The sequence below is a fragment of the Mandrillus leucophaeus genome, unplaced genomic scaffold, assembly GCF_000951045.1.
Source record: "Mandrillus leucophaeus isolate KB7577 unplaced genomic scaffold, Mleu.le_1.0 Scaffold7, whole genome shotgun sequence".
NCBI classification, from domain to species: Eukaryota; Metazoa; Chordata; class Mammalia; order Primates; family Cercopithecidae; genus Mandrillus; species Mandrillus leucophaeus.
In genome coordinates, this window is record NW_012107585.1 from 3,078,101 (window position 1) to 3,129,602 (window position 51,502).

General features: G+C 45.7%; 2 protein-coding genes across 3 annotated transcripts; one reads left to right on the forward strand and one right to left on the reverse strand.

Annotated features, from left to right (window-relative positions):
* Positions 1 to 6,532: 6,532 nt before the first annotated feature.
* Positions 6,533 to 22,980, forward strand: RFC5 (replication factor C (activator 1) 5, 36.5kDa). Its single transcript, XM_011964402.1, has 13 exons — positions 6,533 to 6,722; positions 9,204 to 9,268; positions 9,757 to 9,893; positions 11,038 to 11,117; positions 12,418 to 12,491; positions 14,771 to 14,930; positions 15,665 to 15,746; positions 16,782 to 16,911; positions 17,841 to 17,918; positions 19,657 to 19,711; positions 21,066 to 21,543; positions 22,361 to 22,490; positions 22,796 to 22,980. Exons 1-11 carry the CDS (start codon positions 6,658 to 6,660, stop codon positions 21,160 to 21,162), a joined length of 1,023 nt encoding a protein of 340 aa, XP_011819792.1. The 5' UTR covers positions 6,533 to 6,657; the 3' UTR covers positions 21,163 to 21,543; positions 22,361 to 22,490; positions 22,796 to 22,980.
* On the reverse strand, positions 22,559 to 42,856 carry WSB2 (WD repeat and SOCS box containing 2). Of its 2 annotated transcripts, XM_011964400.1 has the most exons (8): positions 42,562 to 42,856; positions 32,995 to 33,239; positions 32,703 to 32,834; positions 28,148 to 28,248; positions 26,214 to 26,386; positions 25,076 to 25,186; positions 24,848 to 24,955; positions 22,559 to 24,228 (listed from the first exon to the last, which is right to left on the reverse strand). In XM_011964400.1, the coding sequence occupies exons 1-8, from the start codon at positions 42,747 to 42,749 to the stop codon at positions 24,066 to 24,068; spliced, it is 1,221 nt and encodes a 406-aa protein (XP_011819790.1). In that variant the 5' UTR covers positions 42,750 to 42,856; the 3' UTR covers positions 22,559 to 24,065. The 2 variants fall into 2 exon arrangements, with proteins under 2 accessions (XP_011819790.1, XP_011819791.1); XM_011964401.1 differs by lacking the exons at positions 32,703 to 32,834; positions 32,995 to 33,239 and having other exon boundaries at positions 42,562 to 42,737.
* Between the last annotated feature and the right edge of the window lie 8,646 nt (positions 42,857 to 51,502).

Consider the following 51,502-nt stretch of genomic DNA (forward strand, 5'->3'; position numbering starts at 1 on the left):
TGAACCTGGGAGGCGGAGCTTGCAGTGAGCCGAGATGGCGCCACTGCACTCCAGCCGGGGCAACAGAGACTCCATCTCATAAATTAATTAATTAAATAAAATAAAATGTCAATGAAGGGTCCCACTCCCAGAGGCCAAGTTTAATTGGTCTTGCTGAACTTCTGATAATGGATTTTTTTTTTTTTTTTAAGTTCTGCAGGTGCTTTTAGTGTCAGCCAGGGCTAAAAGTCACTGATCTAGTCCAGTCCACACTCCTGCCCATTTTACAGATATGAATACTGAGGTCCAAAGACACGTTAAGTAACTTGCCCAAAGGCCTATACCTTTAATTAATAGCAAAAACAGAAAAAAGTAAAACCACACACACAAATTACATTTAGTAGGAAAACTTGTCTAGGCGCTGTGGCTCATACTTTTAATCTCAGCACTTTGGGAGGCCGAAGTAGAAGGATCCCTCGAGGGCAGGCGTTTGAGAGCAGCCCTGGCAATACAATGAGACTCCGTGTGTACGAAAAAAAAAATTTTAAAATCATAATAATACTAGAAGAACTAGGCCAGGTGTGGTGGCTCATGCCTGTAATCCCAGCACTTTGGGAGGCTGAGACGGGCGGATCACGAGGTCAGGAGATTGAGACCATCCTGGCTAATATGGTGAAATCCTGTCTGTACTAAAAAATACAAAAAAGTAGCCGGGCGTGGTGGTGGGTGCCTGTAGTCCCGGCTACTCAGGAGGCTGAGGCAGGAGAATGGCGTGAACCCGGGAGGCGGAGCTTGCAGTGAGTGGAGATTGCACCACTGCACTCCAGCCTGGGCGACAGGGCGAGACTCTGTCTCAAAAATAAAAATAAAAATAAAATAATAATAATAATAATAATAGAACAACTTTGTGTTTCCAGAATATACATGTGAGTACTGTTAAATAAAATTTATGAACCTGACATGTTTTCAGAAAATAAAAATTAAAAATTAAATAAAACTTATGAGAGGTATTGTTTGGACTAAGTTCCTACACTAGGCCTTGATAGAACAGACCAAACCAAAATGGAGTCACCTGTGCTAACTGCCATGCAATCAAATGGAACTTTAAAATGGGCCAGTTTTTGACCAGGGGCAGTGGCTTATGTCTATAATCCCAGCACTTTGGAAGGTCAAGGCAGGTGGACCACAGGAGTTCGAGACCAGTGTGGCCAACATGGTGAACCACCGACTCTACTAAAATACAAAAATTAGCTAGATGAGGTGGCAGGCGCCTGTAATCGCAGCTACTAGGGAGGCTGAGGCAGGAGAATCACTTGAACCCAGAAGGCAGAGGCCACAGTGAGCTGAGATTGCACCACTGCACTCCAGCCTGAATGACAAAGCGAGACTCCATCTCGGAAAAAAAAAAAAAAAAAGAAAGAAAGAAAAGAAAAGAAAGAAAAATGCCAGTAGTGAAAAAACCAGATTTACAGCAACCAATCCAAAAGGGCCCAGTCAAGCTGAACAAGCATAAGAATGTCTCCTCTGCTTTAATCTTATAAGGAAAGTAGCTTTGAAATGATCAGTTCACTTTCTAGCCTGTGTTTCTGCCGTCTTTAGTTCTTCTGCATATGAAACCCATCCCTTGCTCAGCTCGCTGGAGCACCTTTCTGTTTTACAAATGGGATACTGCCCGATCCATGAATTGAAAATAAAAGACGGCCCAGCACGGTGGCTTATACCTGTAATCCCAGCATTTTTGGAGGCTGAGGTGGGCAGATCACCTGAGGTCAGGAGTTGGAGACCAGCCTGCCTAAATGGCAAAACCCTGTCTCTACTAAAAATACAAAAAATTAGCCGGGCATGGTGGCAGGCACCTGTAATCCCAGCTACTCAGGAGGCTGAGGCAGGAGAATCGCTTGAACCTGGGAGGCAGAAGTTGCAGTGAGCCAAGATTGCCCAGCTGCACTCCAGCCTGGGCAACAAGAGTGAAACTCCATCTCAAAAAAACAAAACAAAACAAAACAAAACAAAACAAGAAAAACAAAAAAATAAAATAACAGACAATGAGATCATTCAATTCAGTTTGATACAATTTTGTTTTTAGACAGCATCCATTGTGTTTCTTAGAAAGTGAAGTGCTGGGGCTGGGCGCAGTGGTTCTTGCTTGTAATCCCAGCATGAGCCACTTTGGGAGGCAAAGGTGGGTGGATTCTTTGAGCCCAGGTGTTCAAGACCAGCCGGGAAACGTGGCAAAACCCTGTCTCTACAAAATATACAAAAACTAGCTGGGCATCGTGGCATGCGCCTGCAGTTCCAGCTACTAGGGAGGCTGAGGCGAGAGGACCACTTGAGCCCTAGAGGTAGAGGTTGCAGTGAGCCACGACAGTGTCACTGCACTCCAGCCTGGGTCAGCCTGGGTGACAAAGTGAGATCCCTCTCTTAAATAAATAAATAAATAAATAAATAAATAAATAAATAAAGGAAATCAAATTCCTGGAGTGCTTGAAGACTGAGAAGGAGGGTAGAGTAGTGATATGACTCTCAAACCTGAGCACTTCAGAATCCCCTCAAGGGCTTGTCACAACACAGATGGCTGGGCCCCACCTGCAAAGTTTAAGATTTCCTGGGTTTGAGGTGGAGGGAAGAATAATTAGGATGTCTAACAAGTTCCCAGGAGCTGCTGTTGATGCTGTTGTTCCAGCATGGGCTATATAGAATCAGACTATATTAGCAAGATCCAGTTCTGCCCCTTACAAATGAGAACCTAAGCAAGGTACCTAACATATCTACAGAATGGGGCCAATGATAGTAACTTGGGCTTCTTGCAACAATTGAGTGATCATAATAAATGTAAAGTGCTCAGAACAGTGTCTCAGCCATAGTAACTGCCTAATGGATATGAGTCATTTTCATTCATTCATTCATCAAACAGTTATGAATTGAGTACTTCCTTTGAGCCAGGTAATGTTTCGGGCACCAGAAGTACAGTGGTGAGTAAGTCAAAGGTTCTCCTCTCAATGAGCTTACATTCCACTGGGAAGGCATACAATAGATGACTTTGCAACATATGATCTAATGTCAACACAGGATAACTCTACATTCTAAGTTAACGCAACAGCAGATGCACACAGAGTTTTATGATAAGTTGTTCTGGTCTTGTTTGAATCTTCCAGCTCAAAGAGGTGGCAGCATCATGCTTCTAATGCAAAGGTCCTTAGAAGGATGGCTCTTACCATGAATGGCTCGTGCCATGATGGTAAGGATGGCTCTAACCATCAGTAAGGGCAGGTTATGGCATAGTTCCACTAGCCAGTCCTTTGGGTTTTGTTTGAGAGGACAAATTTGAAACCAGAACAGTTTAGGTGGAGAGTGTTAGGAGGGAAGGGAAGAGTAGGGTGGCAATGTGTTGGATGCTGCACATTTGTTCTTTCATTTAATCCTTGCAACCATCCTTGAGTAAATATTACTGGATAAGGAGAGAAGCAACCTGCCCAAGGCTAAGTGGAAAAAGTGGCATCTCACCCCAAGGGTACCTAATGTTTGGCAAGGAGCAGAACCACTGAAGGGAGAACAAATCATGAACAAAGAGAGAAGGATCCAGAGTCCACATGGCCATCTTCAAAAGTTTGCCCTTGCCTTGCAACTTAAATTGCCTTTCTCGTGAGAAGCAAAAACATTTCAACGCACCATTTTCCTGGCATGTAGGAATGCTTTGGTCTACATGTTCACTGCACTGATTCTAACGGTTCTTTAGCCTTTATAATTCTTTTCATTCTCCTGGAACACTTGAGGATTCAGGGACTTGCTTAGTTTTCTCTCCATAGGCTGTGTAAAGATTTTTAAAGTTGAACTGATTCGAGGCAGGTCTTCTGACACCCAAAGCAATGCTTTCTTGATGACTTCTCCTTTAGTTTCAAAAGCCACTGTATTAGTCCATTTTCACACTGCTATAAAGAAATACCCCCGAGACTGGGTAATTTATAAAGGAAAAAGATTTAATTGACTCACAGTTCCACATGGCTGGGGAGGCCTCAGGAAACTTACAATCATGCTGGAAGGCGAAGGGGAAGCAGGCACCTTCTTCACAAGGAGGCAGGAGAGAGAAGAAAGAGCGAAGCAGGAAAAGCTCTTTATCAGACCATCAGATCTCGTGAGAACTCACTATCACAAGAACAGCATGGGGGAAACCGCCCCCATGATCCACTCACCTCCCTCCCTCGACACCTGGGGATTACAATTCAAGATGAGATTTGGGTGGAGAAACAGAGCCAAACCATATCAGCCACCCTTTAGGATTTTAAAACCCCAGTGTAAACCCTGCCTCTCAGTAATTAGATCATTGGTGAGGAGGGTACAGCACCATTTATTTCTTTAGTAATCGCTCATAATTTTGCTTAGTTATCGTATCAGTTGTTTTCTAAAATTGTATCAGCTGTTTTCCTTTATACACCCATCTCTTGTATTTTATGCCTTTTAACAAACAGGAGTGGGCTGGGTGTGGTGGCTCACGCCAATAATCCCAGCACTTTAGGAGGTCCAAGGCAGGCAGATCACCTGAGCCTGGGAGTTAGAGACTATAGTGAGCCATGATCATGCCACTGTACTCCAGCCTGGGTGACAGAGTGAGACCTTCTCTCAAAAACAAAACAAAACTGTAGGAGTGTTCAGAGACCCCAGAATTTGGCAATACATGACAAATATTTAATGTGTTTCTGTGACTTTAATTCAGAAGCATCTATATCTCACCTCAGCATGTGTCAGCAAGTTAATTGTAAACGTGCTGATTTTTAGCTTTAGTATTAAAAAAAAAAAACAAAAAAACTTGTTAATCACTTATGATTCCTTTCCTGGAGATAAAAATGAATAAAACCAGTTTTATCTTAAAAGAAAGAAAGAAAATTTTTAAAATTACATGCTAATGATCTAAGCCCCCAGTGTTAAAGTTTCCTGGGAGAAAGCAGAGTAGGGGCTCTGTCACATCACAAGCCCTAGCTGATCCCCTTCTTCGACGTCCCCAGGCAGGGGCTAGGGTGAAGCCGTAACTGCCATCATATACTTGCCACTGTCCCTCTGCTGTGTTCCTGAAGCAGGTGACAGTGATGTAATCCAATGCAAGGAGTACTGCTACCTCCTAATCAGAACACTGCTGACCCCAGGCCAGCCTCAAAAATCCTCCCAGGATTTTTGTCTTCCTCATCATGTTAAAAGAAAAAAAAAAAAAAGCCGGGTGCGGTGGCTCACACCTGTAATCCCAGCACTCTGGGAGGCCGAGGCGGGTGGATCACGAGGTCAGGAGATTGAGACCATACTGGCTAACATGGTGAAAACCCGTCTCTACTAAAAATACAAAAAATGAGCTGTGCATGGTGGTGGGCACCTGTAGTCCCAGCTCCTTGGGAGGCTGAGGCAGGAGAATGGTGTGAACCCGGGAGGCAGAGGTTGCAGTGAGCCGAGATCGCCGCTGTACTCCAGCCTGGGCAACAGAGCGAGATTCCGTCTCAAAAAAAAAAAAAAAAAAAAAAAAAGACTTCAGTATGGATGCTTTGCATGCTCATTGCTGGAAAAACAGACCAGGCCAGGCATGGTGGCTCACGCCTGTAATCCCAGCACTTTGGGAGGCTGAGACGGGTGGATCACTTGAGGTCAGGAGTTCGAAATCAGCCTGTCCAACATGGTGAAATCCCGTCTCTACTAAAAATACAAAAATTAGCCAGGCGTGGTGGCACGCACCTGTAATCCCAGCTACTCCGGAGGCTGAGGCAGAGAATTGCTTGAACCTGGGAGGCAGAGGTTGCAGTGAGTCAAGATCGTGTCACTGCACTCCAACTTGTGTGACAAAGCGAGACTTAAAGAAAATACAGACCGATAAAAAAGAAGAAAATAAAAGCGATCTAGAATTCTCCTCGCTTCAGGAAAAAAACTAAAATGTTGATATCGATTCTCCTCAGTATCTCAGATCACAGAGACCCTGTCCTCTGTGTTCATGAACTAGATCCTTCCAGCGACACAGATTAACCCAACTGGAAGTTTCTGTTTGTTTTTCTCTGGAGATGTTTTCTGGAGGTTGGCTCTCCAAATTTTGTTGGGTGAGGGACACGGATTCCGGAGACAGGTAGGTTGCAGTTGTGTTTGTTTGGAGTTGTTTTCGTTTCCAAACATTCACCTCCCAGCTTTGGGGAGAGGTATCACGAGCCTTTTTTCACAAGGGCGTCTATATTCAAGACCCAACCGTGTTACTCCGGGCTGTTTTTTTCTTAGATTCTTTTTTTTTTTTAGCCCCCGCAGCTTTTGTTCCTTTGAACGTAAGTGTTTGAAGCTTGGCGATGGAGGAATTGGCTTTGACCGTGCGATCTTAATATGTAATGATGACTGGGGCTGCAGGGGGCCCTGCCTCTCCCGCTTCCCTGCTCTGAAAGCGCCTGGGTATCTAAGAGCTCAGAGCAGGCTGGAGGGGCGGAGCTTGGAGGAAGGCTGGCGGCCAGCGCCTCCCGGTAACCTAGCAACCGGCGCCCTAGCAACGCGAGGGGGCGGGACCGAGGGAGGAAGTCGGAAACTGGTGGCTACGGCTCGCGAGAGTTGCTTTTGCGCGCGAACTCTAAGTGCCAGGGTCTCAGGGCCAGGTCGCGGCTGGTCACTGGGCAGGCGCTTGGGTGACGCGACGATCTCAGCTGATCTGGTCACCTTCGTCTCCCCGCCATGGAGACCTCAGCGCTCAAGCAGCAGGAGCTGCCCGCGGCGGCCAAGATCAGGAACCTGCCCTGGTAGGAAGAGGCCGAGGGGCGGCTGTGGGCAGAGGGGGCCGGGCGGCCGCGCGGGGAGGAGGTGGCTGGAGTGGGCAGGTGATCGGACCCCAACCCGACCTCTTCCCGTCTCCCCCGGGCCTGCAGCCGGGACCGAGCCGCAAAGGTTTTCTCCTATACCCCCCAGCTCCCGAGACTCGTCCGTCTGTTTAGGACTTTTGCCAGCTGTCACCCTTTGACGCCCAGCTCCATTTGCCGAAGAAGAAGTCGGCTTTCGCACCTGGTGACAGCACAGGGGTTCGATTCCGCGTCTCCTGACACTTGCAATGGCCTCCATGCCAAAGTGCCCTCTTCCCACTCTTCAAAACCTGCAATGCGACTACTGGTCACATTTTAAACTAGTAATAAGGCTCCCTGGTCAACTTTTATTGGATGGCATATTATTAGATTAGCAGACGCCCTGTTAGATGTTCGATCCTTACAAAGACCGTAAGAGGTAGGCACCGCTTCAAATTTTACACAGGAGGAAACTGCATTTTAGAAGGGTTAAATGACTTCCCTATGGTCCAAGGCTAAAAAATTGGCTTGGAGGTGAATCTAGGAAGTCTGAATTCAGAGCTTGTACTCTTAACCATCCTACTTCAACAACTGTGTTCTAGCAATGCTTTCAAGACTTTGAAGCAATTTGGCTTGGCTTCGAAAAGCTCCAAGTTGTCATTGTCTAGTAACTAGTTCAAAAAAATTTGTTTTTTTGAGACGGAGTCTCCCTCTGTTGCCGGAGTGCAGTGGCGCGATCTCAGCTCACTGCAACCTCCGCCTCCTGGATTCAAGCAGTTCCCTACCTCAGCCTCCTGAGTAGCTGGGATTACAGAAGCCTGCCACCACGCCCGGCTAATTTTTGTATTTTTAGTAGAGACGAGGTTTCACCGTATTGTCCAGGCTGGTCTTGAACTCCAGACCTCGTGATCCACCCGCCTCGGCCTCCCAAAGTGCTGGGATTACAGGCTTGAGCCACCGTGGCCGGCCAATTTGTTTTTATTGTGGTTAAAAAAACCCAGAAGATTGACAGTTGTAACTATTTAATGTATTTACATATTTTTTTTTAGAGACAGGGTCTTGCTCTGTCGCCCAGGTTGGAGTGCAGTGGCGTGATCACAGCTCAGTGTCACCTCAAACATTGGGGTTCAAGCCATTCTCCTGCCTCAGCCTCCAAAAAACTGGGACTTTTGGAGATGAGCTACCAAGCCCATCCTGTAACCATTTTAAAATGTACAATTCAGCGGCATTAAGTACATTCAGAATGCAGTGGACTGTTGTGGAGTCTTCCCACTATCTAGTTCCAAAATTTCATCACCCCAAATAGAAATCCTGTGCCCATTGACAGTTACTCCCCATTCTCCCCTTCCTCTAGCCCCTGGCAACCACTAATCTACTTTCTGTCTCTATGGATTTGCCTATTCTGGACGTTTCATGTAAGTGGAATCCTACACTATGTGGCCTTTTGTGTCTGGTTTCTTTCACTCAGCATCATGTTTTCAAGGTTCATGCATGTTGCTGCTTGTATCAGTAGTTCCTTTCTTGTTATGGCTGAATCATATTCCATTGTGTGGACAGAAGAGGTTTTACCTATCCATTCTTCTGTTGAAGGCTATTTGGGTAGGAGTTCAGTTTCAAATGCACTTTGAAATAGTAGGTGCCCATCAGGTTGAGATTATAGACAAACAGCTGGAAAGATGAAATTAGAACAGAGTTCATCCTCGGCACTATTGACATTTTGGGCAAGATACTCTGGGTGGGTTTGGGGGAGCCCTGTCCTGTGCACTGTAGCATGTTTAACAGCATTCCTAGAGATTACACACTAAGTGCCATAGGACCCTCCGCTCACCTGTGACAACTAAATATGTTTCCAGATATCACGAGATGTTCCTGGGAGGACAAAATCACCCCTGGTTGAGAACCACTGGTCTGTGTTCACACTTAAAGTGCTTTGTTTTTCTTGCTTTTTAAATTAGGATATGAAAGGATTCTTTTTTTTTTTTCTTTTTTTTTTGATACAGGGTCTCACTCTGTCGCCCAGGCTGGAATGCTGGAGTGCAGTGGTGCAGTCTCGGTTCACTGCAACCTCCGCCTCCCAGGTTCAAGCAGTTCTCCCATCTCAGCCTCCTGAGTAGGTGGGGCTGTATTGGTATGCCACCATACCCAGCTAATTTTTGTATTTTTGGGTATTTTTTATTGAATGGCATATTATTGGGTTAGCAGACGCCCTGTTAGATGTTCGATCTTTACAAAGACCCTAGGAGGTGGCCATAGAGACAGGGTTTTTTCATGTTGGTCGGTCTGGTTGGTCTTGAACTCCTGACCCCAAATGATCCACCCGCCTCGACCTCCCAAAGTGGTGGGATTACAGGTGTAAGCCGCTGTGCCTGACCTGCAAGGATTCTTTTACACATAAAATATTCTTGCATGTATATATGTCATAATACATACTAAATTGTATTTCAGGGTTGAAAAATACCGGCCACAGACCCTGAATGATCTCATTTCTCATCAGGATATTCTGAGTACCAGTAAGTATCCATGTGTCAGTTGCTCTTGTCCTGGTTGAGGGACCTGTGTGAATTTCTTGGTGATGTCTCTCCTAAGTAATAACTTCAAAGAATCTGAGCTTTGTAGAATATGGCTTTAAGATCATTCATTCATCTTCTTCAGATAGCTGCAGTCTAGTGGGTAAGTCACAAACATGAGCATAAAATTGCAACTCAGTGGAGTAAAAATAGCGTTACAGCGAATCATTTAAGTTCACAGATGTTGTCAGCACCCAGAAAGGTGCCTGTAACACAGTAGGCCCTCAATAAATACTTGCTGGCTGGCTGCACTATTGAGTGAATTCCAGTTGCCCCAGGAACGCAGAGACAAAGCCCCTACATCAAGTTGCATCTGCCTCTGATTTGGACATTGCATTGGGTTGAAGAGCTTTCAGCCCAACTCAGGGGCCCAGGGTGAATGAGGCAGCTCCCAAAGACTGATGGTGCCCTTCTTCCTTCCTGATCCTCAGTTCAGAAGTTTATCAGTGAAGACCGACTACCACACTTGCTTCTCTATGGTCCCCCAGGGACAGGCAAGACATCTACCATCCTAGCCTGTGCGAAACAGCTGTATAAAGACAAAGAATTTGGCTCCATGGTCTTGGAGGTAAATACAATTGTTCCTAACTCTACAAATAACTTAGGACTCCAGTCTCTGAATTTCAGTTCTGCTGGCTTTATTTTACTTCAAAAGTAAGTTGCCCCACGGACAGTTAGGAAACAAGTAAATTCGAAATAAGATACTTTAATTCCCTTTTTCCTATAATGGTCATTTTAGTCTGGATTAGTGTTGGTCAGCTAGAGGGCAGTTGTAGGGCTAGGCACCTTTTTCTTTGCTGTTGCCAACTTCTACCCAAACCCTCCTTTACGGTTACTTGGTTGCTGCCTGTCTGCCATGGCCCCTCCGGATCAATTCTCCACGTCTCTCCACCCTATTCCTGCCTGGAAGGCTGAGCTCTACTGACTATAAGCTTACTTACCCTCTGGCTCCTGGTTGGGTTTGGCCAATAGAGGCCTTGGCAGGGGTAGGGGAAGGAAGTGAGTGATGCCGGGACCTTCCCTGAGGGCTGACAGGCTGGCAGCATGGCCCATCTGTAGGGTACATCTCACAGGTGGTACCTTTCCTGCAGCCCTCTCCAGGTGCCTACAGCCACTCCCTTCACTAACCCCTTCAGGCTTAAGGGTCACGGGTATTGCATAGCCCCATGGTTTTCCTATATCGCACCTTTAAAAAGATGTCCTTGTTTAATTCTCTTCAAATTGCTGCGTTTGAGTATGCCATCTGTATATTGCTGCGACCTTGACTAACATACTTAGATTCAAAAATGTGAATATTGTCTATTGCAAGAAAAGTTTACTTTACTTTTCAGACGCGGGTCTCAGAACTTTGCTGCTACTAATGTCCTTATGTCAGTTTATTAAGAACTTGGTAACCTTGGGATTGTGGTAGCTGAAATTTGTATCATTCTGCTCATACCGGAGGTGCTATTCAGTGTAACCATACCAGTTAATTATTTCTCCAGCTTATGTCAGTCATTGTCCTCAAACGGTGGGGGTAATATAGCCATCTTTATTGATTTAGTGGGTTTTGTGTAAAACTGATTTTTTATTTTGTGATGATCTCTTAGCCATCATTAGACATAGAAAGCTAACCTGCTGAGCTGGACTGATGAGGAGATACATTAAAACCAAGAACTCACAGATAGCATAGCAACATGCTTTTTGTTTTGGCTTCTGTCTTCCACGTTTAGCTGAACGCTTCAGATGACCGAGGAATAGACATCGTTCGAGGACCAATCCTGAGCTTTGCTAGCACAAGGACAATATTTAAGTAAGAATTATTTGTGTAATTTCGCTCCCTTGATTTTGATTAGTAAGATGACATGGCTTAATTTTTTAATCCTCTCCTTAGCCAGTTTATATGGGTTGAAAAAAAATACTGACTTTGTCCAAAGCAACCATGGAAAAGAGATAAAGGAGAGGATGGTAGTAAGAAGTATTATAATGCAACTGCTAAAATAAAATGTTGTCTACACTTGTATTAGCAAGTTCTTTTTTTTTTTTCCCCCTTTTTTTTTGGAGACAGGATCGCCCTCTATGGTACAGGCTGGAGTGCAGTAGCATGATCTCGGCTCACTGCAACCTCCACCTCCTGGGTTCAAGCGATCCTCTAGCCTCAACCTCCTGAGTAGCTGGGACTACAGTCGTGAGCCATCACGCCCAACTAATTTTTGTATTTTTTAGTAGACATGGGGTTTTGCCATGTTGCGTTGGCTGGTCTCGAACTCCTGAGCTCAAGCAATTTGCCTGCTGCAGCCTCCCTGAGTGCTGGGATTACAGACATGAGCCCAGCCTGTATTACCAAGTTCTTTAGGGAAGCATTCTTCATTTTTAGTTCCTGAGAACTGGTTAGATTACCCTAAGCCTGGATGAGCTAGTTTGAATTTTAAAATAAATTGAGATCAGGAAAGACAACTAGGATGGTGGCTAAAAAAAAAAGAAAGAAAGAAAAAGGGTGAGGGCCAGGCACAGTGGCTCACACCTGTAATCCTAGCACTTTGGGAGGTCTAGGCAGGTGGATCACCTGAGGTCAAGAGTTCAAGACTAGTGTGGCCAACATAGTGAAACCTCGTCTCTACTAAAAATACAAAAATTATCTGGGCATGGTGGTGGGCGCCCGTAATCCCAGTCACTCGGGAGGCTGAGGCAGGAATTGCTTGAACCTGGGAGGCAGAGGTTGCAGTGAGCCGAGATTGCGGCACTACACTCCAACCTGGGCAACAGAGCAAAAACTTCGTCTCAAAAAAAGCGAAAGGGGAGAGACTCTGGTGTGAGTGAGGGAGATGGGGAAAGCAGTAGCATGGTAGGGTGGTATGTGGAGGAAAGTGAAGATGCCAGAGGACACAGCGCATAGAAGTAGAGAAGTCAGTCCTCCATTCCCACCAAGTGTTGAAGGAGTGATGGGGCATTTCCTCTCTGAGTGACCAAAGATGTCTGTCTTGGCCAAAGTTCTAGAAGAAATAGCCTTTCCGAGACAGGACCCGATGGCACAAATGGGAAGATGTAGGTTTGAGCCCAGATGTTGAGGTGAGATTGAAGAAATCTTTAGACAGCACCATTTGTTTTTCTAGGAAAGGCTTTAAGCTAGTGATCTTGGATGAAGCAGACGCCATGACTCAGGACGCCCAGAATGCCTTGAGAAGAGGTAAGCAGAGGCACTGTGGAGTGTGTGGGCTGGCGCGCGCACTAGAAGGAGAATTAGGAACTTTGTGTTTGTTGCTGTTGTTATTGTTTTTTTTGGGGGGGAGGGGATGGTTTTGAGTCAGTCTTGCTCTGTCGCCAAGGCTGGAGTGCAGTGGCGTGATCTCGGCTCACTGCAGCCTCTGCCTCCTGGGTTCAAGCGACTCTCCGACCTCAGCCTCTCAAGTAACTGGGATTACAGGCATGCACCACCACAGCCGGCTGATTTTTATATTTTTAGGAGAGATGGGATTTCACCATGTTGGCCAGGCTGGTCTCGAACTCCTGACCTTGGGTGATCCGCCCACCTCGGCCTCCCAAAGTGCTGGGATTACAGGAGAATTAGGAACTTTGGACATGAGATATGGCATGACTTCTTTTCAGTTTTCATCTTCTGGCCCAGAGAAATCTCTATGCCTTTCTGTGTGTCTCCCATCTGATGATACAGGCAAGATACCTCTGCAGTGGGACCTTCCCCTTCAGCAGCCTAAGGACTAAGCCCTGCGGGGACTTTTAAGTCTGGCCAGTCACTGGTGTTCAACCTCCTTTGACACTGGGTTCAATTTCAGGGTTGAGAATTCATATCTTTCCATGGGATGGGGTGTGGAAAATCTTTCATCCCTAAACTATCGGATAGTCCTTTCTGCTAATAGTACCCTTTCCTTTCTGCTAATGGTACCCTTTGAACCACAATAGCTAGGAGAAGAACATCTGAAGTTGAGGTGCTCGGAGAGCTGACATTACTTCACTGCTTGCCAAGTGAATGATTTGGCGGGGGGAGGGAGAGCACCCTGCGATTTGTCTGTCTTCGGGGGCCCAGTGCAGTTCTTTTCCCTTAAAGGACACTTGTCATCTCTCATTAAGATTCCAAGTGAATCAGCTTTGAGAGAAGAACGATCTTTAGGAGTTTGTGGGGAGGGAGTAGATGGCAGCACATGTTTAAGGAAAGGACGGGGGAAGGTGGGGGGAAGAGGAGCGGGTGAGGAGGAGAAGGGGGAGGAGAAAGGGAGGAGGAGGGTAGGGGGAGGTGGAGGAGAAGGGTAGGGGCAGGTGGAGGAGGAGAGGAGGGGGTGGAGAAGGAGAGGAGGGGGAGGAGAAGGAGGACGAGGCAGAGGAGGAGGAGGTTGAGGAGGACAGTGAGAATCTCTCTGGTCCTAGAAGCTTGGCAGCCTTTCTTCAGCATCTTGTTCTGCCGAGTGACTGTCATTCTGGGCAGATCCCCATGTAAGAACATTGGGTACCTACAGAATGGAACTGGTGTCATAAGCAACTCTTTGTTCGGGTTATTGCTCCCTTGAGTGCTCTGAGGCCTCCAGACAGTCTCCATGGAAAAGTCTGCAAAAAGCCGTCCCCCTCCCTGCCCATAGAAGGTGAAGAATCATCAACCTGCCAAATATAATTTTATGTAAAAGGACAAGAAGAGGTCTCATAATCTTAATGGGATTACATGGCAAAAGTGCCAGAATCATGGTAAATGGTAAAAAGGAAGCATTTTGTAAAATTCCACGGAGGCATGTTTACCAGTTTGTGAAAGAGGAGTGGCTAGGCCGGGTGCGGTGGCTCATGCCTGTAATCCCAGCACTTTGGGAGGCTGAGGCGGGCAGAGCACTTGAGGTCAGGACTTTGAGACCAGCCTGGCTAACATGAAACTCTGTCTCTACTAAAAATACAAAAATTGGCCTGGCGCAGTGACTCATGCCTGTAATCCCAGCACTTTGGGAGGCCGAGGCGGGCGAATCATAAGGTCAGGAGATCGAGACCATCCTGGCTAACATGGTGAAACCCCGTCTCTACTAAAAATATAAAAAATTAGCTGGCGTGGTGGCACGCGCCTGTGGTCCCAGCTACTCGGGAGGCTGAGGCAGGAGAATCGCTTGAACCCGGGAGGCAGTGGTTGCAGTGAGCCAAGATCGCGCCATTGCACTCCAGCCTGGGTGACAGAGCGAGACTCTGTTTCAAAAAAAAAAAAAAGAGAAGTGACTAATCTCTGATCTGAAGAGGACAGAGCTGCCCTGTCTTGTTGCCGGCTGCATCTTCATTTGTTTACATTCTTTCTTTTTTGAGACAGAGTCTCAAAGTGCTGGGATTACAGACGTGAGCCACCGCGGCCGGCCAACATCCTCACTTGTTTGCAGTCTTGAATCTTTTCCTATACCCTTGTGACAACAGAAAAATTCAAGTTTTCTGGACTCTGAAAAATCAGAATGGACTTTGACATGAGGTGGTTTTATTTTCTCTTACCAGTAATCGAGAAATTCACAGAGAATACCAGATTCTGCCTCATCTGTAACTATCTGTCAAAGATCATCCCTGCCTTGCAGTCCCGCTGCACGAGGTTTCGGTTCGGTCCCCTGACTCCTGAACTCATGGTTCCCCGCCTGGAACATGTCGTGGAAGAAGAGAAGTGAGTATTTTGCGGGTCTTTGGGGATGCAGTGTAGTAGAAACAGGCTTGTGGGATGACTGATGGTTCGTTCGTATGTAGAGGAGAGGATGTTGGAAAACGACTTTGCAGAGTGCCTAGCACAGGGGAGGCACTGGGGAGCGTCTACTGCTATCATTTTCTCTGCTGTCTCAAGGCCATTCCTCATAAAAGTCTTTTGGTACTTCATTTTTCTTGATTCCATCCTCCTCCCCTGGAAGCTGCCCAATTTCCTCCTACTCTTCTTTGTCATTGGAAACTGCAGGCTGCTGAGTCCCTTCTGCAAAGATGCTTCCAGCCTTTTTAGACTAGAAGGGAAGGTTCTGAGACATCACATTCTGTGTAATCAGATGCCAAACAAGTAGCCGACCTGAGCAGCTGCTTGTTGTAAAGGAGGAGTTTGGGCTGTGTGATCATGGCTTGTGCCAGGCCTCTGCTCCCCAGAGAGCAGAATTCAAGACGACTGGCTCCATGGGAGAATGCTTGTTCCTAAATGCAGGCTGTTCTCGTTTTGGTTGGCTGTGAGTACTAATGTGAAGCCCAGGTCCCTAAAAACCAGAGTGAATTCTAGATCAGATAGATCACGAGATTATTAACTCTGTTCCTCTCTTTCCTTCATTCCTTTAAAGCCTTAATCATTCCAGACCATCTTGTTCCTTTGGTGAATGCTGGTGCTCTCAGGGGACCTCATAAATCCCTTCTGCTTATTTCTTTCAGAGTTGATATAAGTGAAGATGGAATGAAAGCACTAGTCACTCTTTCCAGCGGAGACATGCGCAGGGCTCTGAACATTTTGCAGGTATGGTCTCAGCAAATCCTTTTGTTTTTGAGACAGAGTCTTGCTCTGTCGCCCAGGCTGGAGTGTAGCAGCACAATCTCAGCTCAGTGCAACCTCCGCTTCCTGGGTTCAAGCGAATCTCCTGCCTCCTGAGCAGCTGGGATTACAGGCGCCCACTACCACGCCCTGCTAATTTTTGTATTTTTAGTAGAGGTAGTGTTTCGCCATGCTGGCTAGGCTGGTCTCGAACTCCTGACCTCAAGTGATCCGTCCGCCTCGGCTTCCTAAAGTGCTGGGATTACAGGCGTGAGCCACCGTGCCCGGCCTGGTCCCAGCAAATCCTGAGTCATTGTTTTGTCATAGTTTTTTAAGAAAGACCTAAGCAAAGGCATGATCAATCTGTACATTCAGAAATCTACAACTGGTAAGACCTTGATCTCATAACCTGCTGGATTCCCCCTCCTCACTTTGTATTTTGATTAATTGAAAAAATCACTTGTTTTAGGCTCACGCCTGTAACCCCAGCACTTAGGGAGGCCAAGGCAGGTGGATCACCTGAGCCCAGGAGCTGGAGACCAGCCTGGGCAACATGGTGAGACTCTGTCTCCACTAAAAAAAACATGAGCCAGGTGTGGTGGTACATGCCTGTAGTCCCATCTACTCAGGAGGCTGAGGCAGGAGGGTGACTTGAGCCTAAGAGGTCGAGGCTGCAGTGAGCCGTGATCATGCCACTGTACTCCAGCCTGGGCAACAGAGCAAGACCCTGTCTCAAAAAACAAAGAGCAAAAGAAAATGTTTTAAAAACAAAAGGAGTCATTTGCTGGCAAAGAAGGCAAAGGGAGAAAAGGATTTGGCACTGGAATAGCCAACAGGCCGTGGCGTCCTCTGATGAGGGGACTCTTCCCGGTGTAGAACGTGTGGGTTCTAACTGCCTTATGCCCATGGAACTTTGCTGCCCACCTGTATTGCTGCCTTGGCAATTGCTTCTTGGCTCCCTGCAGCTTGGTGGCTGCTGTGACAGCCACTGTGATCTCCCCCTTCCCCCTCTCTGCACAGAGCACCAATATGGCCTTTGGGAAGGTGACAGAGGAGACTGTCTACACCTGCACCGGGCACCCGCTCAAGTCAGATATCGCCAACATCCTGGACTGGATGTTGAATCAAGATTTCACCACAGCCTACAGAAGTATCCTTTCTCATAACCTCCTGGCCAACGAGACCTGAAGTTGGCCCCAGGAGTTCAGGCTGCAACCAGCACCCACACCTTGCTGGCAAAGCACACCTGGCTGCAGGCGACTCTGGTCAGCTTGTTGTGGGAGGGAGACGTCTGTAGGTGGAGTGCGTACTTGTCTTTAGCACTCCAGAGTTCTCCTTGGGGGCCGCTGACCTTCAAGTCAGGGTAAGGCTTGAAGCAGCTTCACTCCCAGATGGGAGAAAAGCTTAGGCTTTGGCATCGAAGATGCAGTAATTTTCAAGTGGTCAGTGATAGTGATAGCTCTTGTGCTGTGAAATTAAAGGCTGGGAATGGTGATACGAAGCCTTTTTGAAAATGCATTTGGGGCTGGGTGTGGTGGCTCATGCCTGTAATCCCAGCACTTTTGGAGGCTGAGGCAGGTAGATCACTTGAGGTCAGGAGTTCCAGACCAGCCTGGCCAACATGGCGAAACACTGTCTCTACTAAAAATACAGAAATTAGCCGGGTGTGGTGGTGGGTGCCTATAGTTCCAGCTACTCGGAAGGCTGAGGCAGGAGAATTCCTTGAACCCAGGAGGCAGAGGTTGCAGTGAGCCGAGGTCGTGCCACTGTACTCCAGCCTGGGCGACAGAGGAAGACTCCATCTCAAAAAAAAAAAAAAGAAAGAAAAAGAAAATGTAGTTGGCTTTATTCTCTACTAGAAGGAGGTACAACTCTATCTTTCAGAAAGCCCTTACTGAAGATGAAACAAAGAAAAATAAAGAATTGGAGTCCAACACGTGCAGCTTCAAGATGAAAGAGAAACAGTTGTTGGGATTAAAAGTCCTACTTTAAAAAGTCACTTGCCAGGGTTTGGATTCAAAATTCTCTGCAGTATGTTTGTTCTGGAACTTGTTCCCTTTGCCTTAACTGCTCCTCTAGATATTACAGAGTTGAAAACTCTGAAGGGGTTGGCACTGCATGATATCCTGACAGAGATACACTTGTTTGTGCATAGAGGTAACTGACATTAGACCCCAGCTGAGAAGCTGTGGAGAAGGTAGCCTGCTTTGGGATTAAGGATGGTTAGGACAGGAGGCTTCATTCTTGAAGCAAAGAAACTAATGAAGTGTAAATCAGACCCCTTCTTGTTAGCAGTTCTGTCTTGCCACTGTTTAAAATTTTGTTCCAGAGCTGGGTAGGGTGGCTCAAGCCTGTAATCCTAGTACTCTGGGAGGCCGAAGCAGGCAGATCACCTGAGGTCAGAAGTTCAAGACCAGCCTGGGCAACATGGTGAAACCCCATCTCTACTAAAAATATGAAAAATTAGCCGGGCGTGGTGGCACACGCCTGTAATCCCAGCTACTTGGGAGGTTGAGGTGGGAGAATCATTTGAACCTGAGAGGTGGAGGTTGCAGTGAGCCAAGATTTGCCACTGCATTCCAGCCTGGGCAACAGAGCTAGAGTTTGTCTCAAAAAAAAAAAAAAAACTGTTCCATAAACCCTCTTTTAATATCTAGAACTGCTGGGGAGAGTGAAAACTCCTGGAGGCTAACTTTATTTCCTCTAGGGGTTTGTATTTTATAGCAGTAAGTAGTATATATTAATTCACATTTCTTAAAAAAAAAAAAAAAAAAGTCTCTATCTATATCTGTGTATCTATCTAAATATATATTCCCAGAAAAGAAAGAGAAAATATGTAAACATGTAAACCAAAGCAGGCTTAAGGAAAACATCTTAAGTTCCACACTTGCCTGCACCTTCTACACGGAGAACTGGTTCTCAACCTTGGCAGCAGATAGGGGCACTCCAGACAAATTAAGTCAGCTTCTCGGAGGAGAACCAGGCATCCGTATTCTCTAAGCTCCCCAGGTGACTTGTGTAGGCTTTCAGAGAAGCTCTTCCCTCCACAGTGGCCAACTGCGGATGGACACTTAACTGGGTCAATGAATGTTGGTTCTGCCCAGGCCTTCACAGACCTCTTCCTGGCTGGCCCATGCCATGCCTTCTGCCCAAAGTATGGTTGGCTCAGGCCCTGCTCTGCACCTTGATTGTGGAAGCTGAGCATAAACCAACTTTTTAAAAAATCTGTTGTTTGTGCTTGGTTTTTAAATGGGGACAGGCTGGGTATGATGGCTGACGCCTGTAATCCCAACACTTTGGGAGGTCGAAATGGGCAGATCATTTGAGCCCAGGAGTTCGAGACCAGTCTGGGCAATATGGTGAAACCCCATCTCTACAAAAAATACAAACTAGCCAGGCATGGTGGTGCACATCTGTAGCCTCAGTTACTCAAGAGTCTGAGGTGGAGGATCCCTCAAGCCCAGGAGGTCAAGGCTGCAGTGAGTCATGATCACACCATGCCACAGCACTCCAGCCTGGGCAACAGAGCAAGACCCCCTCTCAAAATAAAGTAAAATACAGAATAAAAACAGCAAGTGGGAACTCAGCATTCAGGTTAACTTGTAGAGCTACCCAGCTGCTAAGAACGGTGTGATCTTTGGTGTTCTCAGGATCACTTTGGTATCTGCTCATTTTCCTTTTTGACTATCCTATAAAGAAGCACAAAATCGAGTGGGTAAAAAGTATGAAACCAGCACCGTTTTTACTCTTAGAGGTGTGGTATCTAGTGAGCAGGCTGAGGCCTCGGGACTAGTTCAGTATTAAGGATTTGATGTTGAAACTCATTTGTCCTCTGTGGGTTTTTTGACAGTAGAGAGTGACAGACCTAACTTGTTTGATTTTGTTTTTCCCTCAGTTGACTTTCCGTCTTCAGTTCGAATACATTTATTGACCAAAATGGCAGACATTGAGTGAGTACTTCTCCCAGTTTTCAGTTTTCATTCTTTTCCTCCTTTTTCTCCCTGTTGTGAGTTGTTTCAACTTTCTTGGTTTCAGTTTTGTTTTTTTTTTCCTAAATAGTTCACATACAGTAGAATCCAGTCTGGTGATATTGAATGGAATGTGGGGAAGGGTGTGAGCTGCTTAAAGAACATGGGGATAAACTCACAGGTCAAGTACAGATCAGTTACATATCTGAGACGAAGGCCTTTCCTTGGACCTCACAGGCTCGGCCCACATTGATTCTGAAAATGCCCTTGTTATTTGGGAGGCCTGCTTCGCTTCAACCACCCAGCTGTTATGAAGGCATTTTGGCATACTAAAGCATATTGGGGGGAAAAGTAAACACAAACTCAATTTTCTGCTTTGCCTGGTTCCGTAAACACTGTTATTAGCCCCCAGCGAAGCTGGCAGCTATCATTTAAGTAGACAGCATTGGGTTCAACAGAGACGTCAGCATAGGCCAACTCTAATTTGTGGCATTGGCTTTCACAGGCACAAATTAGGTCACCTCTCTTCATTGCATTGTGAATATGACGATTTTGCTCTCAGTGGCTGGGCATTTAAAAGGTGGCAAGAGGAACTCCAGTGTCCTGCTTTACTGACTAGACCACAGACCCACCAATATATCAGCCAAACTTCCCAGTGAAATGGCTTAATTAAGAGGAAGGAAATCTCCGTTTTGTTTCCCTCTTAATGTATTTTGCCGACAAAATAATCCTTCATTACATAAATTTTGTATATCTGTACAGTTAGGACAAAGTTAAGTTCAGAACACCACTGTTGATACCTAATACTTTATTTCTTTTTTCTGAGACAGAGTCTCGCTCTGTTGCCCAGGCTGGAGTACAGTGATGCAACCTCTGCCTCCCAGGTTCAAGCCATTGTCCTGCCTCAGCCTCCTGAGGAGCTGGGATTATAGGCATGCACTACCACGCCTGGCTAATTTTTGTTTTTTGTTTGTTTGTTTGTTTTGTAGATGGGGGTTTCACCATGTTGGCCAGGCTGGCCTCAAGTGATTGGCCCGCCTCCCAAAGTGCTGGGATTACAGGTGTGAACCACCGCGCCCGGTCTGATACCTAATAATTTTTAAAATTGAATCTGTCCTTATGAGTTTGAAACATCACATTTATAAATCAATGTGTAGGGCAAAGAAGAAAATGTTAGGGGGACACATACAAGATTGCCATCCAGGGTAAATTTGTTTTATCACTTCCCATCCCCACTCCTTCAACAGATTTTCAGTCCTAGATCTCTTTTTCCCTTAAGAAAAGGCAGCTGTGTGTGGTGTCTTTTTTCTTACCCTGTGTGTTTGCTTTCTGTTAGGTACAGGCTTTCTGTTGGCACCAATGAGAAGATCCAGCTGAGCTCCCTCATTGCTGCATTTCAAGTCACCAGAGACCTGATTGTTGCAGAGGCCTAGATGCTCCGAGGGCTGTTCACAATTCTCAGGGCTCTGCAGTGACGGAAGAACAGAGGACAGTTCGGGATGAACTGCAGCCTGGGGTCGTGGGATGAACCAGTCACTCTAAATCTTGGAAAAACTCCTTTCCAGGACAGGATGGGCAGGCATTTTTAAAAGTACCATTTTTGTGGTGGTTTGGAGCAGAGATGTACAAAATAATTTTAATGTATAACTCATACTGCCCATCTTTTATAGGGGAAAAAAATAACCTTTTTTATTTTAAAGTTATAAGGCTTTTACCTTTTAGTCGCTTGGATGACAGGGAATTAGCCTACCCCATTTTGGTCTGGAACAGAAGACTTTCAAATCTAATATGGTCCAAGTGTCTTCCTACTCAAGGTAAACATCATCTCCAAAATTACATTTACGATTCTAATATTTGGCATTGTGTCTTTATCTAATTTAAACAGATGTTAATGAATGTCTGGCCAAAACTATTATACTTTTATAAGATGAGCTGAATTCTCTGACTTTAAAAACTGGTCTATTTACCCTTTGTGGTAGAAGAGTTACCAGCAGGTTCCAAATTGATGTGGATGATAGGAAAAAAGTTTTAATTTTAAATATAATATAGAGCCTCAAACTATGCCATTGGGGGGCAGAGGCTGTATAAAACACACTTGTTTTCATGCAGGAGAGGGGCAAGTAAGATTGAGCCTGACTGTAAACCTAGAACTGTGGGAGGACTGGGACTTTTGTACAAACTTCACATTTATTTTATAGCAATCATGCTGCATTTGTGTTAGTGTTCTTTATAATAAAAGACAAAGCAGCCTGCTGGCTGGCTGTGTTACAAGTGACTTCCGTAGACAGCTAGAAAGATGCTGACTTTGTCAAACTTGCATTTATATGAAAACCTTCCGTCTCTAATATCACAGAATAAACTTTCTTTGGATGCTGTTCTTTATATAAGTGTCAAATTCTTAAACTGTCTAACGGAAAAAGTCACTATTCCCTTTATTCGTGGAGGACTCACCTCCTTAAGGACAGTGGCAAAGTTTGAAGCTAAATCTGATGGCCAACTAGGCCTTAAACCACCCAGAGGCTCAGCCTCTGCTGTGCCTGGAACTTCAAGATAACCATGAAATGCAAACGTTGGCCAGTTGGTTCCCAGCTCTTCCACTGTACTACTTGTTTTATCTGTTTATTTTTTGAGGCAAGATCATGCTGTGTCACGCAGGCTGGAATACTGTGACACGATCATGGCTCACTACAGCCTCCAAGTCCCAGGCTGGAGCAGTTCTCCCACCTCAGCCTCCTGAGTAGCTAGAACCACAGAACCACAGGTACATGCCACCACATCCTCAGCCCCCTGAGTAGCTGGGGCTACCGTGCACACCACCACCACACTAAGTTTTTTGGCTATTTTTTTTTTTTAAATAAAGATGGGGTCCCGTCTCACTCTGTTGCCCAGGCTGATCTTGAACTCCTGGGCTCAAGCACTCCTCCCACCTCAGCCTCTCAAAGTGCTGGGATTACAGGCATGTGCCATCACACCCAGCCCTGCTTGTTTTAAAAGGGGACTTTTTTTTTCTTAATGGAAAAGAATGAAACAGAGCCAAAAGCTTTTTTTTTTTTCCTTCAATGAAAGCCTCTCATTTTGAAAAGACATGTTTTTCTTCAAGCAACAAAGGTGGTAGAGGAAATTCCTCAACATTCTCAACAAGTCATGTAATGTTACACTGGCCTCCATAAAGCACCGATTAAGAAAGCTAAAGAATAAGATGTTGTATTTCTTTTAAAATAATTTAAAATATATTAAATTTTCCTAAGGCAGGTTTTGTTTGAATGAGGTGTCTTGATTAGATAACTACATGCCACTGAAGGAGAACAGTACTTTTAAGGAGCTATTTTTGTTTCGCAGTAGAGTTGAAACCAGCTGATTAATCCAATGAAGTTAAACAGCAGAGACAGATCTCGTACATAAAAGTATCAGCTAAAGTCATGACTACACCAAGTCTTTACACAATTAAGACATCTTTGCAACTGTTCAATTTAAGTACTATGGTTATTAGATAATCGAGAAAAACATAGTTGTACCTTAACATCTGTTGAGGTCTGGCCAAAACTATTGAGAAAATACAAATAAATATGATGATGATAAATGGCCACTGATAACCCAGTAGCCATCTGAATAGTCATGCAGTTTAAGAATACATCCTTGTATAATCTGACATACAAATTTGTCATCTCCTGCACATGCACACCATTGTTAAAAAAAAAAAAAAAAGCCAATAATAGTGTCTCGATCAGTCAGGAGCATGGCCTCTGATTCCCCTGTAATTTAGTTAAGCTAAATTAATACCTCATACCAAATGGCTCCAGGAAAACCGTCCTGCAGGTCAGAAGGGAGCCCAAGAAGAAAAGCACTTGGCCAACGTCGAAGCAACTCTGACCACAGCAGGAGAGAACTTGAACCAATGCTACCACTGCATCAGTAACACAAGGATAGGTACTAGGCAGAAGCCATCCTTCCCAGTGGAGGGAGTGTGAGCTGCTCTGCCACTAGAGAGGCTCTGGAGGCCTACTTACTTGTATAATCAAAACAACATCAGTAACTGCACTTTGAATCAAAACGACTAGAAAGAGTTCAACACTTGCTGTTTGTAACTGGACTGAAGATTTAAGGTAAAGCTCTGTTGCCATGCAAGTGGAATCTCTTCCTCTAAGACTGACTTTCACATGCCAGGGAGAGAAAGATCCATGACTAGTACACTGGAATCTGGTTTTGCTACATTCTATTCACAATCCCGAAGAAATGCTATTTGAATCCAAGACCAGATGTTTGGCCCATTATTCCAGCACCTCCCTTTAACAGGACGATCTACCCTGCTACAAAGAAACACGAGATGTGGCGTTGCTTAAAAAGTCCTGTATGTGAGGAACTCTTTCATTTTCTTGGGGATTGGCAGTGCTAGGACTTGGTAAGTTGTTAGGAAACTTCGGAGGGCTTTCCGGCATAAGTGCTTCAGTGAGGACAGCACCCGAGGAGCTGTCCAGAACTGGACGTGGCCATCTCTTGTCCTGAAATGAAACAAACCAATGCTGTGTTAAGACAGAGCTTGGATGTTCATGTTTTCATGAGGATGGATACTCAAGTTTCTGTTTTGACTGGAAAGAGCGGAGTCTTCAGAGAGTGAAATGTAACCCTGACCGTGGAAATGGATGTAAAAGTTGTGGTGCTGAATAATTAAGGCTGCTGATAGGATTAGAAAAACTCAAGACACCTTTGATACCAAAGTGCTCTCTCTCCGCACAGCCCTTTCTAAATCTGACCACAGTCAGTTCTAAAGTAATAGGGGGAAGAGTGCCACCTACTGAATTATAGATGTTACCTGTAAAGTGGTCTTTTAGCCTTAAATAGTTTCCCATATATTACGCATCATCTCAATTTTATTCTCCCTTGTGAACTTGGCCCATTAGGTGGCATGACTTACAGGTCTTTAATTACATTTAGGTTAAATATTCAGAGAAAATGGTACACTGTATTAGCAAAATCGATCATTTGAGTTTTATATAATCTTGAATTGCCTTAAAGGTTTCCTCATAGGCAAGAAAATTCTAGATGGTTTCTTTCCTTAAAAAGCTCCATGGTATACTCAGCAGAAACCACCACCCATCTGTTCAGCTAACAAATACATACCCTGTGGCAATGACTCCACCATGTGGAAAAAATGTGCAGCAAAGACCATTGGTCATAGGAGCAAATGCTATGGGAGTTTTCAGTTCCAGGGCCCAGATCCTGAGGAGTCTGGATGGGGAGAGAGAACATCCACACATTAGCTGACCCAGGGCAAGACCAGGAGGGCCTTGCTGCCATTACTTGCAAGCACTTGTTCTGAGGTCATGTAAAGAGAGTTCTATTTGTTACCTGTCATCTGCCACCGTGGCAAGGTACAAGCCTTCTGGAGAGAAGCACACAGATCTCAGTGAGCTAATGTGGACATCACTGTCATCCATGGCGGGGTCAACCTGGGTGTGGCTGAGAAGGAAAGAAACAGGATGGCAGGCCTGGAGTGATGGCTGCTCTCCACCCTCCATCGTCACCCCAGGCAGGAAGCCAAACTGCCGTGGCTATAAAAGGACTCAAGATGCACTTGTGTGCCCCTCGTGGAAAAGCTTGGGATTTGCACACTGGGAAAAAAAGGATATCTCAGAAGGCTCCAGGTGTCCTGTGGAGGGACTGAAGGGTTACTAACACTTCCTTGTGCTAATTGGCTTATGCAAAGTAGGTCAGCCCTCACTTTAATGCCACAGTAGAAACTGCAAGTCTTTTTTAGGCTAAGATACATGATAATTATAGGACTGCCTATTATTTGCTTCATAAAACAACAGACACAAAAGGAAAAAGGAGACCAAGTTTATGAGAACATGAAACTCATTTTGGAAAGCACAGTTTCGATAAGAGGCTCTTTCTGAACTTGTTACTACAGTTATTAGTAAATGGAAATAAAGAGTCATATTGAGGCTTCATAATGCTGATTCCAAAGAAGTACATGCAGCCGCCTGAATCGGGAGACGGGAAGACACTCAAAGCTACTTGAGAGGGCTTAACTGACAAGGCATCACTAAGAAGCAATGAACCAGTCCAGGCGCAGTGGCTCATGCCTGTAATTCCAGCAGTTTGGGAGACTGAGGCGGTGGATCACCTGAGGTCAGGAGTTTGAGACCAGCCTGACCAACATGGTGAAACCCCATCTCTACTAAAAATACAAAAATTGGCCGGGCCTGGTGGCACACGCCTGTAGTCCCAGCTACTCAGGAGGCTGAGGCAGGAGAATCGCTTGAACCTGGGATGTGGAGGCTGCAGTGATCCAAGATTGCGCCACTGCACTCCAACCTGGGTGACAGAGCGAGACTCCATCTCAAAAGAAAAAGAGACCCACTGTGCCTTTTTATCCAGCTTTTCCCCCTCCCATGTCCCAGACTCTAAAAGAGACATATCTAATCCCAGGCAGGTTCCTCATCAGTCCCCCTACAAAAAAGTCATAGCAGGATTCAGTCCTTACTGGAGTGACCTCAGCCTTTCGCCGGTGTAGGGGTCCCACATAATCACATTGGTATCGTAAGAAGCCGTGACAAGCAGGGCAGAGTCGGGGGAGAAGTCACAAGAGACAACACTGCTTTGATGGCCCTCTAGCTTCCGAATTAACGTGTAGGACCTCATGCTCCATAGAAAGACCTGTGGAAAGTAAGAAGTGCCTGGTTAGGGCAGAAGCGAAGTACTTATGACTCAAATGGAGGGAGGGAAAGGTACCACCACCAAATCTTCTGCAGGCCTTGCGGCCAGGTCAAGTTGATTCTTTATCCCTTTCCTACAGCTCTTCCAGAACCTGTCGTATAGGTTTAAATAAGGTAACTGGTCTGGATTTTTGAGGATTTAAACCAACAGACATACTCAAGGAGCTCACTATAAGAGAGAATAAACCAGACCAGCCTTAGGAAGATCCCCGCTGAAACGCATGTGCAGAGACTTCTGAGTCTGCTTCTGAGTCCTGTTTGCCAATAGGGTAGTACGTGCTGATGAAGACCTGAGCCAAGTGCTATCTTATTCCACTTAAAAGTTGGTGGCCAGGCATGATGGCTCACGCCTGTGATCTCAGCATTTTGGGAGGACAAGGTGGGTGGATCACATGAGGCCAGGAGTTTGAGACCAGCCTGGCCAATATGGCAAAACCCCAAATACAAAAATTAGCCAGGCATGGTGGTGTACGCCTGTAAGCCCAGCTATTTGGGGGGTTGAGGCAGAAGAATCACTTGAGCCTGATAGGTGGAAGCTGCAGTGACCTGAGATCACGTCACTGCACTCCAGCTTGGGCGAAAGAATAAGACTGTCTCCAATTTTTTTTTTAAAGGGTCAGAAGTGAAATCTGCGGCCACCCCACAAAGTAGTGGCAGCCTGTCAAGGCATTTTACACCCCCCACCTTGTGTATGGAACCATGGAAATCTGTCCCAAGACTGTGTCTCTGACCTAGCTCATCACTTTAAACCTTTGTGAGAAGCATTAAGAGGATTTTATTTTCATTCCTTTAAGAAAACCCTCAGGCCAGGCACGGTGGCTCACGCCTGCAATCCCAGTACTTTGGGAGGCCGAGGTGGGTGGATCACCTGAGGTCAGGACTTCGAGACCAGCCTGGCTAACATGGTGAAACCCCATTTCTACTAAAAATACAAAAAATTAGCCAGGCGTGGTGGTGCGCACCTGTAATCCCAGCTACTCGGGAGGCTGAGGCAGGAGAATAGCTTGAACCCGGGAAGCGGAGGTTGCAGTGAGCCAAGATTGTGTCACTGCACTCTAGCTTGGGCAACAAGAGCGAAATTCTGTCTATAAAAAAAAAAGTAAAAAAGAAAACCCTCATATTCCAAACCACAAATAAATGATGAGCCACCGGGACTGTACCAAATGGTGAACTCTCAGCCTTCCCTTCAGTCACAGCAAGTGGCTCAACGCAACACAAAATTCAAACAGAAACTGTTCTCAAATTGTTCTTGGATTTCTAATACATGTTTGTTTTTTCAATTAACAGGATTTCAGGACAAAGTTCAACAAGTAACTGCACTGACATGATTTGAATTGGAAATCCAAATTAGAGAGATTCAAATTTGATGGTTCAAAGGAAATTTGGACTCACATGTGGGCTGCAACTTTTAAAATCTCAGACTCCAAGAAGAAAAGAAATTTAAAAAGCAATCATTTTCCCATTTTGTAAAGGGAAACAGACCTCTGATGACAGGAGCAACCTGTTTCCAGATCCCTCCTGTCTTTGGGTTCATGTTAAAGTGCAAGTCACAAGGGAGTTTCGCAGGTGGCAGCTACAGCCCACCAGCATGCCTTCTACTGGGGTGGATTTGCGGACGATTTTGAGAACACTCACACACAACAGGCCACCACTTCAGACCTCCACATCTCAGTGAATTAAAGCAATAATGCTGGAGACTCACCGACTTCTCTCCAGCTGCAGAGCACAGCATGCTGCAGTCTGGGGAGATGGAACAGCAGTAAACCCACTGCAGGTGGCCCGATAACACTTGAATCTGTTTACCTGGCAGAAAAAAGAAGCAAACGATGAGCCAATCCTCAAAACAACAAAGCAGGAAGACTGGAGAACTGGGAGAACTGGGGTGGTAACAGCCCCCCGCCCAGTATACCCATCAGCTCCTATCAGCTGGGCCCAAGGGTCCAATTTTCAATTCAGAGTAAGAAATATGACCAGATTTGTCATTTAAACACCTATAATCTGTGAATATGATATTCTAATTCCCCACGGAAACCATTACCTATGGCTTCAACACAATCTATAAGATCAGTAAAGGCGAAGGGGTATGGTGATCACTTTTTTTTTTTTTTTTTTCTGAGATGGAGTCTCACTCTGTCTCCCAGGCTGGAATGTAGTGGCGCAATCTCAGCTCACTGCAACCTCCGCCTCCCAGGTTCAAGTGATTCGCCTGCCTCAGCCTCCTGAGTAGTTGGGATTACAGGCACGTATCACTGTGCCCAGCTAATTTTTGTAGTTTTAGTAGAGACAGGGTTTCACCATATTGGCCAGGCTGGTCTCGGACACCTGACCTCAGGTGTTGATCACTTTTTAAATATAATCTTGAATTGCCTTAAAGGTTTCTTCATAGGAAACCATATCAAAGGGAGCCTTTGATAGCAGAGAATGTTCTTTTTCGGCTCCCCAACCACCTCAAGTACCCTGAAGCATCATTCCCAATTTTGAGAGAGAGTTTATCTTCAATTCTCCCTCATTTAAACTGTAAAGGTTTCTCTGTAATCACAAGGATCCTGCTGCAGACTGTCACCCTGCCAGCCTTGCCAGGATGTCCAGATGAGCAGTGTTGTGGAGTCATTAGGGGCACACATTCTAGAGTCAGACAGCTTGGGTTTGAATCCTGACTCCCCTGCTAATTCAGCACATAACCCAGGGCAACTCACACAATCTCTCCAGCTCTTGCTTTAAAAAAAGCCCGTCCATATAGGGGATGGGTGAATAAATGGTGGTATATCTACCCCATTAATGCAGTTGGAATTAGAGACAGATTTTCCATGGGGTACCTACCGTTTAATGAAAAATGCGAGATGCAGGGGAAAATCGTGAAGATATATGATTCCATTTTTGTGAAACAATGACCCAAAAGCCATGAATGCAAATGTGTGTGCACAGGATTATATAAGCAGAGAGAAAAATATGGAAGGGTATATACTAGGCTCCTAACACGGGGTACCAGGATGCAGGGGAAGAGGGGAGGATGACGACAGCAGGGAGGGCAAGAGAGAGAATTGGGAAGGAAAGAGCCAAGCAAGAAAGAAGAAAAAAGAATTGTTATATGCCTGTACATGGTCATATATATGAATTTATTGAAGTTTATGCGGATGTATGGATCTACAAAAATCAGTACTTTTTATTTTTAATTTTTATTTATTTACGTATTTTGAGACAGGCTCTTGTTCTGTTGCCCAGGCGGGAGTGCAATGGCATGATCTCGGCTCACTGCAACCTCTGCCTCCCGGGTTCAAGTGATTCTCCTGCCTCAGCCTCCCGAGTAGCTGGAATTACAGGCACCTGCCACCACGCCCTGCTGATTTTTATATATTTTTAGTAGAGCCAGGGTTTCACCATGTTGGCTAGGCTGGTTTCGAACTCCTGACCTCGAGTGATCTGCCTGCCTTGGCCTCCCAAAGTGCTTTAATTAATATTTTTTAAAAGTCATGGTGCCTGTAGTCCCAGCTACTCGGGAGACTGAGGCAGATCACTTGAGCCCAGGAGGCAGAGGTTGCAATAGGCTGAGATCGAAGCATTGCACTCCAGCCTGTGCAACACAGTGAGACTCTGTCTCAAAAAAAAATAAAGGTCAATCATGGTTTCTTCAGCCGTCAAATCTCAGGGTGCTGTGAGTACTGAATAAATTAAGGCCTGTTAGGTCAGTGGGGCAGCGCCCGGCAGCTGGGAACGCAACTTTATTCCCCTCCTCTCCTTGAAAAGCTGTCATAATTGGCCCGCTCCATCCCACCCACTCTCAGTCACACTCACTTGGTCTTTCCTTCCAAGTCATCAAGCGATTTCCAGAGCCACGGCATGGACCTTCCTGAGATGGTGGCAAGCTGCCTCAGTACACACATTAAGCCAGCATTTAAAAAGGCACTGCCAGCGGAGCGTGGTACCTCACACCTGTAATCCCAGCACTTCGGGAGGCTGAGGTGGGCGGATCCCTTCAGGTCAGGAGTGCAAGACCACGCTGACCTTACCTTCATGGCAAAACCCCATCTCTACCAAAAATATGAAAATTAGCCAGGCATGGTGGCACACACCTGTAGGAGGCTCTGTCTTAAAAAAAAAAAAAAAAAAAAAAAAAAAGGCACTGCCTTGGAGAAGGTGCCCTGATCAGCAGCGTATCTTAGACTGTGTGATTACAGGTTCCACTAGAGTAGGTCAGGCGCAGTGGCTCACTCACGCCTGTTATCCCAGCACTTTGGGAAGCCCAGGTAGGCGGATCACTTGAGGTCAGGAGTTCGAGACCAGCCTGGCCAACATGGTGAAACCCCGGCTCTACTAAAAATACAAAAAATTAGCCAGGTGTGGTGGCTTATGCCTGTAATCCCAGCTACTTGGGAGGCTGAGACACAAGAATCACTTGAACCTGGGAGGCGGAGGTTGCAGTGAGCTGAGATCGTGCCACTGCACTCCAGCCTGGGTGACACAGTGAGACTCCGTCTCAAGAACAAAACAAAACAAAAAAAAAACACCTAGAGTTACCTTTGTGATCAGATGCCTTCAGATGAGGATGCACATGCACCACCTTAGTTTGTTTGACAAGTTGCTATGGACTAAATGTGTCCCCAACACATAAAGCCCTAATCCCCAATGTGATGGTATTAGGAGGTAGGGCTTTTGATAAGTCAATAGGGCATGAGGGTGAAGCCTCGGGAATGGGATTAGTGCCCTTAGAAGAAGAGACATGAAAGAGAGAGATCTCTGCCAGATGAGGATATAGACAGAAGGTGGCTGTTTACAAGCCAGGCAGCTGGTGCTCACAGACACCAAAACTACTAGCACCTCGCTCATGGACTTCCCAACCTTCAGAACTGGGAGAAATAAATGTCTGTTGTTTAAGCCACCTAGTCTCTGGCACTGACTAAGATACAAGTTTTTGGGCTCACTGCTAAAAGAGCAGGAGAAAGGTCCCTCCCATGGCTGTGTGGAGCTGGACAGTCATAACTTGGGAGAGAGTGCCAGTGCCTTCACACCATGGGGATGAGTGGCCTCTTCATAACCCTCCTTCCAATCCCTCCCGCCCCTGATCCTCTTCATGACCCTTTACCACTGCCTCCTTCTAATCCCTCCAGCCCCTGAGCCCCATCCAGGGCTGAAGGGATTGGAAAAATGGCATTGCAATAAATTCCCCTTTCTTATGTCACATTTTTTTTTTTTTTTTTTGAGACAGAGTCTTGCTCTGTCGCCCAGGCTGGAGTACAGTGATGCAATCTCGGCTCACTGCAAGCTCCGCCTCCTAGGTTCAAGTGATTCTCCTGCCTCAGCCTCCCGAGTAGCTGGGACTACAGGCGCCCAGCACCACGCCCAGCTAATTTTTGTATTTTTTAGCAGAGATGGGGTTTTGCCATGTTGGCCAGGCTGGTCTTGAACTCCTGACCTCAGGTGATCCACCCGCCTTAGCCTCCCAAAGTACTGGGATTACAGGCGTGAGCCACTGTGCCTGGCCTGTTACATCACCTTTCTAGTTAAGGATCAAACCAGAGATGTATGGAATTCCTTACTGGGCCACCCCCGTATATAGTTTGCTCAAGGCAGAATTTCACAAAACCTGATGCCCTGTAGCCTGAGAGAATTATTCTAGGCTTAGAGTCTGCTTCAAAAAGAAAGTCTAACAGGAAGCACCCAACAGGGACTTCTATATCAGTGGTTCTCAACCTGGGGAGACCTTGCCCTTCACAGGACATGGGGACTTTTTTGCTTGTCACAACTGGAGAGGATGCTACTGGCATCAAACGAGAAGAGGCCAGGCATGCTGCTCAGTGTCTTAGAATGCACAGGAGAGCCCATGACAAAGGGTTATCCAGCCCAAAATATCCATAGTGCCGATGAGGAAACCTGTTCTAGATCAAATATTTTTAACAGGGGCAATTCACCCCAAGAGGGTACAAACTAGTTCTTGGTAGCCAAAAAAATCTTAACATTTTTTTACATACAAAGCATAGACATGCATTCAGCACATAAGCAAATATACAATAGATCTTCAATATTACAATAGCCTAAATAGACACACAGTATATGTCTGGTATTAAACTCTCTTTGGTACGGTATTATCTTTGGGGCGGGCAGGGGCAATTAGGAAAAAACTGTCTAAAAAGGCTCCTTAAGGGACAATCACAGAAAAAAACATCAAGAAACACTGTTTTAGATCAAAATGAAACTGGTAAAGAGGAGAAAGCAAATACGGTATTTCTGGAGTTGCCAAGTAGTTCCTTCTCTTCCCATACCGTGTTTATTCAGGTCCCAGATGCGAAGAGTCTTGTCCCGTGACGCGGAGACCAAAATCAAACTGCCACTGGGTGTGAAGCTCAGATCTCTCACGACATCTTGGTGGCCGGAAAGATTCAAAAGCAGGAGCCCTGGCATGAAAGCAGGGGCACTCAGTCAGCCAGAGAGGGGGCACAAGGTGTGCCTTCCACGGCCACACCCCTCGGCCAACACGAGTGGAGCAGGGAGGTGACACGGTCAGAACATGCACCCGAGCCTCCCAGAACCCTGCGCCAGCCAGGAATGACCTACCTGTCTGCACCTCCCAGATCTTGATCTGCCCATCGTTGAGTCCCGTAGCAAGAACCAGGCAAGAGACATCGGGCACCTGGGGGTGGTGGCGTGCCCAGAGCTTCCTGCTGGGTGGGGAAGGCCACGGGCTGAAGGCCAGCCCCCAGACAATCTGACCACAGTCCAGCGTCTTCTCTTTTGGGCTGCCCCGCCCTTTCGTCTCATTTTTGCTACTGCGGCTTTTGGCTTCAAACCCTTTAGGGATGCTGGGAGAAGCAGAGATTTCTTAATGAATCTGCAATTGGTACCAAGTCTATCAACTTTCCATCCTGGGACATGTAAGACTTTTGGGGAGTGGAGGGAAGGGTCTGTCACCCAAGCTGGCATGCAGTGACACAATCATGGCTCACTCAGCCTTGACCTCCCTGCTCAACTGCTCCTCCCGCCTCAGCCTCCACCAAGTAGCTAGGACTACAGGCACGTGCCACTAGGCTCTGTTAACTCTGTTTGTATTTTTTGTAGGACGGACTTTCGTCATGTTGCCCAGGCTGGTCTCGAACTCCTGAGCTCAAGTGATCTGCCCACCTTGGCCTCCCAAAGTGCTGGGATTACTGGCATGAGCCACCCCACCAGGCCACATAAGATTTTAAATCCTAGAAACAAGCTGGCCTTTGGTGCAATTTTCTGTGACTTTTCTTTTTGTTTCTTTTTAAGAGTTGATGTAGGCCGGGCATGGTGGCTCATGCCTGTAAATCCCAGCACTTTGGGAGGCCAAGGCAGGTGGATCACCTGAGTTCTAGAGTTCGAGACCAGCCTGGCCAACATGGTGAAGCCCCATCTCTACTAAAAATAAAAAAAAAAAAAGATTAGCTGGGCATAGTGGCGGGTGCCTGTAACCCCAGCTACTTGGGAGGCTGAGGCAGGAGAATCGCTTGAACCCAGGGGGCGGAGGTTGCAGTGAACCAAGATCGCACCATTGCACTCCAGCCTGGGGAACAAAGGCAAAACTCTGTCTCCAAAAAAAAAGAGTTGATGTAACACAGGCTATACTGGCCATGGCTCAATCTATTTGCAACAGCCCTGCAATGGGGTGACCTGCCTTGTGGGATAACTAAATCACAGATGCTCCAGGGAGTCACATGCTTGCTCAGAAAGTTCTCTCGGGTTTTGGTGAGTGGAAGGAAAAAGATTTACTCAGTTTTTCCCATGAGTAAGAAAGCGCAATGCAGGTTTGGAACTAGGGCAGAACTTAGAGCCTGAATAGCCACCACTCTCCTGCCTGATGAGTTCCCTTATCTCTAGCTTAGAAATCCCCAAGGAGCTGGAAAATAAACCCCTGTCTTGCCAACACCGTTCGTTTGGTACATGTTAATTTCCACCTTTACTCACTATGTTCCAACTGATTAATGAGGCTCCTTCATTTACTTCCCTGATGGTAACCCGCACAAGAATCAAACAGCAAGGTAGTCAAGAGAGAAAAGGAGGTCGGGCGCGGTGGCTCAAGCCTGTAATCCCAGCACTTTGGGAGGCCGAGACGGGTGGATCACGAGGTCAGGAGATCGAGACCATCCTGGCTAACTTTCTACTAAAAATATAAAAAACTAGCCGGGTGAGGTGGCGGGCGCCTGTAGTCCCAGCTACTCCGGAGGCTGAGGCAGGAGAATGGCGGGAACCCGGGAGGCGGAGCTTGCAGTGAGCTGAGATCCGGCCACTGCACTCCAGCCTGGGCAACAGAGCAAAACTCCGTCTCAAAAAAAAAAAAAAAAAAAGAGAGAAAAGGAATTCACAGGGCTGCGTAGAGGTAGCCTGTCCTGGAAGATCTCTTAACCCAACCCTCTCCTACAATTCAACTTACAGTGAAACAGGCCCAGATAAGCTAAAACATGGGGCCCTGGCTGCCACTGTGCCCAGGAAACAATGTCTCAAATGCACAAGCACTTGGCCAGCCCTGGGGTTGAGCCTGAAAACATGAAGCTTACTGTTTGCGGTACACAGCACAAAGGTCTCCATGTGACCTGACCATACTCTGGTTGGTTAAACTGAGGGAAATGGAGACGAGAAAGCTGAACGCCAAATTTGGTTCCATGAGAAATCCTAAACTCGATGCATATGTAGTTGACAACTTTATGTATTAATTGGTGCAGAAATAATTGCAGTATTTGCAATTACCACCATTACTTTTGCACCAACCCAATATTACAGATGGTAAAAACCACCATTACCTTTGCACCAACCCAATATTACAGATGTTCCCAAAAAATTCTAACTAAATCACATTTCTGTCAATTGTGTGGTGAAAGACATGAAAGAATTTTAACCAAGCTCATTTATAAAATTAGAAGGGAGGGGCCGGGCACGGTGGCTCACACCTGTAATTCCAGCAATTTGGGAGGCCGAGGTGGGTGGATCACCTGAGGTCAGGAGTTCGAGACCAGCCTGACCAATATGGTGAAACCCCATCTCTACTAAAAATACAAAAATTAGCTGGGTATGGTGCCAGGGGCCTGGTGGCGCATGTCTGTAATCCCAGGTCCTCGGGAGGCTGATATGGGAGGATTGCTTGAGCCAGGAGGCGGAGGTTGCACTGAGCCAAGATCACACCACTGTACTCCAGTCTGGGTGACAGAGTCAGACCCTGTCTCAAAAAAAAAGGTCTACGCTCTTAGCAATTGTCAAGTGTACATTATTAATAACCACAGTCATCATGCTGTACAATAGATCTTCCGAACTTACCCTGCTTAGCTGAAACTTTATACCTTTGATCAATATCTCCCCACTCCCTCTCCCACCCCCGGTAACCACCATTCTACTCTCTGTTTCTATGAGTTAGACTTTTTTAGATTCCACATGTACGTGAGATCACGCAGTATTTGTCTCTCTGTGCCTAATTCATTTCACTTAGGATAAAGTCCCTCAGGTTCATCCATGTTGTAGCAAATGACAGATTTTGTTCTTGTCAATAAAGTTGTATTGGAATGCAGTCACACGCATTTGTTTAGGTATTGTCTGAGGCTGCTTTCACACTGTGACAGTAGAGTTCAACAGTCAAGACAGAGACCTTATGGCCTACAAAGCCTAAACTATTTCCTTTATAGAAAAAGTTGGCCAGGCGCTATAGCTCACGCCTGTAATCCCAGCATTTTGGGAGGCCAAGGTGGGCGGATCACTTGAGGTCAGGAGTTTGAGACCAGCCTGGCCAACATGGTAATACCCTGTCTCTACTAAAAATACAAAAAATTAGCCGGGCATGGTGGGGGGTGCCTATAGTCCCAGCTACTTAGGAGGCTGAAGCAGGAGAATTGCTTGAGCCCGGGAGGCAGAGGTTGCAGTGAACTGAGGTCGCACCACTGCACTCCAGCCTGGATGACAGAGCAAGACTCCATCTCAAAAAAAAAAAAAAAAGAAAAGAAAAGAAAAAGAAAAAGTTTGCCAACCTCTGGGTCTAAATGGCCAAATATAGGCTAAAACTTGTTATTCTGGCCAATCTGAATGTGACCACGAATGTCACTTCGATCGGTCCAGACCTACCTGGCTCTGGCCCTGGCACTGGCCGCTGAGTTTGCTGTCACGAGAAGAAGCACTTAAGAGGCAGGCTATGGGAAGAGGTTTAAGACAGGTTGGAGCCACCAGTTAAATTTATTTTATTTCTTATAAAATCCTGATTTCTGTATTTGTTTTATTTATTTTGGTTTTTTTTTAGAAACAGGGTCACTCTCTGGCACCCAGGCTGCAGTGCAGTGGTGTGACCATAGCTTACAGCAGCCTTGAACTCCAGGGCTCAAGCAGTCCTTCCACCTCAGCCTCCTGAGTAGCTGGGACTACAGGTGCATGCCACCATACCCAGCTAATTTTTTAATTTTTTGCAGAGACAGGGTCTTGCTGTGTTGCCCAGGTTAGTCACTAATTCCTGGCCTCAAGCAATCCATCCCACCTCAGCCTCCCAAAGTGCTGAGATTATAGGCATGTGGCACCACACATGGCCCTAATTTCTGCATTTGAATTAAGGAATACACCTGTAGCTACTTTATTCCAAAAGAATTAAGGCATATTTATCATTTCATTTTAATATCCTAAATTTAATTTTTCTAGAAAGAGATACTAAAATCTCCATTTTATGGGTTATTAACTTTCCCGGGGTCACAAAATCAGGGGCAGAACTGGAACTAAGGTCTTGGGTATCCTGGCCTAATGCTTAACAAATACTTTGAGTTTGCTAATGAATCAAGGGATGAGTTACATGAAACGCAGTGGGATCGTACCATGGGAAAGGGCTGATGAGGCAAGACAGATTCATTGGCAGAATTTAGCTTCACTGAAGTTAAAGTTTCTAAAAACTTTATTTCAAAAAGCAGTATAATTATTTGGTTAATATCAATTATTTGCTCAATATCAAAAGCACTACATAATATGATTTTTTAAAAATGTAAAACTACCCTAACTAGACTATAAATGCCTCAAATTCTCTTTTAAAACACTTTTAAAATAGCAATTGTTGGCGGGGTGTGGTGGCTATGCCTTTAGGAAGCTGAGGGAGGATCACTTGAGGCAAGGAGTTCAAAGCTGCATTGAGCTATGATCATGCCACTGTACTCCAGCCTGGGTGACGGAGTAAGACCTTGTCTCTGCCCCCCAAAAAACCCAATTATTTTAAATTATAAAAATAATAAATAAAAATAGAAGAGAAACATGGGAGAAATGTGAAAATGAGACAAATAAAGTAAAAATTACCTATAATCCTAACACCACCATTCTAAACATCTCACTATAAATTTTTGTGTATATACACGTCTTTTAAAAACAAATCTGGCCGGGCGCGGTGGCTCAAGCCTGTAATCCCAGCACTTTGGGAGGCCGAGACGGGTGGATCACGAGGTCAGGAGATCGAGACCATCCTGGCTAACACGGTGAAACCCCGTCTCTACTAAAAAATACAAAAAACTAGCCGGACGAGGTGGTGGGCGCCTGTAGTCCCAGCTACTCAGGAGGCTGAGGCAGGAGAATGGCGTGAACCCAGGAGGTGGAGCTTGCAGTGAGCTGAGATCTGGCCACTGCACTCCAGCCTGGGAGACAGAGAGAGATTCTGTCTCAAAAAAAAAAACAAAACCAAATCTGGTATCATACTGCATACATGGTTTTACAAACTGCTTTTTATTTTTTTTAAGAGACAGCATCTCACTGTTGCCCAGGCTGGAGTGGCCTGGTATGATCAGAGCTCACTGCAGCCTCTAATTCCTGGGTTCAGGCGATCCTCCCATCTCAGCCTCCTGAGTAGCTAGGACCACATGCATGTGCCACCACGCCAGGCTAATTTTTAAATTTTTTTTGTAGAAACAGGGTCTTGCTATGTTGCCCAGGCTGATCTAGAACTCCTAGCCTCAAGTGATCCTTCCACTTCTGCCTCCCAAAGTGCTGAGATTACAGGCATGAGCCACCACACCCGGCCATATAGCCTCTTTTTTTTTTCAATAAGCTTCATACTGCAAACATTTCCTCAGAATACTGTTCTTCAAAATATGTGATTTTGTCAGGTGCAATGGCTCACGCCTGTAATCCCAGCACTTTGGGAGGCCAAGGTGGGTGGATCCCTTGAGGCCAGGAGTTCAAGACCAGCCTGGGCAACATAGTGAAACCTTGTCTCTGCTAAAAATACAAAAAAATTAGCTAAGTGTGGTGGCACACGCCTGTAATCCCAGTTACTCAGGAGGTTGAGGCAGGAGAACCGCTTGAACCCAGGAGGCGGAGGTTGCAGTGAGCCGAGATGCGCCAGTACACTCTGGCCTGGATGACAGAGCAAGACTCTCTCAAAAAAAAAAAACTGTGATTTTTCTCCAAACCAGTAACTTCTCACTCAACACAGGAAAAAATAACACTTAGTTCATTATGTTAAATAATAAATATGAAAAAATGGTTAATACTCAAATACCTTTTTCCATATTCCTTAGTTAATAGTGAAAGGATATATTTACCTACAGAAATACACGTATTTGAAAACGAGTGATTTTCAGGATCTTCCAGGTTGTGCTTTTTAAAAAAAAGCAGACTAAGCCAGGCGCAGTGGCTCACGCCTTGTAATCCCAGCACTTTGGGAGGCTGAGGCGGGCGGATCACAAGGTGAGGAGATCAAGACCATCCTGGCTAACACGGTGAAACCCATCTCTACTAAAAATACCAAAAAAAAAAAAAAATTAGCCGGGCGTGGTGGCGGGTGCCTGTAGTCCCAGCTACTCAGGAGGCTGAGGCAGGAGAATGGCAAGAACCTGGGAGGCAGAGCTTGCAGTGAGCTGAGATTGTGCCACTGCACTCCAGCCTGGGCAACAGAGCGAGACTCCGTCTCAAAAAAAAAAAAAAAAAAAAGCAGACTATAAATTCATATAGTAAATGTACTTATATGTCAAGTCTTGAAGGAGCATCCCTTGTATTTCAAGTGGGGAATTAGTAAACAATGTATGACCTTGGCATTATCATTAAACTGACCACAGAAGGAACTGAAAACTCTGATTAAAAACACAGGACAAAATTTGATGGCTGCAAAAATATCATATGGAAATGGTAAAATTTTCTTAACCATCCTCTCACTTCTGGATTTCAAACCGTTTCCAATTTTCTTAATATACAACTAATTTCATAATGAAGATCAGTGTATATAAATAGATGACACCATTTCTGAGATTTCTTTTTTTTGTTTTTTTTTTGAGATGGAGTCTTGCTCTGTTACCCAGGCTGGAGTGCAGTGGCGCGATCTCAGCTCACTGCAACCTCCGCCTCCCAGGTTCACGCGATTCTCCTATCTCAGCCTCCTGAGTAGCTGGGATTACAGGTGCACACCACCACAGCTGTCTAACTTTTTGTAGTTTTAGTAGAGACAGGATTTCACCATGTTGGCCAAACTGGTCTCAAACTCCTGACCTCAAGGGATCCGCCTGCCTCGGCCTCCCAAAGTGCTGGGATTACAGGCATCAGCTACCGCGCCCGGCCCAAAAGAACATTTTTCAGGTCTTTGATGCATTTTGCCAGCCTTCCTTCCAGAAACTGCACAGATTTATCCCCCTCAACCCTAGCAGCATGCAGAGTACCCATCTCAACAAACTCCTGTCAACATTCCCTTTTATCAATGCAAATTTCATATCCAACTTATAAAAACCTTAAATCTAATGTTATTTATAAAAAATGCTTAAAGCAAAATAAATGAGAGCTTCAAGGGCAAGGGCCATGTTTGATTTATCTCAGGACTCTCAGTCCCTAACTCCGTGTTACGCAAAGAAACTATGCAACCAAGGCTGGCCAACATAGTAAAACACCGTCTCTACTAAAATACAAAAAAATTAGCCAGAGGTGGTAGCGCACGCCTGTAATCCCAGCTACTCAGGAGGCTGAGGCAGGAGAATTGCTTGAACCTAGGAGGCGGAGATTGCAGTGAGGCAAGATTGCGCCCTTGCACTCCAGCCTGGGCGACAGAGCGAGACTACGTCTCAAAAAAAAAAAAACCAAAAAGAAAGAACCTATGCAACCAAGGCTGGCTGAATGAATGAATACAGACATAGAGTTGCCCTAGGACCAATGAAAACATACAGATGCTGGACTATCTGAATGGGAGCTCACAGCATTCTGACACCAGGGCTTGTCCATCCCAAAGAAAGAAAAACTAGTATCAGAAACTAAACTTGGCCAAGCGCCATGGCTCACGCCTGTAATCCCAGCTACTTGGGAGGCTGAGGCAGGAGGACTGCTTGAGGCCAGGAGTTCAAGACCAGGCCTAGGCGAGACCCTGTCTCTACAAAATATTTAAAAGTTGTGCGGGCATGGTGGTGCGCCTGTAGTACCAGCTACTTGGGAGGCTAGGGCAGGAGGACAGCTTGAGCCCACCAGATTAAGGCTGCAGTGAGCCATGACTAAGCCACTGCACTCAAGCCTGGACAAGAGAGCAAGACCCTCTCTCTCTCTCAAAAAATAAAATAAAATAAAATAAACTTGGTTGATAATAAAGAGACAAAAACGAGCAAAGGCTCTGAGTAGACATTTATCCAAACAATGTATACAAAGGACCAATAAACACCTGAAAAGATACTCCGCCAGGTGCAGTGGCTCCACACCTGTAATCCCAGCACTCTGGGAGGCCAAGGCGGGTGGATCACCTGAGGTCAGGAGTTTGAGACCAGCCTGGCCAACACAGTGAAACCTCGTCTCTACTAAAAATACAAACATTATCTGGGTGCGGTGGTGTGCACCTGTAGTCCCAGCTACTTGGGAGGCTGAGGCAGAATTGCTTGAACCCAGGAGGTGGAGGTTGCAGTGAGCCGAGATCATGCCACTGCACTCCAGCCTGAACAACAGAGACTCTGCCTCAAAGAAAAAAAAAAAAGAAAAGATGCTTGACATCCGTAACCATCAGGGAAATGCAAATCAAAACCACTATGAAATGCCACTTCACACCGCTAGGATGGCTACCCGCTAGGATAATAAAAAAGACACACAATAACAAGGGTTGGATGTAGAGAATCTGGAACCTGAATCCATTGCTGGTGGGAAAGTAAAATGGTGTAGCCACTCTGGAAAACAGTCTGACACTTCCTCAAATAGTTAAACATAGAAAACACAAGTTTTCTAAATGTTCACAGCAGCACTATTTGTAACAACCAAAACATGAAGACAACCCAATGTCCATCAACTAATAAATGTATGAACAAAATTTGTCATCTCCATATGATGCAATAAAAGGAAATGAAATACTAGTATATGCTAGAACACAGACGAATTGTGAAAACATTATGTAAAATGAAAGAAGCTAGTCAAAAAAGGCTACGTGTTGTATGAACCATGAATAGGAAACATCTAGAATAGGTCAATCTAGAGAGACAAAGTAGATTAGTGGTTGCCTGGAGAGTGCAGGGGGGTTAGGGGATCTAAGCTAAGGGATACAGGATTTCTTTTTGAGGAAATAAAGATACTCTAAAATTGATTATGTGCTGGGTGCAGTGGCTCATGGGAGAAATGTGTAATCCCAGCACTTTGGGAGGCCGAGGCAGGTGAATCACTTGAGGTCAGGAGTTCGAGCCCAGCCTGGCCAACATGGCAAAACCTCATCTCTACTAATAATACAAAAATTAGCCAGGCATGGTGGTGTACGCCTGTAATCCCAGCTACTCGGGAGACTGAGGCAGGCAGGAGAATCGCTTGAACCCAGGAGGCAGAGGTTGTAGTGAGCCAAGATTGCGCCACTGCACTCCAGCTTAGGAGACAGAGACTGTCTCAAAAAATAAATAAATAAAGTAAAATTGATGATGGTGATGGATGCACAACTCTGCAGATAGACTAAAAGCCATTGTGTTGTATACTTTAAATGGACAAATTGTGTGGTATATAAATTACATCTCAAAAAAGCTATGGAAAAAAAAGCCAACTTGGGGCTAACATAATCTTGACCAAATTGACTTTCACATATACAGAACTTGGGGCTCTGGAAACCCCCATGATCAATTCCTGAACCATGAGCCACCTTCCCTCTCTCTGGTTCTCGGGCAGGGAGATGGCAAAAGAACAAGGGGTGTTTGGAAACGCGCTGGATGGGGGCCCCAGTGAGAGAACACTTACAACTGCTCCTCCAGTGGCCAGGGGATCAGTTTGACGATGCAGTGTCCTTGAGACCAAGCAAACCAGGAGCCATCTGGGGAGAAGGCGACGCTCCAGGTTTCACAGCTGGACTTCCAATCAAACTGGTGGGGGCGCCCGGGCTTGAGTTCGGCCAGCAGCAGCGGTTCCTCTGGGGCAGGAGACAACATGCTTCGAATACACACCCCCTTGCTCCCTGACCACCCAGACACAGGAAAGCCACCGTCTCCCTGTGGCAAAGAGCGACACTATCCATTCCCAGAGGGAGTTGTCACTTAAATGACCCAGGGCAGTAACAGCAGCCACAGGCCACATTCCACCATGGTTACTCAATCCTGGCACTCCTCACTGCTGGTTAACCATGACTCACAGTAACCTTTGTGCCCGTGAACTCAGTGAATGGAGGCCTCATTTTCCTATGAATACTTGAAGGGGAGGAAAGTGGAGAGATAGCCAGACCAGGAATATGCTAGATAGTGCTGATTATGGGGCCAAAATAGCAAGGCCTTCCAATGCATTTCAGTTTTCTTCAAAAGAACCTGCTGCTAGGACCGGGCGCGGTGGCTCATGCCTGTAATCCCAGCACTTTAGGAGGCTGAGGTGGGCGAATCACGAGGTCAGGAGATCGAGACCATCCTGACTAACATGGTGAAACCCCATCTCTACTAAAAATATCAAAAATTAGGCAGGCGTGGTGGCGGACGCCTGTAGTCCCAGCTACTTGGGAGGCTGAGGCAGGAGAATGGTGTGGACCTGGGAGGCGGAGTTTGCAGTGAGCCGAGATCGCGCCACTGCACTCCAGCCTGGGCAACAGAGCAAGACTCCATCTCAAAAAAAAAAAAAAAAAAAAAAAGAACCTGCTGCTGTCAAATAAAGAATATATGAAACTCAAAGGCTCCCTCTCACTCGCCTGCATCCTCCCCATCATCAAGGCTAAAAACGCTCAGCCCTTGCCCTGCTTCCTCACACTCAGAAGTATGGATTCCATCTCCCCATCTCTCCTGCTTCCACATCCTCTGTCCGGGGTTAAACCTTCATCTCATCTTGCCCAGACCTTTTGCTACAGTCTCCTGATCGGTCTTCCTGCCCCTAGAGACGCTGCTAAAGCTGAAATACACATACCATCACATCATTTCTTTCAAATACATTTGAAAGCTCCCACCTGCCTACGTCATAAAGGCAACTGAGCCCAGGCCTTCCACCACATGCCATCTGCCCCAGCCCATCGGTCCAGACTCCTTCCCTTATCTCCTCCCTGCAGGCCACACTCTGGCCACAAAATCTCCTTAACATGCAAGGGGCTTATTTACGTTCACAACTGGACCCACTTTTGCTTATGAGAATCCCTAGCTTCTCAAAGTAACCAAAAAGAAAGAAAAAGTAATAATCCCACCTAGATTCACAACTAAGAAGCGTACCCTGATCTCACACTATCAAAACGGAAATAAGTCGCACCTTGTTTATTTTGTTCTCTCTTATGTAACCAATTTCCCTCTGCCCCCCGCCCTCCTTATCAGTGTCTAAATACCTTGTTCCAACACCCAGATCATTTCATCTTTGTTTCTCCCAGGACCTAGCACACCATTTTGTGAAAGAGTAGGCACCAGATTGGAGCTTCTTCATTGACTGACCCACAGTTCCTAGTTCAGTTCTTTACTCCGGTGGAAGATTCTCAATGGCTGAGGAAGCTCATAAATTAAAGGCCTTCAGAAGGAATTTTTTGACCATTATGACTGTGATACTTACTAATATAAAAACTGGCTTCCATCCTGAATGAGGTCAGTTCCTGATGTGTGCATTCCACACAAGGAATGTGGAATGTGGAAGACTTTGACCCTGGCTGTTACCAGATAGATACTCATTTTTAAAACTCATATTTCATATATCTTAAGACACATCTTTATACATCTACATTTTGACCTTGCTGAAATCAGGATGTATCTTACAATCAATGACTTTTCATAGTTAAATAGGTAGTATTTTTTTCTCAGTTATAGATGATGATAATACAATCCATGGTATCTTGGATTCAGTAAAGCAGATGGTAGAGATGCATATGTGTATATTTATAAAATATTTTTGCCAGGTGCAGTGGCTTACATCTGTAATCCCAGCACTTTGGGAGGCCAAGGCAAGTGGATCACTTCAGGACGGGAGTTTAAGACCGGCCTAGCAAACATGGTGAAACCATGTCTCTACTAAAAGTACATTAAAAAAAAAAAAAAAATTAGCCACGCATGGTAGCGGGCACCTGTAGTCCCAGCTACTCAGGAAGCTGAGGAAGGAGAAGCACTTAAACCCAGGAGGCGGAGGTTGCAATGAGCCGAGATTGCACCACTGCACTCCAGCCTGGGTGACAGAGCAAGACTCTGTCTCAAAAAAAAATAGGCTCATGCCTGTAATCCCAGCACTTTGGGAGGCCAAGGCAGATCACCTGAGGTCAGGAGTTCGAGACCAGCCTGACCAACATGGAGAAACCCCGTCTCTACTAAAAATACAAAATAAGCCAGGCATAGCAGCACATGCCTGTATCCCACCTACTCAGGGGGCTGAGGCAGGAGAATTGCTTGAACCCGGGAGGTGGAAGGCAGAAGCTGCAATAAGCCGAGATGGCATCATTGCACTCCAGCCTAGGCAACAAGAGTGAAACTCCGTCTCAAAAAAATAAATAAATAAATAATTAATTCTAGTATATGCATTTATAGGAAAATAATAACATAGGTATATCTTGTTATATAAAATAGGTATTTGTTAAATAGAATGTTAATAAATCATATCAAGCCTTTGTAAAGTGAATATTCATTCTCAGAGGTTCTATGTGTAGATCTGGGTTTTAATGTATTAGGTCTGGCCAGGCACGGTGGCTCACGCTTATAATCCTAGCACTTCGGTAGGCTGAGATGGAATGATCGCTTGAGGCCAGGAGTTCAAGACTAGCCTGGTCAACATAGTAAGACTCCATCTCTAGAAAGAGAAAGAAAGAAAAGAAAGAAAAGAAAGAAAGGAAAGGAAAGAAAAGAAAAGAAAAGAGAGAGAAAGAAAGAAAGAAAGAAAGAAAGAAAGAAAGAAAGAAAGAAAGAAAGAAATTTATATGTATATATGGTCTGTATAAACAGCTCATTGTATAGACCCAGGTAAATCCTCCTAGAAATCTGTACATTTGTATGTGTGATAGTTTCATTTATACAATCACATGTGTATAGCTATTTGTATAGACCCAGGGTTCTCAACTGGGGGCTATTTTGCCCCTTGAGGACATTTGGCAGCAACATTTTTGGTTGTCACAACTGGAGATGCTACTACTGCCGTCTAGTGGGTGGAGGCCAGGGATGCTGCTCAACACCCTGCAGTGCACAGGACAGCCGCCAGCAAAGAATCATTTGGCCCAAAACGTCAACAATGCTGAGGCTAAGAAACCCAGATGCAGTCAAGTATTAAATGACATTGACTGATCTAGAGAAACATTTTCAAATGACCTGGATGGCCTGGGATGTGGCTTACACCTGTAATCCCAGCGCTCCGGGAGGCAGAGGTGGAAGAATTGCTTGAGACCAGGAGTTCTGGATCAAATGACCAGAATGAAAATTTCTTTTTTTTTTTCTTTTCCATCGTGATAACATTCACAGTTGGTTCACTTCCTCTACAGTATCCTCTTTTTTTTTTTTTGAGATGGAGTCTCGCTCTGTCACCCAGGCTGGACTGCACCGGCACAATGGCACGATCTCAGCTCACTGCAACATCCGCCTCCTGGGTTCAAGCAATTCTTACGCCTCAGCCTCCCAAGAAGCTGGGTTTACAGGCATGCACCACCACACCCAGCTAATTTTTGTATTTTTAGTAGAGACAGGTTTTTGCTATCTTGGCCAGGCTGGTCTCAAACTCCTGGACTCAAGCAATCTGCCTACCTCGGCCTCCCAAAGTGCTGGGATTACAGGCATAAACCACCATGCCTGATCTTTTTTTTTTTTTTTAATCTCCCAAACCAAATCCATTAGCAAGTTCTATGAAGTCTGTTTCCAAAAGACTTGCCAAATCTAACCCCCCTCCATCTCTACTCTCATCCATGCAGCACCATCTCCCGCCTGGCTCAGTAGGCAACCTTCCAGTTGCTCTCCCTGCTTCCCCTCTAGCCCCGCACCATCAATTCTCCTTGCCTCCAGAGTGATCAGTTTCACTGTTAGAATAAAGCTCTAGCTACTCACCCTGCCCTCAAAATCCAGCATAATCTGAACCTCCCTGGGCTTGTACTTCTCTCCCTGCCCCTGGCTCCAACACATTGCCCTTCTCTCTACCCTCTGCCAATGCTCAATTAGTTCTGACCCTAGGCCTTTGCACCAACCATTCCCTTCATCTGGAATGCCTCTCCTCGGCTGGCATCTACTCTTATTCAGGTCTGGCTCAAATGACAACTGCTTAGAGAGTCTTCTGACCCCTGTCAACCTCCTTCACAACCCCTCACTTTATTTTCTTTACAGCCCTATCACCATTTGATTGCCATCTGTCTCCTCTCTACTAGGACACCAATTCCAGGGAGCAGGAACCTTGTATATTTATTCCCAGAGCTGGCAGAGTTCCTGGTGGAGGGCAGGTAGTAAGTAAATATTTGTCTTAAAAATACATATGGTATAACTCTTTAAACAAAAAAGTAATATAAAGCTGGCCGGGCATGGTGGCTCATGCTTGTAATCCCAACACTTTGGGAGGCCGAGGCAGGCGGATCACTTGAGGTCAAGAGTTCGAGACTAGCCTGGCCAACATGGTGAAACCCCGTCTCTACTAAAAATACAAAAGTTAGCCGGGCATGGTGGCGGGCGCCTGTAGTCCCAGCTACTCGGGAGGTTGAGGCAGGAGAATCACTTGAACCCAGGAGGTACAGGTTGCAGTGAGCAGAGATTGCACCACTGCACTCCAGCCTGGACGAGAGAGCAAGACTCTGTCCCCCCAAAATAAAAAATAAATAAAGCCCCTTAAATTCTGATGATGCTTATGCCAAACACTTCACATGAAATGCTTCTTAAACACAAGCCCTACTCAGAATTCACACTCTATTTCTGTGATTTAGGGATTTAGTCTCTTGCTATTTCAGGTTCAGGAATCCAGGAGCTAAAAGAAGAACAAACTCAGTGACTCCTGTCTCTTGGAGTCTGGGCCCAAACTAAACTTGGCTACAGGGAGAGAAAGCCCTAATTAGTGCAGAACTTAAAAACAAAACAAACAAACAAAACACAGCTGGGGGTGGGGGATCTAGCTTCATCTGGTATGGTACTTGCAGACCCTTCTTGGTGAAAAGGCCTATGAATCAGGGTTTCTTTGTTTTCTCCTTTTTTTTTTTTTTTTTTTTGAGACAGAGTCTCACTCTGCCGCCCAGGCTGGAGTGCAGTGGCGCGATCTCAGCTCACTGCAACCTCCGCCTCCTGGGTTCAAGTGATTCTTTTGCCTCAGCCTCCTGAGTAGCTGGGATTACAGGCATGCGCCACCATGCCTGGCTAATTTTTGTATTTTTAGTAGAGATGGGGTTTCACCATGTTGGCCAGGCTGGTCTCAAACTCATGACCTCAGGTGATCTGCCCACCTCGGCCTCCCAAAGTGCTGGGATTACAGGAGTGAATCACCGCGTCCAGCCTCTTCTTTTTTAAATTGATAAATAAAAATCATACATATTATGGCATATAACATGTTTTGATATATGTATACATTGTGGAACGGCTCAGTCAAGCTCATTACCATATATGCATTACCTCACATACTTATTTTTGTGTGGTGAGAACACTTAAAATCTACTTTTAGCAAATTTCAAGTATATCATACATATATATTTGTTTTGTTTTATTTTGTTTTTGAGACAAGGTCTTATGCTGAAACCCAGGCTGGGGTGCAGTGGCTTGATCACAGCTCACTGCAGCCTCAACCTCCCACCCAGGTTCAAGTGATCCTCCGGCCTCAGCCTCCTGTGTATCTGGGGCTACGGGGGCATACCACCACACTCAGCTAATTTTTTTTTTTTTAACTTAAATTTTTAGTAGAGATGGGTGTCTGGCTATGTTCACCAAGCTGGTTTTGATCTCCTGAGCTCAAGCGATCCTCCTGCAGGCATGAGCCATCACACCTGGCCCTGGATCAGGGTTTGCTAATTAAACAATGGGATGTGTTTGGACAATCAGGCTGAGTGGAAAGGTATATATTATAAGCCTCTTCTAGGCGAAGCAGTTAGCCTTAACACAGAGATGAAAGCTATGACCCCAGCCAGCAGGAAGCTAGGCGATTTTTCCTGTTTCAGGACATGTACATTAGATATTCCACCGGCCTCAAAAGCTTTCCTCGGTTGCTCCATCTTATCATTCAGGGATCAGTCCTCAGGTCACCTTCTCAAGAGACCATCCTGGCCTCACCATCTAAAGTGACCATTCATTTTCCTTTTTTTTTTTTTTTTTTTTTTTGAGACAGGGTCTTGCTCTGTCGCCCAGGCTGGAATGCTGTAGCGCGATCATGACTCACTGCAACCTCGACCTCCCCAGGCTCAGATGATCCTCCCACCTCAGCCTCCCCAGCAGCTGGGACTACAGCCGCATTCTACATGCCTATAGTTCTGTATTTTTTGTAGAGATGGGATTTCGCCATGCTGCCTAGACTGGTCTCAAACTCCTGGGCTCAAGTGATCTACCCAAGTTGGCCTCCCAAACTGCTGGGCCACTGCACCTGGCACCATTCACTTTCCTTTAACCATTTTATTTTTTTTATAACCATCACTTAGATATTTTCTTTTTCTTTTTTTTGAGATGGAATTTCACTCTTGTTGCCCAGACTGGAGTACAATGGCGCGATCTCGGCTCACTGCAACCTCCCACTCTCTAGTTCAAGCGATTCTCCCGCCTCAGCCTCCTGAGTAGCTGGGATTATAGGCATGCACCACCACGCCCAGTTAATTTTGTATTTTCAGTAGAGACGGGGTTTCATTATGTTAGTGAGGCTAGTTTTGAACTCCTGACCTCAAGTGATCTGCCCACCTCAGCCTCCCAAAGTGCTGGGATCACAGGCGTGAGCCACCCCAGCACGTTTGGTTGATATTTTCTTGATTGCCTGTCATTTTTACATATTTATTGTCTATCTCTTTCTCAACGCACCCAAACTTGCCAGTTCACTGCTATTGGGCTACACCGTCTAATAGGGAAGTCACATGTAGTTACCAGCCACTTGAAATGTGGCAAGTCAGAATTCAGATGGGCTGAAAGTATAAAATACACAACACATTTTGAACAGTTAGCACACACAAAAAATCTAAAACATTACAATTTATTTGATTACATGTAGCACTAATATTTTAGACATGTTGGATTGAAAGAGTTTTTAAATCGTCGCCTAGTTCTTTTTTCTTTTTTAATGTGACTATTTTAACATTTTAAATTACATACGTAGCTCACATTAAACTTCTGTTGGTCAGGGCTAGCCTAGAGGGTGCCTGGCACATAGTAGACACTCAACAAATATTTGTTGAATGAATAAATGAATTCTAACCATTGCTCTGAAGATTTCAACTGTTGCCCATTGTATTTCCTTTACAATGGGCTTTATTCCATTTGAAAAGAAGTTAAAACTCTGGCCTTTTTTTGTACAGTAACTTGGCAGCTCTCAACAACCCTGCCCACACCCTCAAAACGAAGTTGTCAATCTTTAGGAAAATCCCAGAACTGGAAACAGATTTCTGTTAAAAAGGGAGGCTAGCTACAGATTGCTTTCACACTGAACTGTAAGGAGGCAATGGAAATGAAACGGAAGCTATAAAAAGATTCACATAGGATCTACACAAACAGTAGGGGCCCTTTAAAAAAGAATTCTACGGGTAACACACTCACTGAAAAGAAAGCCCTTATCTAGATGGGAAGGAGAGAGAGCTGCCTTTAACTCAATGCCTGACTTCAGCAAACAAAGAAATGTCATTTCCTAAATTAAAAAGTAACACCACCCCAGGGAATATCCAGATTTCAACCTTCCCACCCACAATAACAAGCCATCAGCAATCAGAATTCTCCAGACCAGGATGAAGCTTGAACTTGGCTGCAAGATTACAATGAAGTTCTGGAACAAATTCTGAGCCCTGGGCCTTGACCCCGTTCTGAAAATTTCTCCTAAGGAAATTGCATTTAAACTCGGGTCCTTCAAGAGCTGGGACTCCAGGAATCAATTCTAAATCTATCCCAAGTTTCTATACAGGTGGGGTTCCGAGGGAAGGTCGTTGGAGGGGAGAGGGCCGAGGCGTGCATGCATCTTGAGGTTTTTTCCCCTTGCATAAGAGACACACCTTTCCCACTGAGATTTAAATGTTCATCTGAGCTGGTTTGAGGTATATCCAATATCCTGACTTCCACGCTGTCTTCTGATGGGGATGACAGATAACAAGAATAGAGGCAAGGTCCTCACCCATCAGTGTATCCTAAACTTGCCTGATCATACATATCGCCAGGGATCAGCATCTCCAGTCCCGCCCCACCTCCACTGAATTAATCTCCAGTGGGAGAGGCTGGGAATAGATTGTTTCAACAGGGAACCCAGACACCATTTTTACCGGGTTCCAACCACCCTCCGAGGCAGGTACTAGAATTATCCCATTTTGCAGATACAAAACTGAGACATGGGTGGCTGGCGGTGGTTCTGTGGTTCGTCCACTGTCACCATCACACAGCTTGTGAGGGGCAGAGGTGACTCCCATCTAGACATGCGAGTGCGTCCCCTGGCACCTGGGTACCCAGAGGCACCCACCCCCTTCGGGATCTCCGTTTTAGGGCTTGGTGCTCCCCACCCAGGAGCCCCCTCTGTCCCGGTCGGGGGATCTCCTCCCGCAGAAGCCCGATCTTCCCGATCCCGTCGCCAGCGGGAGCCGGGGTGGCGGCCACTGACAACGAAAGTGAAACAAAGCTGGTCGCCGGGC

Coding starts and splice junctions, on each gene's coding strand:
- RFC5 (XM_011964402.1), top strand. CDS start 6,658: ATGGAGACCTCAGCGCTCAAGCAGCAGGAGCTGCCCGCGGCGGCCAAG. Junction 15,747..16,781: donor GGGCTCTGAACATTTTGCAG/GTATGGTCTCAG, acceptor CTCTCTGCACAG/AGCACCAATATGGCCTTTGG. Junction 19,712..21,065: donor ACCAAAATGGCAGACATTGA/GTGAGTACTTCT, acceptor GCTTTCTGTTAG/GTACAGGCTTTCTGTTGGCA.
- WSB2 (XM_011964400.1), bottom strand. CDS start 42,749: ATGTTGTCTCCTGCCCCAGAGGAACCGCTGCTGCTGGCCGAACTCAAG. Junction 25,187..26,213: donor GAAAGGCTGAGGTCACTCCA/GTAAGGACTGAA, acceptor TTTCCTTCTCAG/CCACACCCAGGTTGACCCCG. Junction 24,229..24,847: donor GGTGGAGTCATTGCCACAGG/GTATGTATTTGT, acceptor GTTTCATTTCAG/GACAAGAGATGGCCACGTCC.